General features: G+C 49.5%; 1 protein-coding gene across 8 annotated transcripts; it reads left to right on the top strand.

Moving 5' to 3' along the window:
- Positions 1-14,104: 14,104 nt before the first annotated feature.
- On the top strand, positions 14,105-45,817 carry FGD2 (FYVE, RhoGEF and PH domain containing 2). 8 transcript variants are annotated; one of them, XM_057699797.1, is made up of 16 exons: positions 14,105-14,329; positions 17,349-17,565; positions 19,136-19,216; positions 19,928-20,076; positions 21,277-21,433; positions 21,634-21,772; positions 22,294-22,352; positions 22,596-22,742; positions 23,462-23,554; positions 28,866-28,945; positions 29,031-29,061; positions 29,520-29,612; positions 30,303-30,434; positions 33,236-33,382; positions 34,562-34,708; positions 35,056-35,651. In XM_057699797.1, the coding sequence occupies exons 1-16, from the start codon at positions 14,262-14,264 to the stop codon at positions 35,269-35,271; spliced, it is 1,956 nt and encodes a 651-aa protein (XP_057555780.1). In that variant the 5' UTR covers positions 14,105-14,261; the 3' UTR covers positions 35,272-35,651. The 8 variants fall into 8 exon arrangements, with proteins under 8 accessions (XP_057555780.1, XP_057555785.1, XP_057555784.1 ...); XM_057699802.1 differs by lacking the exon at positions 35,056-35,651 and adding an exon at positions 45,415-45,817 and having other exon boundaries at positions 14,115-14,329; XM_057699801.1 differs by lacking the exon at positions 35,056-35,651 and adding an exon at positions 44,674-44,790 and having other exon boundaries at positions 14,115-14,329.
- Positions 45,818-70,702: the final 24,885 nt, after the last annotated feature.

The following is a 70,702-nucleotide window of genomic DNA, read 5'->3' as shown; positions in this document are numbered from 1 at the left end:
TTTGTTTTTGTCTGTTTAAGGAAGGCAGCCGTTAAAGGTGCTTTTTCCTTGGACCAAAGGAAGAGTTATATGTAGCACCCAGCTTAAGTTCTCTTTCCTCCTCAGGTTGTAGTTCCCAGTCCTTTCTCTAAGAAAGGGGCAAGACAGTGAGGGAGGTATGGCTTGCTCACCCCCACCGCTGCTGGGGACCAGGTAGAAGTTGTATCCTGTTCAGAAGACTAGGGCCGGGGTTCCAGCAGGGACCAGAGGCAGAATGAACTTTGGCTCACAGTGAAGCTGGCTGCCCTGTGAGAGTTCAGGAGGAACAGAAAGTAAAAATGCCCCTTGAGTCCTTCAACCAATATTTGTTGAGCACCTACTATGTGCCAAGCACTGTTGCAGTAAGCAGAACAGTCAAAAATGCCTGCTTCATGGAGTTGACATTCTAATGGGGTGACAATAAACGTAATAAAGAAATCAGTGTATCAGAAAGCGATAAGTGAGAACAGCAAAGCAGGGGAGGGGGACTGGGAATATGTAGTGGTATTACAATTTGGGGAACATGTAGGGGTGAGGAAAGGCCTTGCTGAGAAGGTAACGCTTAAGCAAAGATTTAAAGGCGGTGAGAGGGTGAGCCAGGCAGGTATATGGCAGAAGAGAGTTCTAGGTAGGAGGAATGGCATAAGCAAAGACCCTGAGGTGGGAGTTTGTCTGGCAGGTGGGAGGGCAGAGGGGAGGTCAAGTGCCTAGAGCAGAGTTGAGGGGGGGAGATAAGGGGGTTGGACTTTGTAGGCCATTGTGTATGGACTTGGCTGTGACACCCAATGAGACATAAACTGGAGATATCCCTAATGTAGACCAGACAAAGGTGGCCCTTGAAAAGAGTGGGAAAACCAAGCCTAGAATCAAAGACATTCAGTCAGCTTTCTTTCCGATTTGCCCTGTAGGGGACTGGGGCTGTGATGGGGGAGGGGTGGCTCACTCACACAGTGGCACGGAACCCCAAGGTGGGTGGAAAACTGCAGGGTGTGTGTATGTGTAACCCTGAGGGGCTGGGGCCTCGGGGAGGAGGCGGGACAGGGCTGAGGCTTGTTGGAACCTGCTTAAGGTAGAGGGCAGAAGATGGAGGAAAGGCAACCCTGTACTCTCCCACAACCCCCTCCTACATGCTCAGAGTGTCCTGCTCTGTATTCAGGGAAGATTAGTGGAGGGCCTGCTGTGGGGCAGGCACTGTGCCAGCTTCTGGGGACACAGAGACACGTAAGCCAAGGTCCTGGCCCCTCAGGGTCTTGTAAGGACTAAGGCCTCTGGTGAGATTTTGAGTGTCATTCATCACATTTCCCCACGTTCCTAGCACCAGGGCTATTTGTTGAAAGGAAAGAAGGAAGAGAGAATCCTGGTGGGAAGAAAGAAGGAATCATGCTGTTCTCTGATGGGAGGAATGGATTTTAGTGGTTTGTTATGTGACAGCGCTCCCAGAAATGTATAAAAGAAGAGCTTTGTAACAGAGAAGGTACACTGATGGTGGATCTCGGGTGGGTGGAGAGTACCTCCTGCTGGCGTGTGGGGAGATGGGCAGCAGGAGCTCGGGCTGGGAAGTGCTCACGGAAGAAAGGTCGCCGGTGGGCAGGGCAGCTGGCTGTGCGCAAACAATCTGTTCTTTCTCCACTCGGAAACCTGTCGACTCTCTCCAAGGCGCTCATGTTTCTCCGTGAGCTGCTGTGGAGGGCCCAGCAGGCCTCAAGAAAGGCCCACAGCAGTTTGGAGATAAAAAGAGCCTGACCTGGGGTGTGAGGCCCCACCGGCTGGCCGTGTGGTCGCCCTCTGGGCGCCTGAGGAGACGCGCCTGGCACCATTCCTGGGCTCCGGCCTTGCCTTGCTGGCTCCCATCTGGCGCCTCCCTGCCCAGACCCCTGCCCTGGCCCTGCAGTGGGAGGGCAGGGGCGCCTCTCCTCCCCGAGAAACACGATCCCTCCCTCTGCCCCCGCCCAGCCCCCCTCCCGTGGTGGGGGTGTATCTCAGCCTCCCGCCTGTTCCCTGGGAGGCCAGCCCTGCTTCTGTTTCCTGCACAGCCTTCCCCCTCATTCTGGCTTTCCCACGACGCCTCCCCAGGCCCCACCTGAGGCCAGCCTCTGGCGACCTTGAGGCCTTCTTGAATAGCGGGGCGGGGCCAGGGCCTGGCACAAGCTGGCCCAGTCCCTGCGAGCGACAACGTTGAAACTAGGTCATGCACACGCCCGAAGAAGAAGGAGCTGTTTATGTTCTTCACGGACGTCCCCCTGGCCACCCGCGTCAGGACTGACACACTTGCTGTCTTGTCTTTCAGGCCTCTGCACCCTTGCAGCGAACCCTGCCCTGGCGCGGGTGGAGGGGGATTGATTTTGCCACCACGTGTTCCTCAAGACGCTAACCGCCTGTGAACACGCACACGCCACAGGCCGGCCGTGCATGTTAGGAACACCCAGAGCACAGAGGGCCGGGGGCGCACAGGAGGGGAAACATGGGAAGCGTCCTGGGAAGGTGAACGGCAGGAAGCAGGGCTGCCTGAGCCTGGCACCCAGGCCTGCTGCCAGGCAGCTGGCAGCACCAAGCCCTCCCAGAAGATAGGAGGACAAATGCCGGAGGGACGGAACGGGAAAAGTGTGGCTGTTTGGGGGAGGGGACAGACGAGACGAACCTGTGAGGGAGGAGAGCGTTTTTCATCCCTCCTTCTCCAGGCCAGGGACTGGTGAGGAAGGCCCACCCCTCCATTGGCACTGGTGGTGTGGCCGCTGTCCATCACACAACTACCCACGTAGCCCACCCCCCCACCCCTGTCAGGGCTCCCCCCCCCCAGCCTGCTAGGGGGCTAGAAGACTGAGGGGGAGGGGGAGGCGGCGCGGCGGGGAGTGGCAAGGCTGCACCAGCCACAGGACCAGGCTGCAGCCAGCTGCCTGCATCTCCCCTGGAGCCACGTCATCCCTCACTCACAGGCCTGTCTGTCACAGGCCATTAAGCTCTCGGCAGGTGCTGTGCTTGGCAGAGGTTGCAGGCGGAGGTTGGGGGCAAGGGGGTCCCAGGGAATATGCCAGCCTGTCCTCTCTGGGCCTTGGCTCACTGGGGACAAATGTTCCCCTGGGGAGTCCTCACTCTCCCCTGAGAAAGCCACACCCTCACAAACCCCTGGATATCACACACACCTCCCTCTCTCTCTCTCTCTCTCTCTCTCTCTCTCTCTCTCGTGCTCTTTCTTGCGCGCGCGCGCACACACACAGACACAGACGTACACACACACACACACACACACACACACACACACACATACACACACACGCCATCCAGGTCCCAAATGTTGACATTTCCCCCCTGGCAGCCCCCAAATGCCCTCTGCTGTCCCAGCGCTGCCAGTGAGAGGCCCTTTGAGAACCCCTAGTCTGCATACAAAGCCCCCTCTGCACCCCAGGGCAAAGCTTTCTTGTCAGCCAGCCAGCCTGCCTGCCATGTGACTGCCCAGCTCTGCAGTTCCTGCTTGGGCATCCTGCCCTCCCTCCCTTCCTCTCTCCCCCTGTCTGGGCTGCAGGGTACTGAGCTCTTCCATCCTCCTTAAGGCTTGAAAGCAGAACTAAGGGGAGAGAAAGCATGAGGCTTATCCGTGCCAAGGACCCCAAGAGCCCTGAAATGGATGCCTCCACTCAGAGGGAGATGTGTTCATGATCATTGGATCAGGGCCTCTCCTGCATTAATAAAATTCTGTATCCACTTCCCTTTGTGTGAGAGCACCTCAGCTCAGTAGACAAAGCCTGCCAGAGCCAGGCTCCTGAGGCCCTCTCAGCCCGTGTCCCACTGTTCCCTAGCTCCTAGACACCCCAATGTGCTGGATTTCCTGCTGTTATTCCTGGTCTCTCCCTGGTCTCTCAAGCCCACACCACTTCCTTCTGCTTTGAATGTCTTTTCCCACCTTGTCAACCTGGAGAGTTTACCCATCCTTCATCCTTCAGGCTGCCTCTGCTAGGAAGCCTTCCTTGATAGCACCCTCTGCTCTCTGCAGACTTCAGTGCCCCTTCTTTGGGTAGTCACAACTCCCCTGTGCAAAACATTTCCCACATTGTATTTTTTTTTCTCTGTTTATTTTTTTTTATTTTGTTTATATTTTTGTATGTTTTTTTTAATTTTTAATTTTTAACTTTTTACAATAAACTGCATATATTTAGAGTGTACAATTTGGTATCCCAATCTCCCAATTCATTCCCCCCCCAACCCTCCCCACTTTCCCCACTTGGTGTCCATATGTTTGTTCTCTACATCTCTGTCTCTATTTCTGCCTTGCAAACCAGTTGATTTGTACCATTTTTCTATATTCCACATATGTGTTAATATACAATATTTGTTTTTCTCTTTCTGACTCACTTCACTCTGTATGATAGTCTCTAGGTCCATCCATGTCTCTACGAATGTCCCAGTTTCATTGCTTTTTACAGCTGAGTAATATTCCATTGTATGTATGTACCATATCTTCTTTATCCATTCATCTGTTGATGGACATTTAGGTTGCTTCCACGTCCTGGCTATTGTAAATAGTGGTGCAGTGAACATTGGAGTGCATGTGTCTTTTTGAATTATGGTGTTCTCTGGGTATATGCCCAGGAGTGGGATTGCTGGGTCATATGGTAGTTCTATTTTTAGTTTTGCAAGGAACCTCCATACTGTTTTCCATAGTGGCTGTATCAATTTACATTCCCACCAGCAATGCAAGAGCGTTCCCTTTTCTCCACACCCTTTCCAGCATTTACTGTTTGTCGATTTTCTGATGATGCCCATTCTAACCGGTGTGAGGTGATACCTCATTGTAGTTTTGATTTGCATGTCTCTAATAATTAGTGATGTTGAGCAGCTTTTCATGTGCCTCTTGGCCATCCGTATGTCTTCTTTGGAGAAATGCCTGTTTAGGTCTTCTGCCCATTTTTTGAATGGGTTGTTTGTTTTTTTGATATTGAGCTGGATGAACTGTTTATATATTTTGGAGATTAATCCTTTGTCTGTTGATTTGTTTGCAAATATTTTCTCCCATTCTGAGGGCTGTCTTTTCGTCTTGCTTACAGTTTCCTTTGCTGTGCGGAAGCTTTGAAATTTCATTAGGTCCCACTTATTTATTTTTGTTTTTATTTCCATTATTCTCGGGGGTGGGTCAAAAAAGATCTTGCTGTTATTTACATCGAAGAGTGTTCTTCCTATGTTTTCCTCTAGGAGTTTTATAGTGTCTGGCCTTACATTTAGGTCTTTTATCCATTTTGAGTTTATTTTTGTGTATGGTGTTAGGAAGTGTTCTAATTTCATTCTTTTACATGTAGCTGTCCAGTTTTCGCAGCACCACTTATTGAAGAGGCTGCCTTTTCTCCATTGTATATCCTTGCCTCCTTTGTCATAGATTAGTTGACCGTAGTTTATCTCTGGACTTTCTATCCTGTTCCATTGATCTATATTTCTGTTTTTGTGCCAGTACCATACTGTCTTGATCACAGGAGCCTTGTAGTATAGCCTGAAGTCAGGAAGCCTGATTCCACCAACTTCGTCTTTCCTTCTCAAGATTGCTTTGGCTATTCGCGGTCTTTTGCATTTCCATACAAATCGTAAAATTTCTTGTTCTAGTTCTGTGAAAAATGCCATTGGTAATTTGATGGGGATTGCATTGGATCTGTAAGTTGCTTTCAGTAATATAGTCATTTTCACAATGTTGATTCTTCCAATCCAAGAACATGGTATGTCCCTCCATCTGTTTGTGTCTTCTTTGATTTCTTTCATTAGTGTCTTATAGTTTTCTGAGTACAGGTTTTTACCTCCTTGGTTAGGTTTATTCCTAGGTATTTTATTCTTTTTGTTGTAATGGTGAATGAGATTGTTTCCTTAATTTCTCTTTCTGATCTTTCATTGTTGGTGTATAGAAATGCAAGAGATTTCTGTGTGTTAATTTTGTATCCTGCAACTTTACCAAATTCATTGATTAGCTCAAGTAGTTTTCTGGTGGCATCTTTAGGATTTTCTAGGTATAGTATCATGTCATCTGCGAACAGTGACAGTTTTACTTCTTCTTTTCCAATTTGGATTCCTTTTATTTATTTTTCTTCTCTGATTGCTGTGGCAAGGATTCCAAAGCTATGTTGAATAGTAGCGGCAAGAGTGGACACCCTTGTCTTGTTCCTGATCTTAGAGGGAATGCTTGCAGTTCTTCACCATTGAGAATGATGTTTGCTGTGGGTTTGTCATATATGGCCTTTATTGTGTTGAGGTAGGTTCCCTCTATGCCCACCTTCTGGAGAGTTTTTATCATAAATGGTGTTGAATTTTGTCAAAAGCTTTTTCTGCACCTATTGAGATGATCATGTGGTTTTTATCCTTCAATTTGTTAATATGGTGTATCACATTGATTGATTTGCATATATTGGAGAATCCTTGCATTCCAGGGATAAAGCCCACTTGATCATGGTGTATGATCCTTTTAATGTGTTGTTGGATTCTGTTGGCTAGTATTTTGTTGAGAATTTTTGCATCTAAATTCATCAGTGATATTGGTCTGTAGTTTTCTTTGTTTGTAGTATCTTTGTCTGGTTTTGGTATCAGGGTGGTGGTGGCTTCATAAAATGAGTTTGGGAGTGTTCCTTCCTCTGCAATTTTTTGGAAGAGTTTGAGAAGGATGGGTATTAGCTCTTCTCTAAATGTTTGATAAAATTCACCTGTGAATCCATCTGGTCCTGGACTTTTGTTTGTTGGGAGATTTTTAATCCCAGTTTCAATTTCATTACTTGTGATTTGTCTGTTCATATTTTCTGTGTCTTCCTGATTCAGTCTTGGAAGGTTATACCTTTCTAAGAATCTGTCCATGTCATCCAGGTTGTCCATTTTATTGGCATATAGTTGCTTGTAGTAATCTCTTATGATGCTTTTTATTTCTGCGGTGTCTGTTGTAACTTCTCCTGTTTCATTTCTAATTTTATTGATTTGAGTCCTCTCCCTCTTTTTCTTGATGAGTCTTGCTAGAGGTTTATCAGTTTTATTTATCTTCTCAAAGAACCAGCTTTTAGTTTTATTGAGTTTTGCTATTGTTTTCTTTATCTCTATGTCCTTTATTTCTGCTCTGATCTTTTTGATTTCTCTGCGTCTACTAACTTTGGGTTTTGTTACCTCTTCTTTCTCTAGTTTCTTTAGGTGAAACATTAGATTGTTTATTTGGGATGTTTCTTGTTTCTTGAGGTAGGATTGTATCGCTATAAACTTCCCTCTTAGAACTGCCTTTGCTGCATCCCATTGGTTTTGGATCATTGTGTTTTCATTGTCATTTGTCTCTAGGTATTTTTTAATTTCCTCTTTGATTTCTTCAGTGATCTCTTGGTTATTTAGTAGCATATTGTTTAGCCTCCATGTGTTCGTGTTTTTTACAGTTTTTTTCCTGTAATTGATTTCTAATCTCATAGCATTGTGGTCAGAAAAGATGCTTGACACGATTTCAATTTTCTTGAATTTACCAAGGCTTGATTTATGACCCAAAATGTGAGCTATCCTGGAGAATGTTCCATGTGCACTTGAGAAGAATGTGTAATCTGCTGTTTTTGGATGGAATGTCCTATAGATATCTATTAAATCAAGCTGATTTATTGTGTCATTTGAAGCTTGTGTTTCCTTGTTAATTTTCTGTGTGGATGATCTGTCCATTGGTGTAAGTGAGGTGTTAAAGTCCCCCACTATGATTGTGTTACTGTTGATTTCCTCTTTCATAGTTGTTAGCATTTGCCTTATGTATTGAGGTGCTCCTATATTGGGTTTATAGATATTTATAATTGTTATCTCTTCTTCTTGGATTGATCCCTCAATCTTTATGTAGTGTCCTTTCTCGTCTCTTGTAACATTTTTTATTTTAAAGTCTATATTATCTGAGTATCCCTACTCCAGCTTTCTTTTGATTTCCATTTGCATGGAATATCTTTTTCCATCCCCTCACTTTCAGTCTGTATGTGTCCCTAGGCCTGAAGTGGGTCTCTTGTAGACAGCATATATATGGGTCTTGTTTTTGTACCATTCAGCCAGTCTGTGTCTTTTGGTTGGTGCATTTCGTCCATTTCCATTCAAGGTAATTATCAATATGTATGTTCCTATTACCATTTTCTTAATTGTTTTGTTTTTGTTTCTGTAGGTCCTTTTCTTCTTTTATGTTTCCAGCTTAGAGAAGTTCCTTTAGCATTTGTTGTAGGGCTGATTTGGTGGTGCTGAATTCTCTTAGCTGTTGGTTGTCTGTAAAGCTTTTGATTTCTCTGTGGAATCTGAATGAGATCCTTGCTGGGTAGAGTATTCTTGGTTGTAGTTTCTTCCCTGTCATCACTTGAAATATATCATGCCACTCCCTTCTGGCTTACAGCATTTCTGCTGAGAAATCAGCTGTTAACCTGATGGGAGTTCCCTTGTATGTTATTTGTCGTTTTCCCCTTGTTGCTTTTAGTAGCTTTTCTCTGTCTTTAATTTTTGTCAATTTGACTACTATATGTCTTGGTGTGTTTCTCCTTGGGTTTATCCTGCCTGGGACTCTCTGTGCTTCCTGGACTTGGGTAGCTATTTCCTTTCCCATGTTAGGGAAGTTTTCAACTATAATCTCTTCCAGTATTTTCTCAGTTGCTTTCTCTCTCTCTTTTCCTTCTGGGAACCCTATAATGCGAATGTTGGTGCGTTTAACATTGTCCCAGAGGTCTCAGGCTGTCTTCAGTTCTTTTCATTCTTTTTTCTTTATTCTTTTCTGCATCAGTGATTATCACCATTCTGTCTTCCAGCTCATTTATTCGCCCTTCTGCCTCAGTTAATCTGCTATTGGTTCCTTCCAGTGTATTTTTCATTTCAGTTATTGTGTTGCATATCTCTGTTTGTTTGTTCTTTAATTCTTCTAGGTCTTTGGTAAACTTTTCTTGCAACTTTTCGATCTTTGCATCCAATCTTTTTTCAAAGTCCTGGATCATCTTCACCATCATTATTCTGAATTCTTTTTCTGGAAGAGTGCCTATCTCCTCTTCATTTAGTTGTTTTTCTGGTGTTTTATCTTTTCCCTTCATCTGGTACAAAGTCTTTTGCCTTTTCATTTTCTCTGTCTTTCTGTGGCTATGATTTTCAGTTCCACAAGATGAAATACTGCTGATACTGCTTGATTCTGCTGTCTGCCCTCTTGTGGAGGAAGCTGTCTAGGCGGCTCGTGGGTGCTTCCTGATGGTGGGTTGGGCTGGGTGGGCGGAGCTCAGTAAAACTTTAATCTGATTTGGTGGGTGGAGCTCAGTGACACTTTAATCTGCTTGTCTGCCAAAGGGTAGGGCTGTGTTCCCACCCTGGTGGTCGTTCGGCCTGAGGCGACCCAGCCCTGGAGCTTACAGGCTCTTTGGGGGAGCTAATGATGGACTCTGGAAGGGCTCACGCCAATGAGCACTTCTCAGAACCCCTGCTGCCAGTGCCCCTATCTCCTCAGTGAGCCACAGCTGCCCCCCACCTCTGCAGGCAACCCTCCAACACCGGCAGATAGGTCTGATTCAGTCTCCTATGGGGTCACTGCTCCTTCCCCCTGGGTCCTGGTGAGCACAATTTTTTGTGTGCCCTCCAAGAGTGGTGTCTCCATTTCCACCAGTCCTGTGAAGGTCCTGCAATCAAGTCCTGCTGGCTTTCAAAGTCTGATTCTCTGGGGATTCCTCCTCCCATTGCTGGACCCCCAGGTTGGGAAGCCTGACGTGGGGCTCAGAACCCTCAGGACTTCTGCAGTATAACTGTTCTCCAGCTTGTGAGTCACCCACCCAGCATTTATGGGGTTTGATTTTAATGCGATTGCGCCCCTCCTACCATCTCATTGTGGCTTCTCCTTTGTCTCTGGATGTGGGGTGTTTTTTTTTTTGGTGATTTGCAGTCTTTCTGTCGATGGTTGTTCAGCAGTTAGTTGTAATTCCGGTGCTCTTGCAAGAGGGAGTGAGTGCACGTCCTCCTACTCCGCCATCTTGATTCTTCTCCTCTCCCACATTGTATTTTGGTGGTCCACAGGCCCATCTTCCTCCTTAGACTGTGAGCTAAGGGGCAGGGGACAGTGTTTAATCCATAACCTCTACCGTAGGGCTGCCATAAAGTAGATGCTCAAGAAATACTTGCCAACTGAATGCATGACAATGAATGGGGCAGAAGAGGTCAGAGTAAACAGAGAAGAACACTAGGTCTCTGAGGAGGGAAAGGAATTCCAGCCGTGGATATCCAGGAAGGCTTTCTGGAGGAAGTAAACAAGCTGTTCACAGGATGGAGACATTCCAGGTGAAAGGAACTGATTGGTCAAGGTTGGGGGTGCGGGGGAGCCATAGAAAAGGTCTTCTGTCAGGAATAGCATTCACTGAGCACCTTCTCTGTACCAGGCCTTACTCTAAATCCTTACACATGGTGTTATCTTATTTAATCTTCACAGCAACCAGGGGAGATTAGCACTGTAATTATCCCCCATTTCACAGATGAGGAAAGTGAAATCAGTTACTGGCCCAAGGCATTTAGGTCAGATTTGATGAGAGAAGCAGAACAACCAGAAGTGATACAGGACACAGGATTTGACCTTATACAATGGGGCAGCTACTTAAAGAATTGATGTTTGAGTCTAAAATCCTCATGGCAGGCAATGAGGAAGGGAAGATGGATGTGAAGTCGGGGGAACAAGAAGGAACTGAACCAGTGAGGAAGGGCTAGGACTCTAGCGGATGAACAGGCAGCCATGCCAAGACAACTTGGGTGACATAGGTGACCTGCAGAAGAAGTTGGCACCCTTCGTGCTGCAGCTAAACACACACCCGGCCCAGGACTGGATAAGGTGAAGGAGGTCAGTAGAGAACACACAGATCTGCATCAGCGCGTGTGAGCTGCCGCGGCACTGGAGCCCAGCACCGACCGCAGGAGCAAGCATGGCTGCTGCGTCCCCTCCTGCCACCACCGTCAGTTTGCAGGGAAAGGAATTCTGGAACTGTGGTTCAGCTTAGCTCAGCGGACACAGCCCAGAGCTGCCCCTCAAGGTCCCAACCCAGCCCTGCATGTGTATAAGGAAGAAATGCCTGGGAAGTTGATCAGAGCCAAACCAGGAGTGTCTTGGCAGCACAGCAAGGAATTTGGGATTCCTTGTATGGGATAACGGTGCTGGTTTTTGAAACTGTGTGTTGAGTTGGAAGCGAAGGTGGGACATGCCCCTGGTGATGTCCTGAAGGTGTTCGGCATACTCAGGCTGGGGTGGGAGACAGGAAGAGATGCCTGAGGAACCCTGGGGTAGATCCTGAATTGGGCGGTAGAGCGTTTGTGTAAATAAGGGGACCAGAAGCTGAGCCTCGGGTGGTGCCTGCAGGCGAGAACCAAGTCAGGCAGAAAGGCTGGCAGAACTGTGGGGGCTGAGGTCAGGGAGGTGGGAGGACCAGGGAAGCAGAGCCCTGGAACACTTTTCTTGGGTGTGGGCATCTTGGCCCTCCTTCTTGGGCAGATGCAGCTCTGATGGTGCCTGTGCCATGTTTGGAGTCGGGCATTTAGTGTGGCCTCCTGCCAGTGGCGCTGCCCACTCTCCCCCACCCTGTGTGAGGGGCAGGTCCAGACACTGCTCTGGAAGCCCAAGGCGCCGGCAGCTGAGGGGTGAGATAAGCCTCTGGGCTCAGGATGAGACGTTTGTCCATCCTGCATGCCCTCTGAGGCCCCACTGTGTGCAGGACACCGGGCTTGACTGGAGACCATCCAGGAAGCGTGCGTGCCCAGGCCCTGCAAGTAGGGAGCTAGCGTACAGTCTGGTGGGAGGCAGAGGAGGAAACTGGGCCCTGCAGTGGAGGAGAGAGGAGCACCAAGGAGGGAGGGCTCCCCAGACCTGGGAGGAATCCAGAAAGAAGTGGCATTTAAAGATGAATCCAATCAAGCCCCTAAAACTAACCACATGGACAGGAAATCCAGGGGCCAGCTCTGTAGTCAGCAGACCGTGGGACCTGTAGGGCCAGCAACCCAGTGTCTTCGTAGCTACATCATGTGGGAAAACAGGAAGAACAAGGTGAACCTGTGTATGAAAAGAGAGTTAATAGACAGAACAGCCCATTGTAATATGTGGACCTTACTTGGATCCTGATTTTTTTTAAATGATGATCAGTTAGTCTGCTCAAGCTGCCGTAACAAAATACAAGAGACTGGGAAGCTTAAAAAAAACAGAAATTTATTTCTCACAGTTCTGGAGGCTTGAAGTCCCAGATCAAGGTCTGGCAGGGTTCTGTTTCTGGTGAAGACTCTCTTCCTAGCTTGCAGATGGCCACTTAGTCTCAGGCGGTCTTTCTTTGGAGAGTGCAGGAGTGTGTGGGGATGTGGTGGGGGGGGGTCAGTGGGGGGAGTTGTGGAGAGAGAGGTCTCTTACCCTTCTTGTAAGGCCACCAATCCTATCAGATTAGGACCTCACTCTTATGACCTCATTTAGCCTTAATTACCTCCTTAAGGCCCTATTTCCAAATTCAGCCACAATGGAGATTAGGCCTTCAATATGTGAATTTAGGGGGCACACAATTCAGTTCATAGCAGGTGACATTTGTGGGGCATTGGCACTTTGCTGACTGGGTATTTGATTATATTGAGCAATTACTGCTAAATATGTCTTGGGGTATGATAATGGTAATAGGGTTTCATATATGCACATACACATGTATATAACATGTATAAAACATATATATATGTATGCATGTATAGAATAATATTGCCATTGTACGCATTGTGTGTGAGTATATGTATATTTCCTTATTTTTTAGATATGCACCAAAATATTTGTGGGTAAAATCATCTGATTTGCTTCAAAATGGTCTGGAGAGGGGGAGTGAATGTGGCTACAGATGGAGCAGGGCTGACCATGAGTTGATGGTTGTTGGGTCTGGGTTATGAGTTCATGGGGGTGCATTATATTATTCTGTCCACTGTTGCATACGTTCTACATTCTCCATAACAAAAAGTAAAAACAAAAAGTAAAAACAAAAAGTGAAGAGGATTCATGAGATTTAGGGTTGGAGGGTAAAACCAGGCATCCGCTAGGAGAAATTGCTCAGGCAAAGCTCTGAGGCAGTGAGGCTCTTAGGCGTGTGAGGCCCCAGTGTTTCACAGGCGCTGGAGCGTGAAGCTCTGTCAGGTGCTTCAGGCACCAAGATGACTGAGGCTCATTCCCTACCCTCCAGGACAAAGACCAGTCTCAATAGAGGGCCCTGGCTCAGGGCAAGTGAGACCAGAACCCAGTGGGCGAGCCCTGAAGGGCCTGTGAGGCTTGAATAAGGGGAACAGAAGCAGTGGTCATTGTTCTGGAAGGGCTGGGAGACCAAGTGGTAAAAGGAGGCATCAGGCAGAGACGACCCAGTGTGCCAGAAACAGGGAAGCCTGAGGATGGAGCCGCAAGAATGTGGTCATCCAGGCTCCAACCAAATCTTTGCTGGAATTGTAGGAAACTGACCTTTGCTTTAGAAATCTGACTTCTTTTTGTGTTCTTACTGGGTGACTTTGGGCAAGTTGCTTAACCCCTCTGATCCTCAGTTTTTTTCTTCTGTAAAATGGGGATCATAATAGGGCCCACTCCATAAGGTTATTGTGGTGTTAAATGAGAAAATACTTGTGAAGCATGGAAAAAGAGTGTGTGTTAGTTATTATTACCATCAGAGTTTCAGGGAGGAAGTTGCCTTCCACTGGGGTGAGGAGGTGGAGACGGAAGTTATGAAAATGAGAGAACCCCACTGGGGAGGTGAGAACACCACGCTACTCTTCTCTGCCAGCCCCTAGTAGGTTTGTGATTTATTTTTAATTTAAAAAGCTGTTTTCTTACAGAGGTGAGCAGAGTCAGATGCAGAAATGAAGTTGTGGAGAAAGGACCAAATAAAATCCACTGGACCTTATGAGAGAGAAAGTATAGTTGACCAGAGTGTTGAGCGTCTCAGGTCAAGAACCCAGTTCTAGAAACCACCTCTAGGCCACCTGTTGCCCTCTTGGGGTGGCTTCTGGAACAGGAGGTCTACAGGAGTGAAAAGTCAGCCCCCATGGGGGAGGGGTGGGTACTGAGCAGGCTCCGCCCTCTGCGGGAGCACTGGCCTTTCCCCTTCTTGGACCACTTCCTCTTTCCTCACTTTGAAGCAGGGAGAAGACCAGCTGAGCCCTCAGGAAAGATGGGACTCCAGGATGCCTTAGCCCACCTGTGACGCCAGGTGGGGGCGGCTGAGTGTTCCAGTTGGAGACCTCCCTCCCTGCTTCAGGGGTAGCTGAGGGCAACCCTGGAGGCCTGCAGGATGGAGGGGGCGAGTGAGGAGAAGATTTCATCTGTGTCCAATCTGGTATCTGTGTTTGAGAACAGCAGGTATGGGGTCGTGGAGGTGGGAAGGGTCACCATGGCTTACTGGCAGTCTCCCTCAAGCTCTTCTGCCCACCCTTGGGCCCTTGGGCAGCCCAGGACCTCCCAGTCTCCAGGCGAAGGTGCAGGGCTGGGGCCAACTTGGACCCTCACAGAGAGCAGTTCTCTCTCTGGGCCCTGTCCTGCACACCTCCTCCTGTCTGGGCAGTGCCCATGTCCCTCGGTCATGGGTTCCTTGGAGCATGGGAGAGTGTTTGGGGGGGCACCAGGACTGGGCAGGGGTGAGAGCATGTGTGTTGATGTGTTGGGGAGCATCCAGATGTGTGTAATTATGAGTGAGTGTGGGTGGACCAAATGCTGTGTTTGGGCTGCAGAACTCCACCCGTTGTCCCTCCAGCAGAAATAATAGCTGATACTTATCAAGTGCTTACTCCCTGTCAGTAGGATAACCATATAATTTATCATTCAAGCCAGGACACAATTGAAACTGAAAGTGAATGCCATTAAATTTTTTGTTGGGAGGGAGGGGACAATAGGAGAGGTTGAGACTGCCTCAGGCCAACCAGGATGTTTGGTCAGCCTACCTACAGGACACTGTTCTAAGTGTGTTTGCTACTTATTTCACTCAGTCATCAACAGCCTATTGGGGGTAGGTTCCATCTCCCTTCCCCTCTTACAGATGAGAAAGAGGAGACAGAGAGGTGGGGAGGCTTTAAGTGCTTTAAGTTCCTGGGCAAGAAGCAATGCAGGGCTTCCATCTGAAGGGAAAAGGCTGGACCGGATGTGTGGAGGTCCCTGTGTGTCTGTGTGTGACATTAATCCCCTCTGCAGGCATTTCTTATGCCCAGGACCGTGTTAGGGATTGGGACTGTTGTAGGTAGGGTTCTCCGGAAATAGACTCTGGGATAGAGATGTGCTTCAGGAAATTTACTGGGGAGGGTTTTGGAAACAACACGTGGGTGGGTGAGGGAGACAGCATTGGGCACAGGGAGAAGCTGAACTGCCATGCACTTGCCACAGAGGCCACAGCCTGTCCCAGAGAGCTCTGGAGCTGGAGGCCCCTCAGGCTGTTCCAGTTGAGGCAAAGGGCTAGGTCTTTGTACCCTTACGTGGACTAGTCATTGGATGTGGACTTGACCTTAGATGAGGCAGCTCTCTTCCAGAGAGGGCAGTTCCCAGGGAGGGACCCAGTCAATAGCCTGTCAGCCACCGTACCACCAGCAGATGGGGAAGAGTACCTCAGTCCTGAGGGGGTGTGGGTGGCACAGCACAGCATCACACAGGAACTATATAAGATGCAGGAGCCTAAGGAATGATCCCTGCGTGGAGGACTTCTGTCTTTGGTACTAAGCTCATGGAATGACCATGATGCCAGGTCATGGACAACAGATATCCTGGGAGGGGCCTACACACTCTGCTGAGGGTGCTCAGAGCAGACAAAGCCTCCTGTGGGCTTCATGGTGGAGGCAACATAGATGTGGCCCTAGAAGGGCAGTTCAGCTTCCTGAACAAGTGACCTGACCCTGCCTCTCCCAGAGGCCTTTCCTGGGCACGTTCTGTTCAGCACCGAGGACAGCTCTAGGCACCACCTTCCTGGACCACCGCCTTCCTGGACCACCACCCCTTAGGTGTGGGGAGATAGCATCACCCCACTCAACAGGCCAGGCATGCCCAGTGGAGACCCTCAGCATGTGTGCTCTACCTAGCAACACTCCTAGCAGGAGGAGGCAGCCCTCAGACCAGAATGGGATCAAAGAAGGTCTTGTCCGGAGGGTGAGAGTCACCCCTTATGAGGGGCCCCATGCCAGCTGCCTTGGCCTGGGCTTTCTTGTAAGGTCTTTCAGAGCCTTAATTGATCTGAAACTGGAGGGTGAAGAGGAAACAGAAGCTGGCCTGGGGTACTTAGAAATGCAGAAGCTGAAACCAAATATAGAACAGAAAACCTGAGACTCAGCTAATTCCATGAGCTGCAAACCCAGGGGCTAAGGAACCGGGCATTGGGTGCCAGAGAGGAGTGGAAGAGACAGTGAGGAGCCATGGGGGACTGGGTCCCAATCCTCTGTCTGCCACCAAGCAGTGTGTGACGTGGGGCAGATCACGTTGGCTCTCTGCACCTATTTCTCCTTGACTCACATGTGGAGGGGCAGTTTAGGGCTCAGGCTCGGGAGCCAGACTGCCTGATTTAAATCCCACCTCTACCCTCTTCTCACTGCAAGATCCTCTCTGTACCTAGCTGCCGAATGAGGGTAATGAAAAACTTACAGAGTTTTAAAGATTGTGTACCTGTCTGGTCTTCCATTTCCCAGCCTGCCTTTTTCATGAGGCTGCCCACCCTGTGCTGTCACCACAGGCCTTTCTACACCAAAGGGAATGGGGCCCAGCCCAAGTCGTTGGATATATTCCTTGAGGGGGGCGCCTGTTATCTAAAGAATTTAACTGGCCTGCAGATCCCATAGGTAGGATAACAAAGCCACAACTAGAAAGCTCATCCCTGGAGGGAGAGGGAAACTGATCCCAGGCTGGCTTTTCCCACTGTTAGAGGTGTGGAAGGCGTAACTCCCATTGAAAAGCCCCAGCTTTATGAGTTATGCCCCTCCCTTTAGAGGGTTCCATGGCTCCCACCTTCCCTTGATATATCAGTTACTGGGGTTTTAGGGGATTTCCTGCTACAGAGACTTAAAACCAGGGGTGAGGTCCACAGGTGAGGGTGATCTGGGAGGGCACTTAAAATCCTCTGTGTGCAGAAGGAAGGGTGCCTTGCTACATTTTAAACAGGAAAGTGTGTAGTTCCCGGAAGACAAGACACAGTCTATGCTAACTCATTTTGAAGACTGGAGTTCCCTCCAAGAAAGGTGTTGGGGAGGGAAGTAGAAGTCGCAGTCAATTCCTCCTGTGTGCCGGGTAATCAGAGGCCAGTTAACATCTGTGATTTTTATAAATTGCCTCAAAATCCCCACCAGAGAGGTGCTGTTCTTCTCCCTGCTCTACAGACTGGGAACCCTCAGGTCTGCTCTCTTCTCCTCAGGACCCCAGGAGCAGTGCCCAGAGACCATGGCCTGGAGACCGGGCATCAGAACCCTGGGTGCAGGCCTCCTTCACCCGCAGAGCCATGGGAGAGGCCCACCATGGAGGAGGCCCTGGAGTCCAGGCCCAGGACAGTCAGCAGGAGGTACCTGAGCTCCCTGAAGAACAAACTGTCCAATGGGCCCTGGAGGAAATCTTGCCCCGACCCAGGGACACAGGTACCCAAGGGCTGGGGTAGAAGTGGGGAGCTGGGGGAGCCCCCTCCACTGACATCCTCACCACACATTCTCTCCCAGCCAGAGCCAGCACTTCCCCAGGTGGGGGTCTTGTGTGACCAGAGATCAGCTTAAAGCTAGATTCACCCCCCCAACCCTTAAAACAGCCTTTAATTAAGTGCCTATTCTGCATCCCACTGCTGGCATTATTTCTCACACCCCTCCTTGTAGGAGTCTTTTAGGGACGGAAATTGAAACTTAGCTTAAGGAACTTGTCCATGGCCATACAGCTTGGAACCTGGTACCTTTCCCAGGTGTGGCCTCAGTTTACCCCCTGAAGGAGGCAACAATGCCAACTAGAAATAGAGGTCAGCGCTAATTCCTGCCCTTAGACTGATCTTGGGGAGGTCACCTGCCTTCTCTGAATTTCAGTTTTCTTGTCTGTGGAGTTTAAGGGCTCAGCTGCATGAGGCTGTGCACCTGAAGCCAGACTGCAGGGTTCACATCCCAGCTCTTCTGCTTACTTTGTGACCTTGGCAAGTCTCTTTAACCCCTTTATGTTTGTTTCCTCATTTATAAAATGGGATGGTTACCATAATAGCACATACTGTGTGTACTGGTTATCAGTTGCTGTGTAACAAACAACCCCAAAGTGTAGTGGCCAAATAGTTTATTATTTCTACCAGTTTTGTGGGTTGATTGGAATGCTCTTGGATGGTTTTTCTGTTGGTCTCACTTGGGGTTTGTCTTAGCTCGGGCTGCCATAGCAAAATACCACAGACTAGGTGACTTAAGCAACAGAAATACATTTTCTCTCAGCTCTGGACACTGGACATCCAAGATCAAGACGCTGGTTGATTTCTGGTGAGGCTCACTTCCTGGCTTGTAGATGGCCATCTTCTCGCTGTGTCCTCACATGACCTTTTCTCTGGACACGTGTTCTCCCAGTGTCCCTCCCTCTTCTTGTAAAGACACCAGTCCTAATGGATTAGGCGCTATCCTTCTACCTCAACTTAATTACTAAAGGCCCTATCTCCAAATACAGTCATATTGGAGGTTAGGGCTTCATCATATTAATTTAGGGACACAATTCAGTCCATAACAGGGTCCCTCACGTGGCTGCAGTCAGATGTTGGCTGGGGCGGGAATGCCAAAGATAGCTCATCTCCCTAGGTTGGTGCCTGGGCAGGGACAGCCGGAAAGCTGTGCTCAGCTGGGATGCTGGCACAGCTGAGCCCCTGGCTCCCTCTGCGTGTAGTCCCAGGGTCTCTTCTCTCCATGTGGCCTCTCCCATCAGGGCAGCTAGACCTCCAGATGTGATTGTTCATGGCTGCCAAGAGAGCACAAGTGGAAGCTTCCAGCTTCCAGGCCTCTTAAGGCTTAGGCCCAGAACTGGCACAGCCTCCCTCTGCCCCAATTCTCCCAGTTAAGTCAATCCCAGTGCCAGTGTAAGTGCACTGATGGAGGGCATGAATCTCGGGAGATATGTTTCACGGGGGCATCTTTGGATACTGCTCCCATCAGAGGAGACCAAAGCTCTCCTTCTTCTCCTTATTCCCCCAACTCCCCACAGCAGCCTGAGGAGAAGAGGATCGTCCAGGAGCTGCTGGAGACAGAGCAGGCCTATGTGGCACGCCTCCACCTGCTAGACCAGGCCAGTGGCCAGGACGCCCCCTCCTGACCCCCAGCACCTGGGTGTCCTCACCCTGCCCCTGCTTGCCCTTCTGACCCACCTCCCAAGAGCTGAGAGTCAGGACCTTGTGGTTTGATTCTAGGAAGCCTTAGTCCTTTAACGCCATTGGCTGGAGTTTGGGCAGAAATCGGGGTTTAGCTCATTAGCTCCACTCCTGATTCCACCCTTGGTGCCTGGGCTGGCCTCACAGGAGTGGAGTACACAGCAGCCAGTCCTTCCAGGCCCCCGCAGCATCCTCATCTGTCATCGCAGCTCCCAACATCCTCACCATTGTTAGCCCTTCTCACTTTCTTAAGGGGCCCTAAGGCAAGAGGGCTTCAGTTAAATTACTGAACATCAGCAGTGGAATCTTGAGCCTGGCAAAGTCCAAGACCTTGACAGACACAAGATGGGCCCATTTCTGACATTCATCAGTTACCAGCCTTTGGCCAGTTTCCTGTGTCTCTAGGCCTTTGCTTGCCCATCTGTATAGTGGCCGGAACACAATCCTCCCTGCTTCTCTTTTCCCAGGGTTCTTGTGAGATTGATGGGAGATTAAGGAGGTGGAAGCGTTCAGCAAGCTGGGGAGGGACCCTAAAGCCCCTGGGACTGGCTTGTCTCCCCCTGGGCTGGTGTTGGGGATGGGGGGGCTCCTTCTCTGCCACAGGCCCAGTGACCCAGCAGCGGCTGCAGGTGTTCTTTCAGGAGCTGCTGAAGGAGGCCCGCAGCAGCAAGGCCTTCCCCGAGGACGTGGTCAGGCTCATCTTCTCCAACATCTCCTCCATCTACCAGTTCCACGCGCAGTTCTTCCTCCCAGAGCTGCAGCGGCGGCTGGATGACTGGTGAGGTCCAGCAGGAGCCCCTGAGGCCCCCTGACCACAGCCCTGGGCCAGGTCAGGGTGCAGCCCCCAGGGCACTGGGTTTGGCCTGTTAGGCCCCTACCCTTGCTATGTGTCCACGACTCTTCTCTGGACATGCTCTGTCTGCACAGTGAGGGGCTTGGATGAGGCCTTGTGTGTGTGTTCTGGAGACGGGGATGGATCAGGTCCTCACTAGGCTGAGCGACTTAGGGCGCAGGGGAAATAACCAGCACTAACTGAGGGTTTCCTACATGCCCTGCCTTGGGCTTTACACCTATTAACTCACTTAATCTTCAGCTGTGATGACGGCATGGCGGTTATGCAGGAACCCCTCCCTGTTTTCAGAGAAGACCACTAAAGTATTTAGTGCTGAAATTAGTCTCTTGCCGAAGAAATGCCATGATGTCTAGGGTGTCCTTTAAAATTCTTTGGCAAAAAAGGAATCTTAGTAATTATTAAATCCAGTAATGGATATAGAGGGGTTCATTATTATATTCTTTTTATTTTATGATTGCTTAAAATTTTTTTGGAATAAATTTTTTTAAAAGACAACCCTGTGAGGTTGCCTACCATCATGCCCAATTTTTTCAGATGGGAAAATTGAGGTATAGAGAGGCTAGGTGATTGGCCCAAGAACACACAGCTAGACTAAGTAGTACAGTTGGAAATCAAACTCAGGCAGGCCAACTCCAGATCACTGATTCTCGCAGCTCTGCAGTAACAGTTCTTAGGTCAAATGACCTTTTCTTACCTCTCTGAGCCTAGATTTCCTCCTCTCTAAGATGGGTCACTGACTGTGCCTCCTCCCCCACGCAGGGTTGTGAGAATTAAATGAGATCAGACATGAAGCATGTCTTGGGCAGTGCTTGGCATGTGGCCCTTGTTATTGTCACGTGAACAAGCATCAGGGGGTTGTTGGACACCTCTGTGGGCCTGACGCTCTGCCGGGCCTTTGGAGGACTCCCAGTGGGTGGGAGGGGACAGCACCTGCCCGCAACGGGCTCACAGTCTAAGGGGGAGGGTACCACCCCCGTGTGAGGATAACATGCCGTCCTACGCCTGCCCCCGTAAGTGCCGCAGAAGGGCTGTTTTGGGGGTGAGGGGAGCCCAGCCTAACTTGACCCTGTCTGGAATCAAGAGAAGAGGTCCCACTGAGGGCAGTACCTGGTGCCCCTCCTGCAGGACGACCACCCCCCGCATCGGCGATGTGATCCAGAAGCTGGCCCCCTTCCTGAAGATGTACAGTGAGTATGTCAAGAACTTCGAGCGAGCCGCCGAGCTGCTGGCCACCTGGACGGACAAGTCTCCACCCTTCCAGGAGGTTATCACCCGCATTCAGGTGAGGTTGGGGTGGGGCGTGGCAGAGCCTGCGCTGCTCCCCCCAGCGTGCAGTGGCTCCAGTGCCCCAAGTGATTTTGGGTACCTCCCTGGCTCAGCTGCTTCCACAGCCCTGCCCACTCCCCTGACCCTCAGGGGCAGCCTGACCCACCCCCTTGCCCCTCTCACCCCTACACTCCCCCTCCCCACTCCCTCCCCAAGAGCAGCGAGGCCTCGGGCAGCCTGACCCTGCAGCACCACATGCTGGAACCTGTGCAGAGAATCCCGCGCTATGAGCTGCTGCTCAAGGAGTACGTCCAGAAGCTGCCAGCCCAGGCCCCAGACCTGGCTGATGCCCAGAGTGAGCACACCCCCAGGGAATCCAGGGGCCTGGGGAGGCTCGAGCCACTTCCATAATTTATGGAGCACCTGCTAAAATGGTTATGATGACAATCAACCATCAACATTGACCATTGGTACTTCATAGACACTGTCTGTAGCATTAGCTATTTTTTAATAGACATCGAGGCCCAGAGAGGCTAAGTGACTTGCTCAAGGTCACACAGCGAAAATGGAGCAGAGCTGGGATTTGAAACCATGGCTTCACCCTCTGGATCTGGGCGGGGGGCGGGGAGGGGGGCAGTGAAAGTCACAGAAGCCAACCAACTAAGCTCTATCTTTTGGTAGCTTCTAGTCTCTCCACTCTGGGTGGGAAATGGTCCCCATCATCCAAATACCTCAAGTGCCAGGCCAGGGGCAGCACTGCTCCTGCGGGTGCTCATGGCAGGCCCTGAGGCCACTTGGTTAAGCCCCAAGGACCTCCTGCCTCAGCTACCAGCCCCATATTTTCAGGGGGTAACTCTGGCTCTGCCCCCATTTCAGAAGCCCTTGACATGATCTTCTCGGCCGCTCAGCACTCCAATGCAGCCATCACTGAGATGGTGAGCATCCCAGCCCTCAGAGTGGGAGCATTGGGCATCCCCAGGGGCCTTGTCACCTCCTCCCTGCGGCTCTCAGCCTCCCCCAATACACCCAGGTCTCTGTATCTGCTCATTCCCTGATCCTGCCCCACGACACCTGACCCACCTCCCCCTCACATCCCATCCCTGTCCACACAAGGCAAACCTTCCAGAAGCAGGCAGACTCTGCCTGGCCTTGGCTGAGGGTACACTTCCTGTCCCCAGGAACGGCTGCAGGAACTGTGGGAAGTGTACCAGCGCCTGGGCCTGGAGGATGACATAGTAGACCCCTCCAACACCCTGCTCCGCGAGGGCCCCGTCCTTAAGATCTCCTTCCGCCGCAACGACCCCATGGAGCGCTACCTTTTCTTGGTAGGGGGATGCTGGGGGGCCAGCCCCACACTGGGGAGGGAAGTCCATGGGCCCTCTGCCCCAGGTCTTGCCTGCCTGGCATCTACTTGGCCAGCACTGCAGGATGAACAGGGATGAGCCTACTTCTCTGTCCTTGTCTGCTTTGGCACCCAGGTGACTTGGGACAAGTCTTGTGCTATCTCCAGGCTTCAGGGATTTCCAACTGAGGGGGTCCCCAGACATTCCCTAGGAAGCAACAGAGTCAGAGTTTGAACCCAGTCTGTTTGGTTCCAAAGCTCGTGGTATTAATCTGTGTCCTCCTGTACAGCAGGAGGAAATTAGGTTGGCTGCTAGGAAGAACTGCCCTGGTTTGCACTGAAGAAGCCAGGGGGTCTCCTGGAGATCTGAAAATTGGTCCCACCTGGAGGTTTTGGGGAGGGAGCTACAGTCTCTCATAAGCCCCTGCCACTCTTGGCCCCTATGAGAAAGGCCTCATAGGTTTCTGAGTCTGCTGTGGTCCCTGATGCCCATAGGTAGGGCACCCCTCAGTGACCGTCCTGGTGGGATTGGGGCTGGACAGCCCCTTCCTCATCACACCTGTGGTGTCCTGGGAGCTGGCCCAGCGCGCGGCAGGAGGGGAGGGAGGTCCAGTGGGGCTCAGCCCGCGCCCAGGGAGGCCTGCCCGATTGTCTTTCCTGCCCCCGCCGCTGTGCACACACGCGTGCTTGTGTCTCCTGCAGTTCAACAACATGCTGCTCTACTGTGTGCCCAGGGTCATCCAGGTGGGTGCCCAGTTCCAGGTCCGGACCCGCATTGACGTGGCCGGCATGAAGGTAAGAGGCACCCCAGCCACCTTCGGGCTTCACGCCAAGCGGGGGCAGAGGATGGCGCGCAGCAGCAGGGCCCACCTGGGTCTCAGTCCAGGAACCCAGGGGTGGCAGGTCTGGGTCAACGTGAAGGTGGCGAAGTTTGGGGTTAGATCTCTCCCACCTGGCCTCCCAGCCTTCCTGTCCAGGGCCCTTTCCAGCTCTCAGCCTGACTCCGCTTTCCCTACCATCTACACCCGTGCTTTGAAAACTTTAATATGTGCGTGAATCCCTTGGGAGTCTTGTTAAAATGTGGGTTCTGATTCAGGAGGTCTGGAGTGGAACTGGAGATTCTGCATTCCTACCAGCTCCCAGGTGATGGCCGTACTGCATCTACCCAGACCACACTTGGAATAGGAAGGGTCTCCACTGTCAGATCAGCTGCTGGCTTAGGTGTGTCCCTGTGCAGAGATAGCCACAATGAGTGGCGACAGCAGACCATAATGATGCCCGTCAACTGGGCAGTCACTGTGGGTTGGGTTGGGCCCTACATTGTCCCACTGGATCCTCACAACAGCACTGTGATATAGGGGCTGTTATTATCCCCTGCATTTTTTTTTTTTTGGTTTTTAAAAATCTTTTAAAAATAATAATTTTATTACCTAAAAATATAGATAAGACACATTCCAAAATAAAACTGCATCAAAAATATATGCAACACATATTGTATATATATGCACTGCATCCCCTAATTCCCCTTCCCGGAAACAGCCTTTGCTTCTTGTGAGGCCTTTCCGAGGTAGTCTTTGCATACACAAGCTAGTAATATATTCATTATGGCTTCCTTTTGTTTCACATAAACAGTGAGACTATTTTTCACATACACTATTATGCGCTTGATTTGTTAACTAACTACTAAGCCTGGAGATGTTTGCAAGTCAGTCCATTAGGAGCTTCCTCATCCTTTTGCATAGCTGCATAGTATCCCAGCATGTGGCTACACTATAATTCGTTCAGCCAATCCTCTACGGATGGACATTTAGATTGTTCTCAGTTGTCAGTGTCTGCAAATGAGACTGCAGTGGATAACTGTGTACAGTATGCCTGTGTGTAAGTATATCTGTAGTTAATCCCATTTTTAAAAATAAGGAAATAAAGTAATACATCCAGACAATGGAATGTTATTCAGTGATAAAAAGAAATAAGCTATTAAGCCATGAAGAGACATGGCGGAAACTTAAAATGCATTTTACTAAGTGAAAGACGCCTATCTGAAAAGGCTACAAATATACATACATACATACTATGTACATACACTGTGTGATTCCAATGATATGACTTTCTGGAAAAGGCAAAACTATGGCGACAGTGAGAGAATCAATGGTTACCAGGGATTAGGGGAAGGGAGGGATGAACATGGAGGATTTTACGGGCAGTGAGACTATTTTGTATGGTACTATAATGGTAGATAACAGTCATTATACATTTATCCAAACCCACACAGTGTACAACATCAAGAGTGAACACTGATGTAAACTATGAACCTTGGGTAATAATGATGTGTCAGTGTAGGCTCATTGATTCTAACAAATGTACCATCTGGTGGGGAGTGTTATTAATGAAGGAGGCTGTGCATGTGTGGGCGCAGGGGATATATGGGCAATCTCTGTACCATCCTCTCAGTTTTGCTGTGAACCTAAAACTGATCTAAAAAAATGAAGTCTTTTTAAAAAATAAAAAAACCAAGGCCCAGAAAGGTTAAGCAACTTGCTTGGGGGTCACACAGCAAATCCTGGTTTGCATGATCAAACTCAGGTATAACAGAGTCAAGAGCTTCTGTACCTAACCACCCTACTATACTGTCTCCTACTAAGGCTTCAACCCAGAGGGATAAAGCATAGGGTAGAATTACAGGCATAGTGGAGGAAATGGGAGGGGAACCTTCTTGACCACTCCTCTCTGGTGGCTGGGGCTGGAAGAAGCAGAGGTCAGACCTGGCTGATCTTGGTACCCTTCCATCTCCCCCTTCCCTCCCCCCCCCCCCCCCATCTCCCAGGATCTGCCCCAGGAGGGAGCAGCATGCAGGGAGCCAGGATGCTTCTGCCTCTGGAGACCCCCTGAGCCTCTGAGAGCCCCCAGTAGGAGGGCCTTGCTCCTGACTGGGCTTGCCTGGCATTTGGGGCCGAATCAAGGTCTTGGGGATGGGGTGTAGCCTGAGGGTGATGAGGGCTGATGGAGGGACATGGGCACCTTCTGGGGGTTCACAGCCCATCCCCCATGCCTCAGCTGAGTGAGGTCTTTCAGGAATGCAGCCCCCCACCCTGCATCATCCAGCTTTCCTTCCTGAAGTGGGCAGAATGTCCCGGAGGCTGGGGTACTTGCAAGCTTGTAGTCTGGGAGCCTTGGTGAGTGAGACTGAGAAAGACAGGTTATGGAGAGTTACAGACAGAGAAATGGAGACTGGCAGCCCTGTCTTAGGACTGGCAGAGACTCAGGCATAGAAAAAGGGAGGCAGAGATCAACAGAAAGAAAAGCTGAGAAGTATAGAGACCAAAACACACTGGAGCCCAGTGTGTGCCGGGTTCCTGGCATCGCCAGTCCCAGTGAACCCATTCCCTGCAGGGCGTGTCTGGTGCTCTGGTGGCTGCACAGCGCCCTCTCCTGGATGTCAGTGCCTGGCCGGCGCAGAGCTGTCCACCCACCCTCGTTTGTATAGGAACCTTTTCCTGAGTCTGAGGTTTGGAGGTGGGTTGGGCCTTCGACCACCATGATGGTTCCCACTGACCCATGACCGCCTGGCTGCCTCCTTCCTGAGTGTTGAGGAGGCCTAGTTCTCAGCAGCTGATTCCCGCACCCCAGGGTCTGCCTTGGTCCTATCGTTGTGCTGTCCTGCACAGGGCCAGACTGGGAAGAAGGAAGGGGTGCGGGCACATGTGTACCGGCGTCTCCATGGACAACTGTGCAGGTTGTGCACTGTGCGAGCACACCTTGGCTAAGATGAGCACACCTCTTCCACAGCTGACAGCATACATCATATTTATAGTTCTTATTGTCCGGCAGATGGCAGTCAAGTGTCTGGTTCAACAAACCAGACACGACTGAGTATTGCGCCAGTTTGCCAACAGATGTCAGTAAAGTGTTTTGAGGAATGGTGGCTTTCTAATTAGCACAAAGGCACTGTGTGGGCTGGCAGTCTGGTGGTGGAGCCTGGGCACAGCGAGGGGTCAGGGGATTGTCCTTTAGAAACCTTCATCCTGCCCCTCTGCAGAGGTGGTCCCTCAGGTCAGGGGCTCTCTCCAGTTCCCCTTTTTCTATTAAAAGCATCATGTTTCTTCCTTGCTGTGGACTCCAAAACCTGAGATTTCTCCCTTCTTTTCTCTACCACCCCCCCAAATCAGGCATGGAATCTTGCCAGATTCCTGATATTGTTCCCCAGGTAGAAACCTTTTCTCTCTCCAGGCAGGCCTGGACCATTCAGGGTATCCCTCCCGAATTGGCCTCTGGGCTGCTGGTTTGTCCCATTTTCCCCAGACTCAGCCCTTCGACCCTTACATGCATCTGCTGGAGTGGCTTTTCCAAACACCTCTCTCCACATGAGCTTCTCCATTTATAAACCCTTAGAGCCTCCCCATTGTCAAGGGTATGAAGTGCAAATCACATCAGGCCCCTTCTAGAGGGAACAGACTTGTTCTGTGGGCCTGAGGGGTGGACTAGGTCTAACACAAGGAAGGATGTGCCCAGAGGCATATTCTCTGGGGTGTGGTGGGCCGCCTGAAAGTGTGCCAAGGCCTGGTCACCTCGTGGCAGGGAGCCAGCAGAGGGACCCAAATGTCAGGTGGATTCAGTGACAACAAAATTCCTCCATGCTAGGCCCTTGGGCTCTAGGTCTGTGTCTTAGCTTCTCTTTGTGACTCTCTTTCCACACTTCCCGGGAGAGGTCTGTGCTTACTGGGCTCTGGGGGTGGGATGGAAATAGATGTGCTTCTGTCTTAACCTTGAGGACCAAAAACCTGAATCTGAATCTTCATCCTGTTCTTTAGATGCTGTGTGACCTCAAGCAGGTCTCTTGCCCTCTCTGATCTCCATTTCCCTATCTCCCAAATGGGGATCATAATATCTGCCTCTCAAAATTGCTGTGAAGATTTTCTTTAACTTTTTATTATGGACACTTTTAAGCTTAGAAAATGGTACAATGAACCCCCATATACTTATCACCTGGCTACAACGATTGTCAATTCAAAACTGGTTTCCTCAGCAATCCCCCTCTTAATCCCCTTTTCCAATGGTTTATATAAGAGCAAATCTCAGACACATAATTATTTCACCTATAAATACTTAAGTATGTCTCTGTAAGAAATAAGAACTCTTTTTTTGCCCTAAAAGATGCCAAGTGTCGTTATTACATCTAACAAGTTAATGATAACTATTTAATAACATTAAGATCCCTTGGTTTTCTTTGACATAACTGTCTTCTCACAGTTGATTTGTTTGAATCATTTGTGATATGCTTCTTACATCCCCCTTTCTCCATTATACCTCCCTCTCCTACTTTTTCTCTCATTTATTAGTTGAAGAAATCAGATGATTTCTCTGGTAGAGTTTCTCACAGTCTGAATTTTGCTGACCGCACTCTTGTGGTGTCATTCAGCATGTCCCTCTCTCCCCCATATTTCTTGTAAACTGGTAGAGAACCATAGATTCATCTGTGCCAGGGGACTGTAGCTGGTGACAGGCACTGCTCTCAGGGACACATGATGGCCGTTAAGCGTTAGAACTGGTCAGTGGGTTCAGCAGTTGTGCTGATTAAATGAGAACATGTGTGGCTGTCACATAGTTGGTGTTCTGTGACTGGCAGCTTTCATAATGGCCTCGGGACCTGTGGAGTTCTGGGACAAGGACGGTGAAAGATGGGAAGTCGGGGGGTCCATTGGATCTGTGAATTAGGTGATCAATTCCTTCATTCACTGTAATGGATAGAGGGTCTTGTTTTAGGCCCTATGTCTGCTCTTGAAAAAGCTGTGTCCCCAAACCCAATTTGTGATCCAGTTTCCATGTTGGGTGACTCGTTGGTCAGGAGCCATCATCCCTAACACACAGGGCCAACTTATCTGCTAAAGTTCCAGGAGCCTTAAGTCCCATTTGCTCTACAGAGCGAGGCCAGGTTGCAGGCGCATTTGCTTGGCTTGGCGGGATTCAGGAGCCATTGAACAAACTCCCTATCCTTGTCTCTAATTTGAATGGTCCCTGGGGCACAATCCACCTCCCTCCCTGTCACAGTGCCTGGGGAGCGGGCGGGACGGCGAGTCTGAGCAGTGTCTCTCTCTCCCATTCCGAGCAGGTGCGGGAGCTGACTGACCCGGAGTTCCCCCACTCCTTCCTGGTGTCCGGGAAGCAGCGCACCCTGGAGCTGCGGGCCCGGTAGGCAGGCGGGCTGAGGGCCGGGCAAGATGGGAAAACTGGGAGGGGCTGCTCTCCTCAACACCTGTGTTCACTTTCCAAGCAGGTCCCAGGAGGAAATGATCTCCTGGTTGCAGGTATCAGAACACTCCAGGGCCCCTAGGATTCTGACCTCCCTACCCAGGCAGCAGGGGAGGGAGGGAAGCCGTGTGTGTGTGTGTGTGTGTGTGTGTGTGTGTGTGTGTGTGTGTGTGTGTGTGTGTGTGTGTGTGTTATGACACCTGCCTGTTTGCTCCCTGTTCTTCCTCAAAGTTGCTCGTTGGTAGTTGAAGTCAGACCTGGGTTCAAATCTTGCTGCCTCTCACTGCCTAGCTGGGTGGCCTGGGGCAAGTCTCTGAGCCTCAGTTTTCACAGCTGTAATCTGGGGCTAATAGTTTCTCCTCCCTCAAATCAGACAATGTACGCTTAGAAGCTGGCACCCAGCACCTAGTAGGCTTTTAGCAATGTCTGTTGTATGTGTGGGTGGATTCACAGATGAGCAAGCCCTTCCCACCGCCCCCCCAACCACCCCCCTGTGCCCTGCCACCGGTTCCAGGCCTGCCAGGCCGCCATTGACCAAATCGAGAAGCGGAATGAAACCTTCAAGGCAGCAGTCCAGAGCCCTGAGGGAGACACGCAGGAGCAGGAGGTAAATGAAGGCTCTGTGTCCCTCCTGGAGCTGCCAGCCTCGCACAGGAACGATTCCCTCTCTTTGTTCGACCTAGGCCAGCTTGGGGGGCATGGGAGCGTCACCCACCATGAATGATCTGAAGCAATCAGGGGAAGCCCACACACCCCAACGTCACCCTACTCAGAAACGCAAGGCCAAAGATTCCCCCAGTAGCAAAAGCTTCCTTTGGGCGGCTTTATATGCAACGACCCCTAGGAAGGATTTCACCTCTCCATGTATAATTCTGGCCGTGGGCGGGGGTGTGTGTGTGGCGTGGTTGCGGGGGGTGAGGTGGGGGGGGAGTTGTGCCTGCAAGTTTGGGATTTGAAAGTGCCTGAAAAATGTGAGACCAAGGGAAGGGGGAAGGCGGGTGGGTGGTAATTATGGAGAGTGTGCACGACTCGATTTCAGATCTGAGCTCTGAACGCTGGCCTGCTGGGTGTCTTTGCTGTGTCCCTTGACCTCTCTGGGCCTCAGTTTCCTCACCTGTAAAATACATGGTAACTGACCTCCCCTGGATGTGGTCTTTATCCACCCAGTCTGCTTCGCGTGGCAGCCACTGGGAGGCGTGGCACACGTAATCTCCGCCACAGGCAGGGGGGCAGGGGGCCTAGGGCCTCGGGGGGTGGGCAGAGGGGGTCCTGAAGCGCCCCTGCTGCCGCCCCGCAGCTGCAGTCCGAGGAGCTGGGCCTGCGGGCGCCGCAGTGGGTTCGGGACAAGATGGTGACCATGTGCATGCGCTGCCAGGAGCCCTTCAATGCCTTGACGCGCCGCCGCCACCACTGCCGCGCCTGCGGCTACGTGAGTGCCCGCCCCGGCCTCCGCCACCCGGCTCAGGCCCCGCGCGCCCCTCCCCGCCACCCCTGCCCGCGCCGCCCCGTACAGCCAGCAGCGCCGGGCCTGTGAGGTGCCTCATTTGGACTCCACGGGGCCCGCGTGCGAGGTAGGTCTGCTCTTCAGCCCGTCCTGCAGGTGGGACACGAGGCTCAGGCAGGCTCAGTGACCTGCTCACGGCACTCCCCAGAGCCGACCCTCTGCGTTCGCCTGCTGCCTTACCACCGTCTCCCGGGACTCCCCGGGGCCCAGGACCGGGAAATGGCCTCCGGGTCCAGAATGGGGGCACCCAAACCCTTCAGCCCCTTTCAGGCCTTCCACCCCCCACCGCATCAGCCCCATGCCTGTTAGGCACCCACCCCTCACCATCCTCTTCTCCTGACCGACATCCGCTAGCTGTCCCCTCCTCTTCTTGGCAAGTCCTCAGCACTCCAGCACCTGCCCAGTTCTGCTGCCAACTCTGCCTGCCAAGTTCAGGCCTCAGTTTCCTCGCCTGTACAGTGAGGATTAGTAACACCTACCTCCAGGGTGGTAGTGAGGACTCGACCAAAGAAGGGTCACCCCCTTCCCTCTCCTCGTCCTCCCTTCCTTCCCCCTCCTCAGTCACTCGACAGCCTCACTCAGAGGAACAGCCACTAGCTGATTGAGGAAGGAACCATGTCTGTCCACTCCTCCCTCTTATCAGCTTAGGCCCAGTTATCAGAGGCAGATCTTGCTTTGCTTTTTAAGCACCTGCTGTACTTGAGCTGTTCTCTGTTGACATTACAGCCCTCTCCATTTACTCCTCAAACAGAGAAGCCCTTTAATGACCTCAGTCTTTAATGACCTCAGGGGACAGGAGGAGACCAGCTGGGCAGGTTGGGACCAGTCAGGGAGGTGTCCCCAAAATGTGTTAAACTGCAATCAGGACACAAAGTAAATTTCTAGGACTGGGACACACCTATGTTCAGATGTGAGTTCCATCCCAGAGCCAAATAGAAAGGATCTGGGGATTAGCCTCCATTCTCGGTGAGTCACATCAGTAAATAAGGGTTGAGCTGACTCACACTTGTAACTTTGTAAGTAGGTTCTAAAAAATTATTTTAAATAGTTAAGAAATACAAAGAGGCGCAAAGAACAATATAACAACACCCATGTACCTGCCTTCCAGGTACAAGAAAGAAATAAAATGTTCTGAGAACTGAATGAAATGTATGATCCTTGATCAAATCCTGGATGGGAAAAACAGAACCAGATACAGAAGTCATTATTGGGACCTTTGGGGGAAATTTGATTATGAAGCATATATAGATAATAACATTGTATCTATGTTAAATTTCCTCTGTCTGATCGTGACATCACAGATAGGGAGGAGACACCACGTGCATATTTAAGGGTGGGTGACATGATGACTATAATTTAAACTCAAATGGTTCAGAAAAAAAATATGTGTGTGTGTGTGTGTGTGTCTGTGTGTGTGTGTGTATAGACACAGAGAGAGAGGAAGGGAGAGAAAGGGAGGGGGGAGAAATCAAATGTGGCAAAAATGTTCACAGTTTGTGAATTTGGTTGTGGGGGTATCACTGTATTTTTCTTTCAACTTGTCTTCAGGTTTGAAATTTTTCAAAATAAGGAGTTGATAAAGGAGAGAGGAGAAAATATATATGTGCCAATAATATTTTAAAACTTTATATCCCAATAAGAAACAAAATAAAATATTCCCAAGGTAGCTGAAGCCCTGTGTGTGGGGCTGTGTGAGGCACCCTTGGCCCGATTCTGGGGTTTCTCATGCCCGTGCGAACCTTTGTACTCTGTGAGTCATCCTTTCGGTGGTTGGGTGCCCAGTTTCTGCCTCCCCGCCTGCCAGACGGGAATCCTGGTGAGGGTGGGGCAAGCCCAAGCCTTCTCCTGTCGGTCCCTCCCAGGCCATGTGCTGTGCTGGGCGCACCGACCGGCTTTCTCCTCGTCTCTCTCTCTCACTTGCTCCCCATTTCCAACCCCACATCGTGTACTCACTGTGACATCCCAGTATCCCTGGCAGTCACATCCTGCAGCGCCTGTGTCTCTCCCCAGGTTTTCTCATGCCTCTCTCCCCAGCCTGATCTGTGATGGCCTTCTTGGGGGCATCTCCGTGGTGGGCTGCGGGACAAGCCCCACTCCACAGATCCCACGTGGCGGGTCTTCCTGGCAAAACAGCCAGCCCATCATTTTTGTATCAAAACATGCTTGACTGTAGGATTGGGTGGACTGGAAAATCTGCATGTTTCTTCATGCTAAACTGCAGAACTGTAAAGACACATTCTGTTTGAGGAGGGCCAGTTGCTGCCAGTGAGTTTTTGTGGCCCTTGGCAAGTCACTGCCCCCTCCTTGCAAGTGCCAGGGCTGGTCACCTGGCGGGATGGCCAGGAGTCAGGTGAGATGGCAGGGGGAGAAGAGAGCACTCAAAGTGATCAGTTGCAAGGGGTGTGTGCAGGTCAACTCCTACCCCCCATCAGTAGCTGCCCTCACAAAGCGGAATGGGAAGGGAGAGAGACGGAGCTCCTGCAGTGGGAGCCAGGCCTCAAGCCCCCAGCTGGGGGCGCTCTCCCCCTGCACCACAGCCTCCAAGCGGCCAGGCCTCTGCCAATGCAGGGGATGCCCAGCTCTGCCTCCATCCCTCTCCTGAAGCTTGTTTTTTCTTCCTCTGGTCCCCGGTTGCTCTCACGTCCTCACGTCCTGGGCCAAGGCACAAATGGGGACCTCCATGCCTCACCTCAGGCCCCAAGCCCCTCCTGCCTGTCCTCCCCCAGGTGGTGTGTGCCAGGTGCTCCGACTACCGGGCTGAGCTCAAATACGATGACAACAGGCCCAACCGCGTGTGCTTTGACTGCTACACGTTCCTCACCGGAAACGTGCTCCCCGAGGACAAGGAGGACAAGAGGCGGGGCATCCTGGAGGTGAGGCCAGTTTCCTCTACTCGGTGAATGAGTGCAGGGCCCCTACCAAGTGCTGGCACTGTCCTCGGTGCTGAGGAACAAGCCTGCCATGGTCACACTCCCCCTCCTCTCTCTGCCCACAGACACCACCACCCCTCGCATGCCACCCCACCCCCTGCCCTGGCCAAATGAAACAGAGCTGGGTCTGTAACCAAATGGAAGCAACTTTTGGCTCCAAGCTGTCACCCAGGTTCTCCACCTCTTCCCTGTATCCCCATCCAATAATCTCACGGCCTCTCTGGACCACTCCTGTTCACATCCCCATGCCCTGCCCCAGCAGTCCCAGGAGGTGATTCCATTTTACAGGTGTGGATACTGAGGCTCCAGGTCAGGGTCCCACTGCAGGGAAGAGGCAGCCTGGAGACTCCATTCTAATTGGAAAGGACTTCAGGGACCAGCTGGAGACCCAGGCCCAGGGAAGTGACTAACCCAAGGTCACACAGCGAGTTAGGAGCCAGCTCTCAGATCTCTGCCACAGATGTTCTCTGCTGTCCTTGGGGCTGAGCCACTCCCCACCCTACCCCACCCCCCAGGTGCTCCCAAGCTGCTCCCGCTGCTGGTCAGCACCTCTGGGGCCCTAGCTGTGTTCAGCTTTGTGCTGCAGATACAGTGTTACCCAGCCCAGACACTGGTTACCACCGCCCCTCTGCCCCTCCCTCATTAAAGCCAGGTTGACATCCCACTGTCCTTGGAGGTGGGCGAAGACCCCAGCCTATTCCAGCTTAACTCAGCTCCCAGGTTCAAGTTGATTCCTTTCCACTGACACCTGCCCACTTTCCAATCCTCCCCTATTCTTTTAGGCCCAGCCCCTGCCCATGCCCTCCCTGACCACTAGGCCACACAGCTTGCTCCTGGGAAGAGGGAATGGTCTGCCTCCGTTCAGGCTCCAGTTCTGTTCCCTGAGGCAACTTGCAGGGGAAAAGCCCTCCTAGCACCTGCCCAGAGGTCAGGCTGGCTGAGGTTTGACCTCAGCTCTGCCACTGGCCAGCTGTGTGAATACAAGTCCCTGGTGGGAATTCTCTGAGCCTCACAGACAAATAACACCTCCTTGCAGGGTTGCCGAAAGGTTTAGAAAGAATGACCAGTGTCTGTCAGGTAGTGGGTGCTCTGTTCCCTGACAGTCCCTCTCTCTGGTTTCAGAAAGGAGCTGCGGCCGGGTCCGAGCAGAGCCTAATGTGCAGCTTCCTGCAGCTCCTCGGGGACAAGTGGGGCAAGAGTGGGTCCCGGGGCTGGTGTGTGATCCCCCGGGACGACCCCCTCGTGCTCTATGTCTACGCTGCCCCTCAGGTAATGCCATTCCCCACCCCTCCTCACAGCACGTGTGTCAGGGTGGTGGTGGGGTGGGTACTATTGGCCTCATAAGTCAGATGAGGCTCAGGGAGGGCCCGGTTCCCTCAAGTCACAGAGTGAGTGGCTTTCAGAGCTGGGCCCAGACTCCAGGTCATGACTGCTCTGCCCTCAGGGAGCAACCCGTCCTCTTCCCCAATGCCCTCCTGCCAGCCCACCCCACTTCACAGGTGTTTGGTGGGGTGGGAGGAGAGGCAGGTGTGTGGCTGGTACCTTCCAAACAGCCATCTGAGGCCGTGGCACTGAATGGGAGGACAGCGGCCCACAGCTCTCCCCTCCGTTCCCAGGACATGCGGGCCCACACCTCCATCCCCCTGCTGGGCTACCAGGTGACCTCTGGGTCCCAGGCGGACCCCCGGGTCTTCCAGCTGCAACAGTCAGGCCAGCTCTACACCTTCAAGGCCGAAACCGAGGAGCTGAAGGGCCGCTGGGTGAAGGCCATGGGGCGGGCAGCCAGCGGCTGGAGCCCCAGGGGACCCAATGACAGGGACCTGTCTGACTGAGCCACGGCCACCACTGTGCCCCTCAGAGCCCCACTCCTGCCACGCATGGGCTGACGCTTCAGCTGAGCTCCAAGCTGAGCTTTCGAAGAATCGATTTCCAGTCGTCTATGTTCAGACCGTGTGTCCTGATTTGAGACTCAGAAAACATGGATTCATTCCTTTGGGAGGAGGGGGACGAAGCATCCCAGTTCACCCAGGGCCTGGGGGTTTCCTGGGACGTGGGACTTTCAGTGCTAAAACTAGTAAAGTCCCAGGTAACCCAGGACTGTTGGTCACTGATGTGATTCTCAGCCTGGGCTACACATATGTGTCACCTGGGAAGCTTTGAAATATACCAACAAAAAAATAAATATAAATATAAGCTAAAAATTCAAAAAAAATACAATGCTGGATGTATCACCAAAGATTTCTAATTTGGCTCTTCTGGGATGGGGAGGCATGGGTATGTTTTAGGAGTACCCGCGTGAGCCTGATGTGCAGCCTAGGTTACCCAGCTGAAGAACAAAGCAAGCAACCTTTCAAGCACCAGGCAAGAGAGTAATTATAATAATAAATATCAAACATCTACTGAGGCAGGCAGTGTTCTAGGTGTTTTACATGGGTTATCTCGTTTTACCCTCAGGACTTATAATCCCCATTTTCCAGATGAGGACACTGAGTCTTAGAGAGGTTGAGTCACTGGCTCAAGGTGACAGAGCTGGTGGATGCCAGAGCCAGGTTTTAACCTAGTGCACTAAAGTGAAGGCTCTATCAGGTAGCAGAGCAATCAGCTGAGCAGAAAAGAGGGGGAAGAGGGGGGGAAATGGGGGAAGACAAGAGGGGAAAGGTAGGAGCCGGAGGGAAGGGCAGGAGCATCTCTGGCTCTCTGGGTGGTGGGTGAGGCTGCTTTTCAATAAGAGACCACCAGGGGGTGGCAGTGACCAGCAGGCTACATCCAGGGGCCCCAGCCTTGGCCCCGACACCCGAAGCCGCTTCCATCAGGCCCAGCAGCTGCTGGGCTCTGCCCCTGAAGAAGGCGAAACAGACCAGTCATAGATCTTTCCTCCCTTCTAGGCCCAGCAGTTTGCCCCCCCACCCCCACCCCATCCCCACAACCTGAGGCCACCTCCGTTCTGCAGAGTATTTTGTAAAGCCCAAGAATACCTATTTGGCACAGTCTCTCTAGGGACGAGGCTAGCCTGGCCATAAGTCCATTCCTTCATGCAACAAATATTTGTTGAGCATCTTCTTTGAGCCAAATACAGTTCCTATACTGGGGATACATCCCTGAAGGAGATAGACATTTCTGCCTTCGTGGAGTCTATATTCTTATTCAACAAAATAAGTGCATAAAATGTAGAACATATCAGATGTGATGAATGCTCAAATAGAGTGACACACCATCCAGGCTTTCCTAGTTTTAAAACTAAAAGTCTTGGGTCTCAGGAAGCCCCTCAGTTCCAGGCAAACCAGGATGGTTCATCACTCTAGTGGAAGAAAAAAAAGCAAGAAAGGGAGCAGAGGGGGAATGGGATGTGTGTGTGTCAGTTTTTAAAGGAGAATCAAGGAAGGCCTCACTGAGAAGTCAGTGTTTGAAAAACAACCTCAAGGAAAGAAGAAAGGGAGAGAAACACACAGATATTTGGAGAAGAGCATTCCAGGTGGAGGGAACAGCAAATGCAAAGGTCCTGAGGTGGGAGCCTGCCTGGTGCGTGCAAAGAACAGTGAGGAGGTCAGTGTGGCTGGAGCGGAGTGGGCAGAAAGGAGATCAGAGGCGAAGACATTAGATCATCACTAAACGAAGGGTGGGGGTCAAGGGAGGCAGGGTTGAATGAGGTGGGGAATCAGGGAGAATATGATTTGTTTGACGGACTTAAAGGAATGAAGGTAGAAGCAGTTGAGGGGCTGTCACAACCATCCAAGTGAGAGGGGAGGGGGCTAATATCCAGTAAAGATGGTGAGAAGGGGTAGGATTCTGGGTTTATTTTGAAGATAGAGTGGAGGAGACTCCCCTACACAGTGAATATGGTGGGAGAGAAAGAAGGAGCCGAAGGTGACCCTAAGGCCTCTGACCTGTGAACAAGGTGGTGGGGCGGAGCTGCCACTAACTGAGATGAGGAGACGGCGAAGGGGCAGGTTGGGGAAAAGCAACACGCCAGCAGCTCTGACGTGGACGAATTATAGCTGAGGTTCCTGCTCGTGGCCTCGGCCAGCAGTCAGGCATCTGAGCTCAGGCACCAGCTCTGGGCTGGGGGTGTAAACATGAGACCTGTCATCCAGAGATGGGGTTTAAAGTGTGTGTGTGAAACAGAAGGAAGGGGTCCAAGAACTGAACCCCGTGCACCCCAACATTTTAACCGTGCACATGCCCAAATTCTAGGCGTTAGCACCCTGACATTCTAACTGCACACACCCCCAACATTCTAACCCTTTGACCTGCAGTTACAATTCTGAGAATTTACTGGGAGGAAACAGATCAGTGTGACAAGACTCATACATATTGTTTACATTATTCCAAACTGGAAACTACGTAAATACCCATGCAAAGGAGACTCAGCAAGTAAACTTAAGCCCCTGGAAAGGGAATTTGTAGCAAACTGCTGCGTAAACACAGTGGAGAACTGTGTGGCTGGTCAATGAGAAGGCTTCGATCTTAATGAACTGACCTGGGAGGATGCCTGTGAGGTGTTAAGTGAGCGATAACTACAGAAGGAGCTAACATTTTAAAACACTCACTGTGTGTCAAGCATTGATTTAAGGCCTTGGTGGAGATTATTGCGGTTAATTCTTAATAACATTAGAAGTAGACGCTATATCCAAATCCTCACTTTACAGATGAGGAAACGGAAGCGTCGATAGTTGAGTAAAACCTGCTCGCGGTCACATAACATGGGGTAGAGGAGACAGCATTGCAAACCACTGGGCTGTGGATGAAGCTATTTTACATCTGCAGCGACTAAAGGGGCACACCATGCATTTTACCAGTGGTTGTTTTGCTTTCTTCTTTAGATGCTTGTGGTATTTGAATTTTTTTTTCTTCAATATGATGTATTGTTCTATAATCACAAGAACAAAAGTGCCTTTCCCGTGTTAAGGGAAAAATAAAGGAAGGACCAAAGGAAGACTCACCCACCCTGCCCTCCTTCCTGGGAACCTGACCTGCCAACATGTGGGGTCACTAGGCATCAGTGCCAGAGCTCAGAGGCTGTGTACCCCAGCGGCCACGGGAAAACGCAACCTGGAAGCACCACCCAGAATGGCGTGCTTGTTCCATGAATGAGTGTGAAGATGTGGAAACGTGCAGTGACCAGAAGGTAGAGCAGAGCCTGGACCTGGAAGAGCTCAGGGTCCCTCCAGAAAAACATGGAAGCCGAGAGGGTACCATCCTCAAGGCTCCTCTCCTGGGAACTCAAAGAGGCCTGTGTGACCTGGGGAAACCCCTGACCTTCCCCAGCTGCACTTTACTCAGGCTTCGCTCACCCAGTGACCCTATTTGTCCCAGGCTCATGGGCTGCATCAGGCAGGGAAGACTCTAAGGGATTCAAGTTTTCACTACTGAAGCCCCTTACTTCTAAAAGGCTGGAGGCTCCACAAGCAGTCTGGGGGCTCTGGTACCCACATGCTCTGACCCTGAAGGGGAGCTGGGAGTGGGGGGAGGGAAGGCTGTCAGATGCCAGGGTGGGGGCATCTCTGGAGGGCTTGGTGGACCCCGAGTCAGCAGAAGACCTTGCCTCTCCCTGCCTTCCCTCCTGGGGAATCTCCCTTCCGCAGGCACAAGGAGCTGGCCCTGGGGCTCTGGGAATACCATTTACTCATTCATTCACTCACTTTTTCCCACATTCATTATTGCTAGAATTATTGAGTATTTACTATGCAGTGAGCACTCGGCACACATCATCTCGTTCATTCAGTAACAGCCTTTTGGCATCAGTTCAGCTGTCCATGTTTTACATACAGATGAGGAAGGTGAAACCAGTCAAGGCTAAATAACTTGTCCATGGTCACCCAGCCTGTACGTAATGGACCCAGACTCAAATCCTGGCTCATCTTATTCCCAAGTCTGCCCATAGCCGGCACTGGGGCAGGGGTGGGGGCGGCAGTATCCCCCAGTGGTTAGTGGGTCCAGGCCTCCACACAGCTCTGCCACTTACTGGCTATATCGTCTTGGGTGAGACTTCGTTACTCTGGGCTGGGGTTTCCTCACCTGGCGAAGGGGGTAACCATGGTCCTACCTCCCTGGGGGCTGCGGGGGCGAGAGGGTCCAGCACTCAGAGCAGCGATGACCACACATGATTTTTACAGGCTTTCACCGTTTCACGTGGTGCTGCCTGCCTTTATGCGCTGCAGTGCACATATTTATGGAGTATCTGGGAATTCAAAGCTGAATAAATCATAGTGCCTGCTCTTAGGGATCTCAGTGTCTAGGTCATTTAAATCACCTGGGAAACTTTTGAAAAACTCCCAATGTCCAGGCTGCACCCCAGGGCCATTAAATCAGAACCCCTGGTTTAGGCTGGGCTGTGACAACAGCATTGTAAAGCCCACCAGTGGTTCTGATGAACAGTCCCTTCAGAAAGGGCGGGACCAGTTGTTGAGCTCGGGATCCCTGGCTCTGGTCCCCAAGGGTTCCCTCGAGATGGTTAGTCTGAGTGGGGAGCAGGGGAAGTGGCCTTACTAGGGCACTAAATGAGCTAGGATTTATTGACCTATAATTTACGTACAGTAAAATCCACCCTTTATAAAATAATAGTTCTATGAGTTGTGGCAAAAGGTACAGTCTCACAACCGCGACCACAATCAAGACATAGAGCAGCTCTATCACCCCGAGAAGTTTCCCCGTGCTTCCCCTTCTTAGTCACCCTCTCCCTAACCCCCGGCCCCTGGCAACCACTGCTCTTTTCTCTGACCTATAGTTTTGTCTTTTCCAGAATGTCACATATATGGAATCATACAGTACAGAGACTTTTGGGTCTGGCTTCTTTTACTCGGCCTCATGTATTTGAGACTCAACCGTGTTGTTCATGGACCAGTACTTTCTTTCCTTTGCTGAGTGGTATCCCCTGTGTGTGTATACCGTGGTTGGTTTACCCTTTACCTGCTGAAGGACCTTTGGGCTATTTTTGGTTTGAGGCAATTATGACTAGTGCTACTATGAACTGTAAACATTCATGTTTAGGTTTGTGTGTGTGTGTGTGTGTGTGTGTGATCATACATTTTCATTTCTTTAGGGTAAATACCTAGAATTGGATCACTGGGTCGTATGGTAAGTGTATGATTAACTCTCTCAGAAACTGCCAAGCTGTCTTCCAGGGTGACTGTACCATTCTGCATTCCCATCATCAACCATGAGAGTTCCCATTGCTCACATCTTTGCCAGCACTTGGCACAGTCAGGGTTTTTGTTTGTTTGTTTTTTAAATTATTTATTTATTTATTTAATTGGCTGCACTGGGTCTTAGTTGCAGCATACAGGATCTTTAGTTGCAGCATGCAAATTCTTAGTTGCGACATGTGGGATCTAGTTCCCTGACCAGGGATAGAACCCAGGTTCCCTGAATCGGGAGCTAGGAGTCTTAGCCACTGGACCACCAGGGAAATCCCTGTTTGTTTTTAATTTTAGCCATTCTCATGGGTGTGTAGTGCTTACAACTTTTTTTTTAAGTTTGTGAATGTATCAAAAACATCATGTTGTGCATCCTTAATCTATACAATTTTTATTTGTCAATTATACCTCAGTAAAGCTGGCAGGAGTTTATGAATGTAATGAAATAAGGACCTGTAATAGTAAGTATTTTTGCAAACATAATCATTTAAGCACCTATTATGTGCCAGACAGTATCCTAATCATTCCAGGGTCCTAGGGGCAGCTGCTATGATGGGAAGAGCACCCATGACAGTCTAAAAGGCTCAAATCCCACCTCTGTGATGGGCTTGCTGCGGGACTTTGGGCACATCATTCGGCCTCTCTGAGCCTCCATTTATTTGTTGTAAATAGGTTGAGCAATGCCCCCGCTTGCAGGCTTGGTGTGAAAATCAAAGGAGATAATGCAGGGAAAGGCCCACAGGAGTTCAATAGCTGGGAGCTGTTATTAGCTACGCTCTTTATGTAGCTACATTCCTGGGATAACTGTTCCAGCAACAAGTCTAGTTGCTTCTGCTTTCAGGATATAATCCAAATGGAGCCTCACACCTCACACCTCTCACACAGCCACCTCTCTGCCAAGCCACCATCCCCTCTCAGGGCTGCTCCCCCTGCTCCTACACTCGCCCCCTGGTGGTCATGCTCCAAACAGCAGACACAGGAGTTCTTTTCCATCTGAAACTCCAGTCCAGGGTCCTGGTCCCAACCCTCCAGTGGCATCACGATTAGAAGTCCATCTGATGCCTCCCTCCTACAGTTCACCAGGCCTTTTGTGATCTGGCCCCGGGCTGCCTCTCAGAGCTAGTTTATTCATCTCTGTATCCCAGAGCTTAGCACATAGTAAGTCCTCGAAAAATACCTTCTGGCCTGGATTCACACTAGTGCTGTCAGGCCACCAACATGGCAGGTGTTATTTCTCTTCCACTGAGGTGACTGGAGAGCAGAGAGATGCGAATGATGTGTGCAAGGTCATATGGCACTTCTGTGGACTCTCTCAGGGGTCAGGACAAGGGTCTCCTAACTCTGTGGCCTCACACCTTTGCCTTTTCCTTCTAGCTGCCTGTCTCTGCCCCATGACTGGACCCCAGGGCCCTGCTTCTGCTTGAAATTGGCCATGGTGGGAGTGTTCCCACCACGGAAACTGACACATCAGCCCCCCTCTTACCCCTCATCCCCTAATAGAGATCTGGTTGTTACTTTTGGCCAGCACGCCACTGTCCACAGAGTCTGGCATCCTGAGATAACTAAGTGAAGCCACCTTGCTCACCTGTCCACGTCTTGAGCTTGCAACCCTCAAGGTGGCCCAGGAGCCTTATCCATCTCTTCTCTCCTCTGCCTGGCCTCATGCTCTGTCCTGGGCCAGTTGCTAGCTAGTCTTAGGCCTATACAAACAATGAGCTTCTGCAAGTCAAAGGCCAAGATGGAGGTGAGGACACCTTCCTACTGGTGCTCCTGGCCTGACCCTGGCCTCTACCTGGTCATGCCCTTCCTGTTCTTACTCCCTGAGCCACTGACATGCTGGAGCCATTTCTCCCTCTGATTTTTTCCTCCTCACCCTCTTCTCACCATGATTCTCTTATTTCTCATCTTTTGCATTCTAATTGTGTCTCTCTTTATCTCTGGGAATAAAAACAAGAGCTAACTTTTCATGAATGCTTACTATGTGCTTTCAGTGTATCAGTGCATGTAATCATACAAACAAGCTCCATTGTACAGATGGGAATAGGGAAGCACAAAGAGATTCAGCATCTCACCCCAAATCACACTGCTGGTAAGTGGGGAAGCCACAACTGACTCCAGATGCTCTGTGACCTTTCTGGGAAGTGACAATAATCACATCGGACTTAGAATTTTAAAACTCGGGTTTGAGTTCTGCTACCTCCATGTGACTTCGCTCTCTGTGCCTTGGCTTCCTTCCTCATTCATAAAATGGGATGACCAACACGTGCCCTGTCCATTCATAGGGTTGTTTTGGGGTCAGATGAACTAATGGGTGTAAAAGGGCTTTGAAAATGTTAAAATGCTGAACATATGAGAGGGTTATTCATATATGGTTCTGTTTTCCAATTTTTGTTTTCTCTCTTGCCTCTCAGAAGCATTCTTTGTCTGCCTTGGTTGTGCCAATGTGTGTAGGGCCCAGAAACAGAGGCACTCGATAAATAATTTTTTTTTCTCTGTTCTCTGCTGGATCCTATTTCTCAGGCCTTTCAGGGAGACTCATCACCTTTCCCTTCTCTCACTATCATCAAGCCTAGATTCAGAGGGCGGGAGGGTTCACCCCAGCAGGCTTTCAATGCTCAGATCAAGACCAGCACTGGAATAAGTCCACAAACACATCTTAGACATTATCATGGAAGCCAATTGGAAATTAGGCTTCACTTTATAGAAACTGGCTTAAGTAAACTTTTCAGAAACATCTACTTTTGTGGAACAAGGCAAGGTCTGACTTTATTTTTCTTTTTAAAAAATTATTTTGGGGACTTCCCGGGCAGTCCAGTGGTTAAGACTCCGAGCTTCCACTGCGGGGGTGGGCCACAGGTTTGATCCTTGGTTGGGGAACAAAGATCCCACATGCCATGCGCCTCCCCCCCCCAAAAAAAAAACCAACAAAACCCCACAAAACAAAAAAGTTATTTTTAATATGTTTAATTTTTTCATTGAAGGATGCCACTTTCTTGGAAGTATAACAGAATAAAGTGCGTAGATTTTATGTGGGCGGAGTGATAGCTTTTCACGTGTTCACCCACATAACCACTGCTCAGGCCAAGACCCAGAATATTTCCAGCACCCTGGAGAACTCCCTCATGCCCCTCCCAGGAGATACCTGCTCCCACAGTTTTCATTTATTTTGGTACAAAATTCAAAAGCAACAAAGGATAAATTCAGAAATCTTCCTCCCACCCTGCTGTCAGACACTGAGTTTTTCTCCTAAGAGTCAATATTACTGGCTTCTTTTTCTTTCCTTTTTTTTTTTTTGGCTTAGCAGCATGTGGGATCTTAGATCCCCGACCAGGGATCGAACCCGTGCCTCCTGCAGTGGAAGCATGAAGCCTTAACCACTGGACCGCCAGGGAAGTCCCAGTATTACTGGTTTCTTATAGATATTTCCAAAGAAAGGAGCTACAAACACCCACACCCACACCCACACACACACATTATGTTTTATGTTATATTGTATAGATTCTGCCCTTTTTACACTAAAGGAACTTGACTGTGCAATTGTTATACACCTTGTTTTTTGTTGTTTTTTACTAACAATACATCTTAAAACACTAGAGTCATTTTAATAATTAGCAAATTAATATCTTTACCAAAAGGCTTCCCCTTACAAAAAATTTGGTTTATAAAAAAAAAATCAAAAATTTTATTACTAAATAATTCTGTGCTCTGACATAACCTTCTGAGGGTCCTTAGGCAGCAAGCTACTACATCAAAAAATACGATTCATTTAGGAAAATGTGATTCATGTTAACTTTTCAGCCCTCCTGATAAACCAGGGTTCCCTGACCCCAGGGCCATGGTACCGGATCACACAGCAGGAGGTGAGCAGCGAGCAAGCCAACAAAGCGTCATCTGCCTCTCCCCATCGCTCCCCACCGCTCCCCATCGCTCCAATTACCACCTGAATCACACACCCCTACCCCCCACCCCCCCATCCCCACCCCATCCCTGGAAAAATTGTCTTCCATGAAACCGGTCCCTGGTGCCAAAAAGGTTGGGAACCGCTGCAATAAACCATTGTATGAGATTCTGTCTTACTGGTATTATCTTTTCCTTTTATAGCTCTTATCGAATAACAACATCATTGGTTTATATTCTCAGTAACACATGAGTTCTAAAGGACATGTATGAGAGACCAAAAGAAAAAAAAAAGACTAAAATTTGGAGCATAAATTGTGGAATTTCTCAAAGGTCTGAATTACTGGAGTTTATTAGGTTGGGGTGAGTAAAAGGAAAAAGACATATATTGTACTTCCAGATGTATTAAGAAGTTTTCCTGAGAAATTGGACAGGAAGAATCCACTGGTGTTGTATGAACTTTCCCAGGGGGAGGGCAGACCAGGCCCTGCCAGAGGGCAGCTGAGGGGGTGGGACTGTGAGTTCCAGGAAGCAGACTAGGGGTCAGGCGAGAGTGGGAAGACTGGCAGGTAACCTGAATCAAAGTCCTCACATGCATCAGCAAGGCCAAAGGGCATGAACAGGGCCCCAAACCGGAGACAAGGCCAACGGGCAGAGCTTCTGAGCTGGACTATCTGAGAAGGGAGTTAGGAACACGCTGGGAGGCACCAGGTTGTTGCCAAGAGTGAGACCAAAGTTCATAGGTCTCTGGGTACATGTGTGGGGCATGCTGACCCATGGGAACTCTGTGCACCATCCCTATGGAGTGTTGTTGCAATAATGGCCCCCAAGAGAATTACCGCCACCCGTGTTCCTGCCTCTTTGCAACATGATTTTGCTGCTTCTACACGACAAGGTGGAATCTCTTTCACCTCTGTTTTTGTTTTTGTTTTTTTTGGCTTGCAGGATCCTAGTGCCCCAACCAGGGATTGAACCCATGCCCCCTGCAGTGGAAGCGTGGAGTCCTAAACAATGGCCCACCAGGGAATTCCCTATTTCACCTCCTCTTGAATCTGGGTTGATCTGGTGACTTGCTTGGACCAATAGGATGTGGCAGAAGTGATGTTCTGGCAGCTCTGTGGAGAGGGCCGTGCGGAGAGGAACAGAGGCACCCAGCCTACAGACAGCACCAACTTGCCAGCTCTGTGAGTGAGTATCCTCCAGTCCCAGCTGAGCCTTCAGATGCCTGTGACCTCAGTCAACATCTGACTGTAGCCTCGTGAGAGACCCAAGTGAGAACTGCCTAGCTGGCTCCTTCTCAATTTTCTGACCAACAGAAACCATAAGGGAAAATAAATTTTTACTGTGGTTTTATGTCACTGTATTTTGGGGTGATTTGTTATACAGTCATATATAATTAATAAACAACCTGTATGCCCATCAATAGGGAATTATTTAAACACATCACAGTACATTCATATAATGAAATACGATGCAGCTGCTTAAAAAAATGAGGAAGTTCTTTATGTACTGACATGGACAGCCCTCCAAGATGATTTAAGTGAAAAATGCAAAGTGCAAAGTAGTATATAGAGGATACTACTATTTGTGGAAAAAATTATGTATATACATTAATATAGAGAGATATATATGTACATATGCATATATTTTATACATATGTGTATGTACATACACACATACTATGTACATGTGTATATTATATACATATGTAAAAAAATCTCTAGGAAGAACATAAGACATTGGTAACAGCGATTGCCTCTGGGGAGGGGAACTGGCTGACTTCAGAAAAGAGGTGGGGAGATGCCTTTTAAATTTTGAACTTTGTGAATATACTATCTATTCAAAAATAAAGTTTAAAGTTTTTAAATAGTGCTTTCTCTTTAACTCAGAAATTTCACCTCTAGGAATTTACCCTTGGTAAATAATCATGGCAAAGATTTAACTATGAAGATACTGTCACAGCTGCATTTAATATCATAAAAATGGTAAAACAGCCCAATTATTCAACAGTAGGAAATTTGTGAAGTAGCTTATGTTGCTTATCTGCCACCATCAAAAGCGGCATCATTGAAAACAATGCAATGCCCAGTGAAGTGATCATGACATAGTAATGGATAAGAAGTTATGAAATGAGAAGATGAATCTTATCTTTAAAGTAAATTCAATTATATAAATGTAGATGAAGATGGAGATTAAGACACATCGATAGGTAGAGAGATACAGAAACCCAGATGTTAAGGGTGATTACCTCTGCGCGGTCCGAATACCGATTTATCGTTACTTTTTTTCTTTTTCAGCTGTGTTCTCAATGATAAACATGTACTACTTTTGTAAAAACACAAAGCCTAAAACTTTGTCTCTCTTTTTTTAGAGACTCATAAATGATACTATAAATAGCACCTCAGGGTAGATAATTTGAAACTTTGTTTTTAAAGGCCACAATTTTTCACGCACAACAATTACCAGACCTTTATCATTGGGTGGAGAGACCTGCCCACCCTGTTCTAAGTCCCAGCATTTTGGTCACAACCCTGACCTCCTTCCAGCCCACTGGCCAGTGGGGGTCACATCCAAAGGCTGCATCCCCAAACTACCCCTGACCAAAACTGGTGGGCGGGGCAGGCTCCAGAATAGCTAGAGGAAGTGGTCATCTCTGAGGAGTGGTCCTGGGATCAGTCTACAACCTGCATTTCCAAAGCCAGCACGCTGTTTTCACTTCCAATTTTAGGTTAAAAATCACCAAGTGTTACTGGCTGGATTGTGTCCTCCCCCAGATTTGTATGTTGAAGTTCTAACCCTTCAGTACCTCAGAATATGACTGTATTGGGAGATAGGGTCTTTAAAGAGGTAATTAAGGTAAAATTAGGTCAACAGGTGAGCACGAACCTGATATGACTCCTCATAAGAAGAGGAGATTAGGATCTAGGCAGCAGAGAGAAGGCCACATAAAGGCAAAGAGAAGAGGGGCCTCAGAAGAAATCAACTCTGCCAACACCTTGATCTCAGACTTCTAGCCTCCAGGACTGTGAGAAAATAAATTTCTGTTGTTTACGTCTCCCCACCGGGGGTACTTTGCTATGGCAGCCTGAGCAACTAATTCACCAAGTTTCCTAAAGATACACTTTTATGCAAGATTGAGAAAATGTGCATTACCCACAGCAACGACTATTACCTTCTGCTAGTAGCTCTGAGGTCTGGAGCTGATGGTGACCGGGGGGCCTTGGGTACCCCCAGTGCTTAGGTGCCACCACTGCAGGCTACACTTGAGCATCCCGGGCCTTGCTAGCAGACGAAGGTCAAGAAGTAATCCCAGCACCCATCCAGCCTGAGAAGCACTGGGGCTTGCCTCGCCAGGGAATACCAGTTCCCTGTCAAGACTGCAGCCCTACGTGGAGCTGCGGCCTGGCCCCGAGGCCCCTGCTGGGTCTCACCAGTCCCCCTCCAGGGACAACTTAGGACCCTCTCAGAGGGGCCTTCCCCGACTCCCAGACCCACCCTTTCCTTATCTCTGTCTCCAGAGATTCACCTCCACACCGCCGTCAGACCCTGGAATATGGTTGGTGGTCTGGAGGAATTCACTGTCTCCACATCTCCAGGACTGCTCTTTATGGGGCTCCAAAGCCCTGGGCATCTTACTCTCAGAGGCCACATCCCTCAAATGTATTCAAATGGATCCATGTGCCACAGCACATATATGAATAATTTACATAAACTACAGGAGCTGAGTTACAATTGTCTAGTTAACATTGCGTAGACATTTAGTCATCTCTTCCTTACAATATACTTTTCTAAGTTTAGAGCTAGCAATGATCCCAGGTATGGTTCAGGTGTTTCAATGGGTGTCTGAAAAGCTGGATAGCCTGGGACTTCCCTGGTGGCACAGTTAAGAACCTGCATGCCAAAGCAGGGGACACGGTTTCGATCCCTGGTCCAGGAAGATCCCACATGCTGCAGAGCAGCTAAGCCCATGCATCACAACTACTGAGCTGGCGTGCTGCAATTACTGAAGCCCGAGCACCTAGAGCCCGTGATCTGCAGCAGGAGAAGCCACCGCAGTGAGAAGCCCACAATGAAGAGTAGCCTCTGCTCTCCACAACTAGAGAAAGTCCGCATGCAGCAACAAAGACCCAATGAAGCCAAAAAATTTAGATTTTAAAAATTAAAAAAAGCTGGATGACCTGACCCCAGAGGAGCCCTCCCAGTACCCAGGGTCCAGTCACAATGCCCCAATCCCTTTTGGGTGCTGTAGGTTAGGAGGGACAGCACTTTCTCAAGCAGAGCTGCCTCTTCCTTCTTTCTAAACTTCCTCCTTGGCTACCTCCTACCTTCTCTTGCTTCTAGCAGATTTTCAACGAGGCCAGAAAAGCCAAGGGCTAGGAGGTCCTTAGCCATCATAGAATCCAAACCTCCTACCCATGACAGAGATTATAAAACTGAGACCCAGAGAAAGGAAGGCCTTCTTCGGCAACACCATGCGTTTTTTTGGAATTTGAACTCGGAACTCTGCCCTGGGTTGAGAGTAAGATTTTGAGATTGCTCAGGAGGAACCTTTGAAGCAAAGTGCTTCCATCCTTCTCTGACCAAACTCCCAGGTTTGTTTTCATCCCAGGTGAGTGGTTTTCTCCCAGTTTTGGTGTCTCTTCCTCTTGACAGCTCCCCGCTGGAACCTTGGGGAAGGCTGGCACTTTGCCCCAGGTGCTGAGTGTCTAGGGTTGCCAAATACAAAACAGGATGCCCCGTTAAATTTGAATTTCAGTTAACAACACTTTTTTTTTTTTTTTAGTAACAGGGCATCCCAAATGTTGCTGTTGATCTGAAATTCAGATTTAACTGGGTGTCCTGTATTTTTATTTACTAAACTGCCCAACCTCTGAGTGTCCCCTTTCGTTTGGGTCCGGCCCCTCCACCCTGCAGCTGTGAGTTTTCTTGCCACCTCAACAGCATGAGTCACGTAGTTGTGGACCTCTAGGCAGAAGGTTTTGAACGGAACAGCATCATGGTTTGGGGGAATCCCCCCACTGTCCCCATAACGCATGTGTTGGCAAAGCAGAAACCCTAAAACAATGCCTGTGAGAGGAAAATAGAAGAGGTGACAGGAGTTTGTAATGCCTTCGGGAGAGCCCCAGACATGGCAGGGCTGTGAAGCCAGCTTTAACTGGATGGCTTGCTCTTCACCTCTCAGAGCTTGCTTTGAGAATCTTGGCGATATTGGAGATCACACCTTCCCAGCCAGCTTCTTTGAGGGCCTGATAGTCTTTTTTCCTCGCCTTTCTGAGAAGAGGTCTACTGGGAAGAACGAGCTTGTGGGCTGTGCGAGCTGGGCAGGTTGCTTGACTTCAGGGACAATGATCGTGTCTTCGTCATGGGATCGCCAGGGGAATTACAGGAGGAAATTAATGTAAAATGCCGGCACATGGTGAATGCTTAACCTCAGTGGTGGCTATTGTTAGAATCACATCCGGACTTTTGCTTTACCATCAAGCCAGGTCTTCTTTAAAAGGGGGGCTCTCAGTTCTTGGGGTTCCCACAGTGTGTCCTCAAGAAGCTTTATGTCTCCAAAATGGGTACATCCCCTGACTCAGAGTCAGCAGGAAGCTGGTATCACCTGTTGGTTCTTGGTTTGGGTTAGATGTTCAGTCGCCCAGCAGAGCCCCGAGGAAGCAGGGCTCAGAAGAGGTTGGCTCTGAGGGCTGAGGAAATAAGTTTCCACCTGGGATGTCCCTGAGAGAGGGCAGGTCACATTTTGTGCACGTGTTCCTGTTGGTGGGGGCAGGGAGGGGTGTGCAGGGGGCTGTGTCCCTGGAGGAGGAAGAAATGAGGGGGTGTGGGAAAGGACCTGCAAAACACAGGTCTCGTTTCCTCTTCTGGAATGTCCACCCTGGGCACTGACAAATGAGCTTCACTTGGAACTGAGGAGGGAAATCCCCCTACGTGGAACCTCTCTCCTTTTAATACCTGGCTCAGTACCGGGCCCTGGGTTGGGACACTCCAGCTTCTTAGAAAGAAACTGAAAGCCCTTAGGAGAAACTCCACCACTTCCCCTTCCTTAAGAGGAACTTGGAGTTGCCCTGACAGGAAAGTCTTGGTGGGGCTTCTCGGAAGCTGCCACCGCTGCTCTACTGAGGAAAACCGCAGGCCGGGGGCCAGGCGGGGGGCCGGGCCAGTGGAGAGCCGGCCATTGACAAAGTCACTGCCAAGTTGAATTGGGAAACTGCCCAGGTTTTCTCTTCAGCTCCACCTGCCACCTCCTCTCTGGGGAGTCCTCAGGCTGCTCCCCTCCCCACCGTCCCCTAGCGCCCTAACCTGGACGGAGCTCGTGTCAGTGCTCGAGCCTCCCCTACTGTATTCACCCATCACCAATCATCCGTCCAGCTCCCATCCCCACAGAGAGGCACTGACCCTCTAGGAGGGGGGACTGGGGGACCTAGTGGCAACAGGGAGCTACATTTTGGAATAGGTCACACCCTCTGAGCTGTCTCAGATGACCTGGTGAGTTGAAAAAAGGGTATCTACTGGGCACACAAGGACGCCTGCCTTAATGGTGGCTGCTGTTTGCTTCATTCATTTCTAGACTGGACAGAGGCTTCCCTCTGGGGCCTGGGGGCTGCTTCTCCCCTTCCCAGACACAACAAGGGCAGCTGCTGCAGCAGGAAGAGACAGTACACAGGCACAAATCACATGCAAGGCCCAGCCCCAGAAGGGGCTGAGAGACCCTCAGGGCCTAAGCTTTAGTACAAATGTGTCAGTAGATATGGCACCAGGATCTGGCCCATGCTGAAAACTTTCCATGGCTTCCCACTACCTGCTAGGACAGAGTCCAGACTCTGTGGCCCGTGTGTAAGGCCCTTTGCCAGGGCTCCCAACGCGTCTCTCCAGCTCCTCCTCTGGGCTTTGCTTTGTGGAGCCTCTGCCTCCTTCACCCAGCCACCCCCTGCTCACATGCTCAGACCCAGCAAGGCATGGATCTCCTGCGGAAGTCGTCCCTGCCCCCAACCCCAGTCCAGACGGGTTAGGGGCTGCCTCTGTGACCTCACGGGCCGCATCCCTCCCAGGACCCTTACCCACATTGCCTGGTGTTTGCCTAGTCTCTTGTTCATTATCCAGCGGGGACAGCGACTGTGGGCTTGGCGTATCTCAACGAACATTTGGTGAGGGAAGACATGAATAAATGAGTGAATTTAGTGCTATCTGCCAGGCCGTGTGGCTGAAAGCCCCACATGCCCACAGGCCCAGACATCCACGTGTGGACGTGTCCGCCCATGTGCAGTGGGAGGAGACACGTGCTTGCTGTCACGGTGTCCCTGAGTGTGTGTGGGTCCCTGCGTTTATCAGCCAGCATCACCGATGATGTCCTACTGGCCAGCAGGTGGCGCTGTGCCCCTCCACTGCGGTGTTTGTCCATCCTGGCTGCCTCTGGCTGTCATCACTGGAGGGGCCTCCGCAGGCGCACAGAGCCTGCCTCCCTCATCCCACAGGGAGCCAGGGCTGCCTGGGTCTCCTGGGGAATCAGTCTGGTCTTCCGACTGAGCAGCCGGAGCTCTGATGCTACAGTGCGCAAACTCTGGTTCTACCCATGTCTGTGGCACTCTATGCCCAGCGCCAAGCTGGACCCCACAGGAGAGCCTGAAGTCCAGGCAGCTGTCCAGAGCACAAAGGTTAAAATAAAGGTATGGGCTCAGAGTCCCGGGTCTGCCTGTGACTGGCTGTGTGACCTTGGGTAAGTCCCTTAACCTCTCTGTGCTTGTTTTTTTTGTTAAGCGGAAATCATGGCAATGTGTAAAATGAAATAATCGATGTAAAACAAGGACCACAGTGGGGCTGTATCATAGAGCAGCGGCTCTCAAACTGTAGTCCTGAAGGGCTTGTTAAAACACAAATTGCTGGGCTCCACCTCCGGAGTCAGATTCAGTAGGTCTGGGGTGGGGCCTGTGAATTTGCATTTCTAACGAGTTCCTGGGTGGTGCTGATGCTGCTGGTATGGGGAACACGTTTTGAGAACTCCTGGATACAGGATACTCACAGTCAGTCAGGGGAGACACAAAATTATAGACACAGCACAAAGGCAGCAGGTTTCTGGTGAAATATAATGGAAGCAGAGGAGATGGAGGGGCAAACTCCAAGGGCTGTAGGGACCCAAGGAAAGGGGACATACCCCTGTGGCCTGGGCAGTAGGAAGGGGAGGAAGGGTGGCCTCTGGACATGGCTCTGCTCTCTCCCACCACTATTCTCAGCTCTGCCTCTGGGCAGTCGTGCTGGAGGAAGTGAGCCAGGGGCCGGCTGTCCGGCTGGCGGGGCACCAGGCCTGCCTCGCTCCACGTGGCTGCTGCCTTTCCCTGAAAGGGATGGGTCAGTTGGTTTTCTGCTCCTGGCTTGGCCTCTGCTATGCTTCCTCAGCTTCTGGGAACTCACATTTCCTTTCTCTTTTTTGAATACTGCATTTTAATCAAATTATCAAGAAGGCAAATCATGTCCATTTTAGAACATCAGGACAAAGCAGAGAAGTGTAAAGAAGAAAATGAAAATAGCAAGCGAAGTTCCAGGCACTCAGAGGTAATCACTGTCCATTTCCTTCCTTGTGTGTGTGTCTTACGCGCAGCGTTGTATCCACTTGACGCTGCAGCATAAATGCTGTCCTTTGACATGAACACCGTCAAGAAACATGAATTTAAGGGCAGCACAAGAGTCTAAATGAAGCTCTTGATGCATTCATCGCTGTCAGCTTTTCAGGTGACTTCTCCAGGGGAACCTCCTACAAAGGGACTCACTGGGTCAAAGGGCATGAAAAGTTTTAAGACTCTTGATACATATGGATGAGGTGCTTTCCAAAAACATCGTGCAGGTTGATGGTCCTGCCAGGGTGGGAGAGGAATGGCAGCTGCTGGGCCCAATTCACAACGTTTCAAATGAAACGAGGAAGCCCATGAAGCCCCACCATGGGAGGGAAGAAGGGCCCAGCACTGTCCAGCCTCGATGTCCTCCTGGGCAGCACCATGCCCCATGCCATGCTCCCGGGGAAGGATGTGCCGCCTCTGGTCGGACCTGACCTGGGCAGAGCTGCCCTCCTGCCCTCCTGCTCCTGGAACCAGGGTCACCCTTGACCCCCTCACTTTCTCACACACCTCCTGTCCCACCCGTCTGCAAATGCTGTTGGGACTAGTTTCAGAAGATCCCAAATGACCACTTCTTCCCACTCCACTGCCATCCAGCTGGCCCATCTCCACCTGGATGGTCTCGGCAGCCCCCTGTCCTCCTCCATCCCTTGTCCCATTAAAGCCTGTCTCCATAGCAGCCAGAGAGATCCTTTTAAAACCTAAGTCAAATCAGGTCACTCTTCAGCTCAAAACCCTCCAGGGCTCCCATTTCACTCCGGGTTAAAAGCAAAGACCTCACTATGACCTAAAAGGCCTTTAGGATCTGTGCCTCCCGCACTCCCATTACCTCCCTGACCTCACTTCCTACCCCTGCCCCCTTACCTACTCAGCTCCCTGATGCTCCTCAGAACATACATGCACACTCCTGCCTCAGGGCCTTTGCACTGCTGTTCCCTCTGCCAGGTACACTTCCTCAGCTATCCACAGGCCTTCTCCGCTCAAATGTCATCTCAAAAACAACTGCAAGCAAAAATGACCTGTTCTGGAAAGGCCCTCCCTGACCACTGTGTCGGTTACCTTACCCTGTGTGATGCTCCTTCAGGGCACTGGCCACTTACTTGATTGTCTGCTTTCCTACTGGCAGAAAATCTCCACGAGGGCAGTCCTCTTTGCCTATTTTGTTCACTGCTATGTCCCCAGCACCCGATGCACGGTAGGTGCTTAGTGAATCTGTTGGATGGATAACTGAATGAAAGATTTCAGCATCTGGGTATGTGTGTGGTTTCTCCTCTAGACCCTACCTTGCCACCTCTAGGTTGCCAGCTTGTGGACAGCGCCCAGCACATACAAAGCACCTGTGTAGTGTTTGCTGTACAAACGAACACATGAGGAGAGACAGGAACTTGAGGCAGGGCATGGGAGACTGCTACACGGAGATTGGGAAACTGGGATTCCAGATGAGCCCCGCCACTCACAATCATGGAGGTCTTGGGCAAGTCCCCTTACCTCTTTGAACCTTGGTTTTGTCATCCATAAAATGGGTATGATGATACCTGTGCTGCCAGCATCACAAGGCTGTGGTGAGGATTAAATGGCAAATATAGGTCAGCAAAGCACAAGGACAGCCCTGCTCAAGCTGCAGCTCTTCTATGAGGCTCTGCCCAACACCCACTCATCCCACTGACCACTCCCTGCTCTGAGTGCCCACGGAGCCCTGAGAGTGTTTTCGCCTGTGCTGTATTTACTGGACTGTGCACCCTTGAGACAGGGCCAGGCCTCACCAGCTCTGCATCCATCCGCCGGGCACGGTGCCTGGCAGCTGGGCAGCACCCCTTGGACATCTGATAACTGGCCAACAAATACATTCATTGAAAGCGATAGACATGTTACTGTGATATGAATAAATAAGGGTGGGGATTTTAGACCCAGACAGAGGGCTGGGGTGAGGCAACCCAGCTGGGAGCTCTTTGGGTTCTGGGCAGGAGGGCCTGCTGGGACCCCAAGTGCCCCGACTGAGAGGAAGGGGAGGAGGTACGGATGGACCTGCCTCATGGACTCTGGGACAGGGCCTGGCCAGCTTCCTCCCCAGACATCAGCCACAGCCCTGGGCTGCAGGGTGGCGGCCTGGCTCCCCACCTGCATTCCTTGCTCTGTGTACTCACTATCTCATGCCAGCCCTGCGGCTGCCCAAGGGGCGGGAGGCTTTGCCCCACTCTGCAGATGAGGAAGCGGAGGCTCATGGAAATCGGTGCCCCGACCCAGATGGTCATCTTACCTGGGCTCGGGCAGGCACCCTGGTAGGCCTGAGGCTCCACTGGGGCAGGTGGAATGTGATCAGGGAGACCCCTTCACATGGTCCAGTTGGGCTTTAAAAGCCCCATTGATCCCATGTTTCCACTTAATAAACTCTGGTCAACGGGTCGACTGACTCTCCCTAGGGCTTCCCAGGGGGTCCTGGGGTTTTCCAGGCGCAGCTGCCTTCCCTCTGCAGGCTTGGTGACCCAGACAGGGCTAGCTGACAAACAGGCCCTGCCCAGGAGGAGCGTGGGACGCAGCGAGCGAAACTCGTTTTAGGAAGGAAATCTTCTCAAAGCCAAGGTTGAGAAACCAGTGTCTCACCCAGTCCTGAGGGTGGGGGAGCCCAGGTGAGCCGACTCAGTCCTCAGGAATGGGTGGGGTCTCGAGGGGAGGCGGGCACTTCCTCTGCCCCAGCCCAGGGTCCTGTTCAATCCTTACTGAGGAGTTTCCTGGGGACAGGCAGTGACCTGTCAGCTGCCCATGTGGGAAGCAGCTTGGCGTGGCCCACACCATCTCATTAGCGGTGATTCACCCAGGACTCACCTGGCTGTCAGGGACCTGTCCCACTGCCCGCCAGAACCAGCTTGACGGGCACCCTTGGAGAGGCAGAGACCCTGTTCCTCTAGCTCTCCAGCCTCCGGGGCATCTCGGGCAGAGCCTGCCTGGCACACAGTCAGAACTCAGAATTCATTCATTCGACCTACAGATATTTATTGCACACCTACTGTATGCCAGGCACTGTTGCTAAGTGCTAAGGATGCAGAGTGAACCAGGCAGACCCAAATCCCTGCCCTCCTGGAACTCACTTTTCATGGGGAAAGACAGACAGTAAACAAATAAACACGTGAATCATATGAGCTGTTGAAGATGGTGAGTACTGTGGAAGAAAAGCAGGGAAGAGTGTGAGATAGTTTTAAGTAGAGTATTAGGGTGTACTTCTCTGAGAGGTGATATTTGAGCAAAATCTGATGAAGATGTACAAATAACGGAGGGAAAAGATGTACTGGAAACAAGTGCAAAGGACCTGGGGTAGGAATACAGGGTGGGGGCCATATTTAAGGACCAGCAAGGAGACCAGTGTAGCTGAAGCACAGCAGGCAGAGAGGAGAGCAGTGGAAGACAGGGTCCAAGGCTGGGGGTGGGTCGTCTAGACTGTGCAGGGTCTTATAAGCCTTTGTAAGAACTTTTGGCTTTTACTCAGCTGGATTCTGTCAAAATTCTCCAAAATCCCCCACATTGAACCCAAGACAAGCTTCCCATGCTTCAGGCTGGCTCAGAGGCCAGAGAGCTAAGTCAAGGGTCAGGGGTGATTTCACCAGGGAGGGTCTGGAAAGATGAGTTTGCTGAGCAGAGGGGTTGCTGCCTGTGGAGGATGGGTGAAGAGGAAGATGCCTGTTTGAGAAACAAGTACGTACTGCAGAGGGATGTTGTGGGGAGAGGCAGAGAAGGGGGCAGAGGCTGAAAAGGAAAGGTGGGGCCAGTAAGAGACAGCCTTGCTCAGTCACCCCAAGCCTGTCCTTCTAGACTCATGTGGGACACACCCACACTCTGCTCCGACATCTCTCTCAACTCTGGGGCTTTGCACGTGCTGTTCCCTCTGCCTGGGAATCCTTGCTATCCTTGGCCTGGTGAACTCCCACTCAACCTCCACTACGATGGGGTCCCCGAGTCCTCAGGGCAGCCACCCCCTCCCCTTTGAAGCATTTTCACACTGGGTCATATTTGCCCACTGAGGGGGTCTCCCTCCTCCATGAGATGGTGGCTGTGGACCACATTGGTTTTGCTCACCTTTCTATCCTCTGAGCCTGACACAGAGTAGGTGTTGAAATAGCTGAATGAATGAGGAATCGCTTGCTGGGATTTGGATCCCTCAAAGGTTTCAGAACAGTGACAAGACCAGATTCACATTTTAAGAAGATGACTGTGAGTCAGTATGTGTGGGGGTGGAGGGGATTGGAGGAGGGTGACAGCTAAGAGGCTACTGGAATAGTCCAAGCAGGGGCAAGAGAGAGGCAAGGAAGGCAGAACTAGGGTGCCAGCTGCTGGGAGTGAGAGGAGGAGCAAGATCTGGGAGCAGTTTTCAGAAGGGACATCAACACTGGCCCTGGGGGTGATGAGGAAGAGGGAGCAGAGGGTGGGGTCCAACTTACCCTCTTGTGTTTTGTGTCCTTCCCCATGTCCTGCCAGTGAACAGACAGAAACCACTTCTCAGACACAATACAGCACAGTAGTTACAAAGCCTAAGCTTTGAAACCTGACTCTGGGTTCAAGTTCCATTTCCGTCACATGATCGCTATGTGACATCAGGCAGCTTTACTCAACCTCTCTGGTCCTCAGTTTACCCATCTGTAAGGCAAGGATGATAACTGAGAATCGGTTACTGCGTTTCATTGACTCTAAGATTCCTGTTTTAACATTTCTGAAATCTGGGTGCGTCTTAATATCATGGATTAATTGGCAGCATTCTTTAGTGATACATCATACGTGGAAGATTGATGGAGCCTCAGATTTGTTGAAACACAAAAATACGTGGAAAGACCCGTACCTGGCATACCTTAAGGGCTGAATAAATGTTAGGTATTATTATGTCGTTATTTGCTTTCTGGACTGCTGTTCATCATGCAAGGCAACAGATGCCCTGTCAGAATAGAGAGAAAAATATAATCTGGAGCTGAGAGAGAAAAGGAGCTAATCCATAAATAGCTATAAAGGTGAAAGAAATCTTAGTAATTTCCCCCCAAAAAAACACCCAAAGTGTAATGCTTCCTCTGAAAGATCCCATAGAATTCTGCCAAAGTTCCAGAGAAAACTTCAGAAATTCCTCCTTTACAAGAGAGACCAGAACTCCCGGCTCCCTGACCGGCAGGGGGAACCGGGGCTTGTCCCCAGATGACTTCGGGGGTGTTCCCTGTGTCCTCTCGAATTTCCCTGAGTCACCATTACTCATTGCCCACAGTCAGGGCTCTGCTACCTTCCAACCAGGAGACCGATGCCCTAGGATCAAGGGGCATCCTCAAACAAAAGTGTGATTATGGAGTGTTCAGCACGGGCTGTAAACTGTCTCCGACTCGGGAGAGCAGGGTGACCCTTGCCGCCGTCTTATTTTTGGCCACTTGGGTTGTGTTCCTGCCTACTGACTTGGCAAATCCTGGGCGACTCGCCTTGTTTTCTCTCCTCACTTAAATACATGTCTGGAAAAAGCCTCCACCCCCACAGACCCTGCTGTGTGTGGAAATGGTGACAGGCTTGGAGGAGGAGGAACTAGGCGTCTGGTTCCCGGAGCCTCCCCCTGAATGAGGGAGAGCAGAGTTGGCCCAGGCAAGCATTCTTAGGCCCAGATGCTCAGGTCAGTGATACTCCCAGGGGCCAGTCTTGCATCCCTTCGAGCTCGTCTAGAGCCGCCACCCACCCCAGCTCTTATTCTCTCCTGCTCTGTCTGTGTTGACAAGAGACCATCTCGGCCCTCTTCGCCGTGTCAGGCTCACACAAAAGTCTCTGGTGACAAGGACCGGTTCAAGCCTGGGGCTGGGAGGCAGTGAGCCTGAAAACTCAGGAATCTGATCACGCGCAGGAGGCATGCACGTGCTGGGCAGCAAGGGGGTGGATGGAGGTAGCTCTGTAGCCGGCAGCCGGAGCCAGCTCTCAGCCAGGAGGGAGGCAGGACAAATGTGCCCCGGACACTCTTCCAGGGAGGAGGGACTGAGCAGTCAGCGGTGGGTCTCTGGGGAGACCCACCCTTTGAGCAGGACAACTGCCCTCTCTCCTGGCCCCCACATGTCAGGCCAGCATTCTTCCCGTGCCCCAGTCTGATGGCATCTTCATTCCAGAGCGTGCAATCCCCTGCTGATCGTCCAATCACCAGTTCTACCGAATCTCTTCTCTGGGCTGGAGTAAACATCAGGACAGTTTCAAAGCCTCGGGACACCCCATCCGCCCCCTCCCATTTGCATGGGGAAGATGGAACTGACAAAGACATGTTATAAATACTTGTTGAATGAAAGCACTGTGTGATACCTGGAGAGACAGGCATTATCATTCCCATTTATCATCCCCATTTTAAAGACGAGCAGGCTGAGGCCCAGTGACAGCCTTGTCTGGGGTCCCACAGTTAACAAGTAGTAGGTTTGGGCTTTTAACCAAGCCCTGTCAGTCCCCAAGACGTCACGCTTGACCTCTGTATCACACTGTGTGCTTAAAAGGTGCTTGACAAAGCCCCTGGCACAAGAGGCAGTGAGGGTGGGGCGTGCTTAATAAACAGTAGCTACTGTGAGAAATAATACTGATCTCATAACTCATTAGGGTTGCATTTTTGTTCACATTTTAGAGATGAAACTGAGGCTCAGAGAGGCTTCCTAACTTGCCTAAGACCACACGGTAAGTGGTAGAGCTGGGTTGGGTTTGAACTCCAGTCTCCTTTGACTTCACAAGCCATGGTCTAACCATGGCACACACTGTCTCTTTGGGGAAGCACCACTGGCCCTGTTCAGATGTGCCCCTAATAGATTGAGATTCTCTCTCTGCGGGGCCCCATATCTGGAATTTTCTCTTGCTCACTCTCTCTCCTGGGCAGCACCTGGCCTGTTGATACAGCTTCCCAACTGCAGGGACCTCTTCCAGCCGTGCAGCACCCCACGCAAGCCATCTCTTTACTTGGTCTCTGTAGAGCCTCGCGGCCCCGCCCTCAAAGCTCGTCCAAGAGAGCCAAAAAGCCCTAGCTTTGAACCTCTCAACAAGAATTTCTTCCCCAAAGGTAATGCTGGGAGATACGTCAGGAGCAAGATAACAGTGGTGAGAGGTCACTGAGAAGGATCACAAGGGCTGCGCACGGGGATCTGGCCCCCTGGAGGGTCACTTGTTTCCTTGTTGGCATCTTTGGAGCCCAAAGCAAATATACCAGCAGACTTGGCCAGCCTCAGCAGCTCCTGTGTGCATCTCCCCAGTCACAGGCCACAGTGGACAGCTCTTAGCAGCTTGAGAGCACTGGCATCCCTGACCAACTTGGCTTGATTCTCCAAGGATCACAGAGAAAACATACTCCTTTGACCAAATGCTGGGTCAATCCTGCAATTAGACTCATTTGCAGCATCGCTGGCATGGCGAGAAGAAATGATAATAGTTTTTCAAAAAGAGACCGTATTTACTTCACACCCATTAGTATGACTACTTTAAAAAAAATAGCCGATAACAGGTGTTGGCAAGGATGTAGAGAAACTGGTGGGATTTTGAAATAATGCATCTGCTATGGAAAGCAGTGTGGAGCTTCCTTAAAAATTAAACCTTGAACTACCATATGATCCAGCAATCCCACTTCTGGATGTATACACATAGAAAATATCCCTTTGCATTCAATAAAGGGCCTCAAAGGAATATTCGCACACCCTTGTTCAATGCAGTGTTAGCCACAGTTCCACCAAGGGGTGGAAGGAATCCAATGCCCACTGAGGATAAATAGATAAACAAAATGTGGCGCATATATATATATATACATATATATATGTGTGTACACACACACACCATGGAATATTACTCAGCTTTAAAAAAGAAGGAACTCCTGTCACATGCTACAACATGGATGACCTTTGAGGACTTTTTGCAAAGTAAAATAAGCCAGACACAAAAGGACAAAAGTGCATAATTCCACTTACGGGAGATATTTAAAGTGGTCAAGTTCATAGAAACAGAAAGTAGAATGGTGCTTACCAGGGAGGGGAAAATGGGGAATTGTTGTTTAATGGGTGTAGAGTTTTCAGTTTTGCAAGATTAAAAAATCCTAGAGATTGCACAACAATGTGAATATACTCATCACTACTGAACTATGTGATTAAAAATGGTTAACACGGCAAATTTTATGTGCTTTTTACCCAAATTAAAAATACATTTTAAAAGGGAGAGGGGGGAATTCCCTGGCAGTCGAGTGGTTAGGACTCAGCGCTTTCACTACGGGGGCTGGATTCAATCCCTTGTCGGGGAACTGAGATCCCGCAAGCCGCAACTGCAGGCCAAATAAATAAATAAATAAAAGGGAGGGGGAGCCTTGTTGACTTCCTCACTTTGGAGGGATTTACAATATTGACCAAGCTAGGCACTTTGTACATGTTATTTTCTTTCATTCCCACTCTGACTTACTATGGTAGGCATTGCTAATCCTTGTTTACAGCCTAGGAAATTGAGCCCTAGTGAGAGAAACTGACACACCCACAGTCTCATGGAACTCAGTGAGGAGCAGAGCCCCAATTTGTACTCAGATTTGTCTTCCTCCAAATTGGGGGTCTTGTCCCCACCCTCGTTGCCCTGCTAGCTGTCTCCTGATTCAAGCTCCCAATCACTGACAGAAAGAAAACAAACTTTTAACGTGAGTGCTCCGGGACTTGCCTGGTGGCTCAGTGGCTAAGAAACCTCCTGCCAACACAGGGGACACGGGTTCAAGCCCTGGTCCAGGATGATCCCACATGCCTCGGGGCAACAAAGCCTGAGCACCGCAACTACTGAGCCTGTGTGGCATAACTCCTGAAACCCTCGCACCTAGAGCGTGTGCTCTGCAACAAGAGAAGCCACTGCAATGAGAAGCCCATGCACCGCAATGAAGAGTGGCCCCCACTTACCACAGCTAGAGAAAGCCTGTGTGCAGCAACGAAGACCCAACGCAGTCAAAAACAAAACAAACATGAGTGCACCATTTTCCCAAATTGAGCGCGAGGTCCTTGGTGAGGAGCCGGACGCATCTTCTATTTCTCGACTTGCCAGGGGAATTAAGCCAAGGGGCACATATAGTTAGTGGGCAAAAAACACTTGAGAAGTAGTTGATATTGTTAAACTTCTCCAAGCGCCAGAAAGCATGTTGGTAATAGCGGTAGGGTGCACATGCCGTGGTTGGGGCGTGTGCGAGCCACCGATTATCGCATGACCCTTAGCGCACGACCATTAGCGCGATGGTTAGAGGTCTCGCTCTGCCAACTGTCAGCCTCAAAGTGGTCCTCGAGGCCACGAGTGCAGTGAGAGGCTTAGGGCGACCTTCTCCCCAGGGCCCTCCAGGCACTCTGGCCTCGGCCGGGGGCTGAGTTGGGGGGCCAGGGGCAGGCTTAGGGCTGTGTCCTGCAGCGCTCCAGGGCCCTCGCCACTGCTACCCGCTGGCCGGGGCCAGGCCTGGAGGCAGCCGTGAACCTCTCCCCCAGCCCCAGCACGAGGCTGTTTGGAGCCGAGAAACGCCCAGAGCTGTGGTCCGCACTGGGTGTCCCTTGGGGGTAAGTCGCTCCAGCTTGCACAGGCTGGGAATTCTCTCCACTCCATTTGGGCTGCTTCCCTTGTGGGAAGTGAGCCACGTTGGGCCCGGTCGCCCTTGAGACCTGGGCCACTCTGTTTGGAGGCCGCCATCTGGGAGTGGAAGTGGAATTTTATTTATATTTATTTGAAGTATAGTTGATTTACAGTGTTGTGCCAATCTCTGTTGTACAGCAAAGTGACTCAGTTACGCACATATATACATTCTTTTCTAATATTCTTTTCCATTATGGTTTGTCACAGGCTATTGAGTATATTTCCCTGTGCTCTACATTAGGACCTTATTTTTCAGCCATTCTAAGGGTAAGAGTTTGTATCTACCAACCCCAAACTCCCAGTCCATCCCTCGCCCTCCCTCCTCCCCCTTGGCAACCACAAGTCTGTTCCCTATGTCTATGAGTCTGTTTCTGTTTTGTAGATAGGTTCATTTGTGCCATATTTCAGATTCCACATGTAAGTGATATCATATGGTATTTGTCTTTCTCTTTCGGACTTATGGAAGTGGAATTTTAGACTATACCTACTCTGATTTTCTGTGTGACAGTAGCCTGTCTGTGTTTTTGTGTGTTTTGGGGTGAGCCACTCTGGTTTGCGCTTTTGTTTGTGGGATCATGCTTGTTATTTGTATCCACATGTTGTATGTGTGTAAATCAGTACTTGCACTGGCAAATGGAGACATCTTTGGTGAACAAGGGAGCTCATGTGTGACGACACTAGGTATCCTTCCCTGTTGCATTGGGTTTTGCCTGTGGTGAAGCGTTGGATGGGATTTTCCCTTTGCGATGGTTGGGAAGCCCCCTTTTTGGTTCGAGGGACCAAAGTGATCCTGCGAGACCATTTTGCATTGCATTTGTTTGGTTGATATTTGATGATACCTACTGTGATAATCAGAGGTCTTTCCATCTTATAGTCCCCCTACAGTGTATTTTGAAAAACTGGGAGATCTTTAGTATGCTCCTAGAAAGAGAGAGAAAAGTTTTTTTGTTATGGTTTTTGTTTTTTTAACACTGTGTGGCTACTATATTCTTTAGAGCCCAGAGGAAAAATTGGTTAAGATGAAACTCCTTTGAAATTCCAAAACTGGTTCTTTTTTTCTTTTTTAAGATTTATTTTATTATTTATTTATTTTATTTTCGGCTGCACTGGATCTTCGTTGCTGCACTCAGGCTTTGTCTAGTTGTGGTGAGCGGGGGGGGCTACTCTTCGTTGCAGTGTGCGGATTTCTCATTGCGGTGGCTTCTCTTGTTGCGGAGCATGGGCTCTAGGCATGTGGGCTTCAGTTGTTGTGGTGCTTGGGCTCAGTAGTTGTGGCATATGGGCTTAGTTGCTTCGCAGCATGTGGGATCTTCCCAGCCCAGGGATTGAACCTGTGTCCCCTGCACTGGCAGGCGGATTCTTAACCACTGCACCACCAGGGAAGCCCCCAAAACCAGTTCTTTTTGCATATGCAGTTAGAGAAAGCTGACTTGATAGAATACTTTTTTCAGAATTCTGACCCTGAGAGAATAAAAATATTTCTAAGAGAAACCTTGAAGTTAATTAAGTAAATTTAACTTATTTCGACTGTTATTTTTGGTTTCACATTTGCCAGGTGAATTGCCATGGCATACTCGGTCATGATTCCCTATCTTTCCATTTGCATGTTGTTTTTTGTTAAAAAGAGGGATCCTTGTTTGGAAAAGTTGAGGAAATTGTTGGACTTCACCCTTTTGTTTTTGTCCTTCAGGAATTAGGTCCTGTTCTTCGTATGTTTGCATTTGTCTGGTGTGTAACTGTGCCGGCTATGGGAAACTCAGATTTGTTTCCTAAATGCAGCCCCTTGAGGTGCAGTCTCCAGAACTGGACCACTTTCAGTTATAATATTGCTGAGTTAACTTGTAAATGAGCTATATTTAAATGACTTAAAAGTAAGCGCTTACATATTAAATACTTCCTAATATTTAGAAAATTGGCCAAGGGTGGGATGAATCAGGAGATTGGGATTGACATATATATACTACTATATGTAAAACAGATAACGAATGAGAACGTAATGCCTAGCACAGGGAACTCTACTCAATGCTCTGTGGTGACCTAAATGGGAAGGAAATCCAAAAAAGAGGGGATATATGTATACGTATAGCTGATTCACTTTGCTGTATAGCAGAAAATAACACATCGTAAAGCAACTACACTCCAATAAAAATTAAAAAAAGAAAGAAAGAAAATTGGCCAAAACGAATTTCAGGTCCTCATGATTTTGGAAATATGCAGTACTGAATTGATATCTGGTATTGAAGCTAGCTTAAGCTTGTTGGTTTGTTAAGTGTAATACTTCTGTTTTACCTAGATATATTAGAAACCAAATAAGGCCTTATATCTGTTGCAAATTTGTCAGCAAGGAAAATAACTTGATATGATGGAACTTTAAGTCTGTCTAAAATAGCCTTTCCAGATTTTGGTAACTTGAAACTGAACTAAGATAAATGGCAAGAATTTGTTAACTATCTGGGTCACTTCAAATAGGAGAAGGCAGTCTGGCAGTCCAGTGGTTAGGACTCCAAGCTTCCCCTGCAGGGAGCACAGGTTCAATCACTGGTCAGGGAACTAACATCCCTCATGCTGCACAGTGCAGCCAAAAAAAAAAAAAAAAAACCGAAAAACAAAAACCAAAAATCAAATAGGATGAAATAATGGAACATTGGTTGCTGGGCAAATCTAAGTTTACCTACCTTTGCGTTCTGAGGAGAGGAAAACTAAAGTGTAAGTTTCCAATCAGAAAATGCTGGTATGACAAACTGGTATTATATGTTTTGAGGAAAAAAGGAGTTTTATGCATAGTCCAGCTGAGATTAAACTTAGGTAAATGGATTTTGTTATTAAAAGTAGGGTAGTGCAAGACTAGATTTTGTTCCTCTCTGCTAAGAGAACAAGTTCACTTAGAATGCTGCTTTTTTTTTTCTTTAACAACTTTTATTGAGATACAATTGACATACAATAAACTACATATACTTAAAGTGTAAAATTTGATTTTTATTTCTTATTAGTAATGTATATATGGCAATCCCAATCTCCCCCCGCACCACTTTCCCCACTTGGTGTCCATATGTTTGTTCTCTACATCTGTGTCTCTATTTCTGCCTTGCAAACTGATTGATCTGTACCATTTTCCTAGATTCCGCATTTTTGTGTTATTATATGATATTTATTTTTCTCTTTCTGACTCACTTCACTCTGCATGACAGTCTCTAGGTCCATCCATGTCTCTACAAAGGTAGAATGCTGCTTTTGATAACAGATTATATGAACTTCCTTGCCTTTAAGTTATCTTTATTTGCTTTTGAGATCTCTTCTCACTTTGGATAAGAAATAAGTATTGTCTTCAAGTGACTATGATCTTATTTGACCAAGTGTTTTGAAACTTTTTGACAGACCCCAAATATCAAATTTCAATTAAAGTTCTTTTGACTCCCAGGTAACTTTGGGATGCTTTAGAGGGCCCCTAAGTCATCTCAGAGAGGAATATTTAACTAGTATTATTTGGTATGTTGAATTACATGGGAAGCATTGTCAAATGAGTGATAAATCTTCTCGGATTATACAGTATGGATAAATGTTACTACTATAGATATTCTAGAAATTATATAAAGTTTCTGAAATATAGATATGTCCTGGTATAACCTATCAGCTACAATTCTGGTTATATCACAGCAACTTGATTAAGCTTTTCTGTCAATACATTGTGTTCAGATCTTTAACCCTGGCCTTTTAAGTCTTCAATAGACAGTTACTCCGATGCTTTGCAAAAATGCTTCATCTTCAAGAAGATTCATAGGAAGGACTTTTTGACAAGTACAGGTCTCTAATAAATTTCAGATTATACTGCTGAACTGGGTAAGAAATTTAAAGTCCTAATGGAAAAACTGATGGCTTCATAAAAAAATTAACAAAAGAATGGGGTACTGTGTAAACTGGTGCATATGGTGACAATGTTTATGGGTTTTGTCTGGAATATTACTGATTTTGATCTCTGTTCTCCAGATATAGGGAAGCCCTTCCTCTCAAGTTCCTCTGTGAGTAAAATTGAAATATTTTTCTTTTCTCTCTGGCTGGTCCCTCCAGAAACTGGAGACTTGGGTTCTGAGCAGCCTTATCAGGTGAATAGGAAAGATTGTCTCCTGGCATGTACAGGAATCTTGGTATTTTGGGGACCGAGAATTCCACTAAGGCAGAATCTGATGGCAGGCCTTTAGCATTTCCTGGCTTGACAGTCCTTTTGGGAATACGGTATGAGACTCCTGAGGAGTTACACCAAAGCCAGTTTGGAGGAGCCTGGTAGTCGACCAGATTTATTTTACGAACAAATTAGTCTTGATTTGGCGTGTTTGTGGAAAACACTGCTTGCTTTAAGTCTATTGTTAAAAGCACATGTACAATGCTTGTGTGACAACTGGGTATAAGTGACAAAATGTATGGCCTGTAAAGTATTTCCACATTAATATACTTCTGAGCCTGTTTACGATATCTGATCACTTTTCCCCAATGTAAATATCTAGGCAAATATAAAGGAGGCCTAGCACTGAGGGACATGATCTAGACCCAGGGCAAGCAGCTAAATAACCCCAGTTTCAAGGGACATGTTTTGGTCTGTTGAAGGATTTGCAGTTAAAAAGGGAGGTGACAGGGAATTCCCTGGTGGTCCAGTGGTTAGGACTCGGCGCTTTCACTGCCCAGGCCCAGGCTCAATCCCCAGTCAGGGAACTAAGATCCCACAAGCTGCGTGGCATGGCCAGAAAAAGAAAAGATAAATAAATAAAAAGGGAGATGATGGAAAAATCTGCACATATTTTGAGGTATGGGGAAGTCATTCTGGCTGATACATGATTTAACTTAAACTTTACTGACCAGAGCAGCCTGTTTTGTGGCCTTTTGGACATGCATTGTACATCTGCCTTGGCCATTGAGAAGGGGAGTACATTTGAAAATCAAAAATGGAATAGCAGGACTTCCCTGGTGGCTCAGTGGTTAAGAATCTGCCTGCCAATGCAGGGAACATGGGTTTGAGCCCTGGTCCAGGAGGATCCCACATGCCTCGAAGCAACTAAGCCCACGTGCCACAACTACTGAGCCTGGGCTCTAGAGCCGGCAAGCCACAACAACTGAAGAATGCGAGCCTAGATGCCCGTGCTCTGCAACAAGGGAACCCACCACAAAGAGAAGCCCGTGCACCACAATGAAGAGTCGTCCCCACTCTCTGCAACTAGAGAAAGCCCGAGCAGCAAGGAAGACCCAACGTAGCCAATAGATAAATAAATTTATTTTTTTAAAAATGGAATAGGGGATACGGGGATATGTGTATACATACAGATAATTGACCTTGGTGTACCTCAAAAACTGGTACAAGAGTATAAAGCAATTATATTCCAATAAAAAAAGAAAAAAAGGAATAGCAGTGGTTCAGACATCCAAGGTAAAGCTCGGTGGCCTTGGATGTGATTTCAGACACATTCCTCTGTTGTTGAGAACTTGTATTTTCTGAGCTGTGTCATACTTGGGATGCCACCAGCTATTCTCGAATCAGTGTCTGCTGGCAGATGGCAGCTGCAACCTTATGACCTCAAGGTCTCTGGTAATGATTAGCATAAAAAGGAGACATGTAGTGGCCAATAGCTCCTGTTATGTATATGCTAATACCACATTAGAGGTTAAAAGTTACTTAGATAAAAGTATTATACATAACTCATTTCCAGGACTTGGAACCCAGGACTATTTCCAGCTCAGTATCCATACCCTGAATCAAGGTAAGGCTACACTCCATTTTAGCAAGAAGTAGCCAGGGTGGTCATCATCCCATTCCTTGAAAGACTTGGGGAAGGATGAAACAGGATTGGAGGTTGAAACCGAATCCCCCTAAGACGGAGTTCCTCTGCTGAGTTTATGGTTAACCTCTCTATCTAAAACACCATACCCAGGTGTTCTCCTCAAGACTGAGGAATATCAAAGAAAAGAGGGGAATTATAACAGGGGCTGGAGGGATTGCGACGGTTAGCACAGGACCGTTAGTGCAAGACCCGTAGCGCTCAACCATTCGTGTGGTGGTTAGAGGTCCTGCTCCGCCAACAGCCAGCCACACAGCGGTCCTCACAGCAGAGAGTGTGGGGAGGTAACATCTTCACAGAAAGTACCATTGAAGCACTTTCGGCTCACAAAGCATTTTCACACACCTATGTGCTCCTGATGGAATCCCTGGATAACAGAGATGGCTATCATCTGCATTTTACAGATGAGGGAAGCAGAGCTCAGAGGGACGTGCTCAAGGTCCCCCAGCTGGGACTCCAGTCACTGGAGGCACAACTGGACAGGTGTCTCAGACCCCTGAAGTCTGTGATGCTTTCACAGGTGGCCTCATAGATTACGGCCAGGCTCCCTCTCTCACTCAGCCTCCTCTGCCGATCTTGCGCTGTGCTTACCTGCTGACCAAGAGCGTGAGCCTGGATCTCCGAGGCCAAAGAAATTACGGACAGTCTGCACGAAGGCTGGAGACGCCTTTCTTGACACTGCAGTTTTAGCATTGAACACCCAGCCAACCACCATGTGCCAGTGAGTGAAATGCTGGGGCATTCCCAGGTCAAGGAAAAGGCTGGTCGGAGGGGCTGGGCTGGAGTCCAGCTAAGCAGGGAGGCCTGGCAGCTGGCACAGGGCAGGGAGGCACGGACGGGGTCAAGCTTGGGGGCACCGCTAAGGCCATGATGTCGATATGAGCCAACCTGGTCTGCTGCCCAGGGGTCAGAGCCTTGCCCAGAGGGGCCAGCGTAGGCATAAGGGAGGACTGAGGCTGCTTGCTCTCTGCCCTGTCTCCCACCCACCCCCACCCCCCACGTGTAGGCAGCTGCAAGCCCGAGGATGCTGGCCCTAGAGTGAGGGTGGTCGCAGCCTGCAGGTGGGGGCAGCAGGATGGCCACCCAGTGGCCAACCACCTCTACTTGGTCCTTTCATTATGACATTTTTTCCTCCGATTACAAAAGTATCTTGTGTTCACAATAAAAAAAAATTGAGGGCTACCAAAAAACCCACATAAGCACAAAATAAAAAGCACCCACAACGCTCTCTCTTTTTTAACTGCATAAAGGACAAAAGGTAAAAAGTAAATGCCCTCATCTCCCCTCTCCTCACTCTCCCCTCCCCCGTACACCCAGAGGTCATCACTGATGGAAGTTTGATCATGTTTGTTAAGGTTCCTCTCTTCTTTTCCTGTTGGAGGGAAGGGGGCAGTGATTTCCCCAAGAAGCGAAACGAAAACTCAGTCCGTGTTTTGACTGACAACATAAACATTTGATTCCAATGCCTTTTAAATACGTTGGTGATGAAGCGCCCTGTCTGGGAAGCATCCTGGCTCTGTCCACCCTGGACACTTGTACCTCCCCCACCTCCGGCCGCCTTCATCACCTCCCTGTGAGGAAGATCGGTGAAGGAGGCCTCTGGGGGCTGATTTCAAGGTAACTAGGGACTTTCTGCCTCCAAACACTTCTCTATCAGGTCACTGATGCCCGAAATCCCACCATTAGGACGTCATATTTTTAACAGAAAACTTCATTTTCCCTGAAAATACAACTCCCTCATGGGAACTGTGAATCCTTTAAGAGTATGGAATACAAAATGAGTTTTAAATTTCTTTCCTAGGACAGGGTTGGTTTTTTTACTTTTAAAGATCTTAATGTTTCTTTTTTTTTTTTTACTCATTGTAAAAGTAACACATTTATTGTGGAAAAGGTAGAAAAAGAGAAAAGCATAAATGAGAGAACAAAACAAAATTTGTCCACAGAATATTACCCAGAGATGACAAAACTAACATTTTTATATAAAAATCTTCTGGTCCTTTTAATTTTACTTTATTTCTGATTGCACCGTGCGGCTTGTGGGATCTTGGTTCCCCAACCAGGGATCGAACCCATTCCCCCTGCAGTGGAAGCACAGAGCCCCAACCACTGGACTGCCAGGGAATTCCTTTCTGGTCTTTTTTCTATGTGAATTATATACGTGTAGATAAACATACACAAACACATTCGCATACATACATATAAATAATG

This window comes from Hippopotamus amphibius, chromosome 11 (genome assembly GCF_030028045.1).
Source record: "Hippopotamus amphibius kiboko isolate mHipAmp2 chromosome 11, mHipAmp2.hap2, whole genome shotgun sequence".
Lineage (NCBI taxonomy): Eukaryota > Metazoa > Chordata > Mammalia > Artiodactyla > Hippopotamidae > Hippopotamus > Hippopotamus amphibius.
This window is presented reverse-complemented; position numbering and strand designations above follow the sequence as displayed.

Bases quoted from the DNA above. Each gene is read 5' to 3' on its own strand.
- FGD2 (XM_057699797.1), top strand. From the start codon at position 14,262: ATGGAGGGGGCGAGTGAGGAGAAGATTTCATCTGTGTCCAATCTGGTA. The intron at 17,566-19,135 runs GTACCCAAGGGC...AACTCCCCACAG, and splicing joins GCCCCGACCCAGGGACACAG to CAGCCTGAGGAGAAGAGGAT. The intron at 23,555-28,865 runs GTAAGAGGCACC...CATTCCGAGCAG, and splicing joins TTGACGTGGCCGGCATGAAG to GTGCGGGAGCTGACTGACCC.